The sequence below is a fragment of the Aulonocara sp. 'chitande type north' Nkhata Bay genome, linkage group LG1, assembly GCF_057382095.1.
Source record: "Aulonocara sp. 'chitande type north' Nkhata Bay isolate Kocher_YH1m ecotype deep benthic linkage group LG1, A_spYH_male_GT1.1, whole genome shotgun sequence".
Lineage (NCBI taxonomy): Eukaryota > Metazoa > Chordata > Actinopteri > Cichliformes > Cichlidae > Aulonocara > Aulonocara sp. 'chitande type north' Nkhata Bay.
In genome coordinates, this window is record NC_141344.1 from 42,205,383 (window position 1) to 42,277,471 (window position 72,089).

General features: G+C 43.0%; 1 protein-coding gene across 1 annotated transcript; it reads right to left on the minus strand.

Moving 5' to 3' along the window:
* Positions 1-48,130: 48,130 nt before the first annotated feature.
* On the minus strand, positions 48,131-50,092 carry LOC147339623 (uncharacterized). Its single transcript, XM_086299979.1, has 2 exons — positions 48,961-50,092; positions 48,131-48,779 (listed from the first exon to the last, which is right to left on the minus strand). Exons 1-2 carry the CDS (start codon positions 49,708-49,710, stop codon positions 48,261-48,263), a joined length of 1,269 nt encoding a protein of 422 aa, XP_086156105.1. The 5' UTR covers positions 49,711-50,092; the 3' UTR covers positions 48,131-48,260.
* Positions 50,093-72,089: the final 21,997 nt, after the last annotated feature.

Here is a 72,089-nt window from a genome sequence, read left to right on the forward strand (position 1 = left end):
TGATGATATGGGCCACTTAGGGATTGAACGCACTCTCGACCTGGTGAGAACAAGGTTTTACTGGCCAAGGATGGCTGCAGATGTTGAGAAAAAGGTTAAAACCTGTGATCGCTGTGTTCTGAGAAAATCCCTTCCTGAAAAAGCTGCTCCTTTGGTCACCATAAAGTCCACCAGACCTCTTGAGCTTGTTTGTATGGACTTTTTGTCCATTGAGCCTGATAGGAGCAATATTAAGGACGTCCTCGTACTTACAGACCACTTTACTAAGTATGCCATTGCCGTCCCAACTCCCAATCAGAAAGCTCAAACAGTTGCCAAGTGCCTGTGGGATAATTTCATTGTCCAGTACGGCATTCCTGAACGTTTGCATAGTGACCAAGGGCCTGACTTTGAGTCACACATCATCAAAGAACTATGCAACATCCTGGGTGTTCACAAGATTCGTACTACGCCCTACCATCCTAGGGGAAACCCTGTAGAGCGTTTTAATAGGACGCTGTTGAGCATGCTTGGCACATTGGAAAACAAGGACAAATCACAGTGGCATAGCTTTGTGAAACCATTGGTTCATGCGTACAATTGTACAAAGAACGACGTTACAGGGTACTCACCTTATGAATTAATGTATGGCCGTAAACCCAGATTGCCCATTGACCTGGCTTTTGGTCTTCCCCTCAGAGACGACGGCTACAAGTCACATTCGCAATATGTGCAAAGTTTGAAGTCACGTCTGGAAGAGAGTTACAGGATCGCGGCACAAAACGCAGCAAAAATTGCTGACAAGAATAAGACCAGATTTGACTTGCGTGTAACCGCTTCTAAATTGGAAGAAGGAGACAGAGTTTTAGTGCGTGCTGTACGCCTAAGAGGGAAACATAAGCTTGCTGATAAGTGGGAGTCAGATGTTTATGTGGTGGTAAAGCAGGCGGGAGATCTCCCAGTTTACACAATAAAACCTGAGAACAGAGACGCTCCTTGGCGAACTGTCCATCGAGATCTCCTACTCCCTTGTGGTTTTGTCACACCCACTAAGGAGAAGCCTGTTATGACAAACTCCACACGCAAGCCTGTAACACGGCAATCAGCTAAACAGTATGATGAGACTGAACCTTCTGAGACAGAGGAGGATACCGTTTGGTTTCGTGAGAGGCGTCCCAGAGAAACCATTCGATTCACCACATTGTACGAGATTCCAAAATCATCCCCTGACACCGATGATGGTGAGGCAGCACAGATAAATTTAACTGAAGACTGCTTAGCTGTTAATGATACGGTAGTCAGAGAAGACTTGTCTCATGGAAATGCAGAAATCATTTTGGAGGATACTGCCTTGGATGCCGTGAGTGAAAAACGCTCAGCTGCTGATGTACCTGGAAGTGGAAATGACTTAGCAGACACATCCACCTTTCAGGGAGCTGTTCTTCTAAGCAGAGAAGACTCTGACAGTGAGCCTGAGGCCTTTAACAAAGAAGATTCACAACAGAGCGTGGAAGGTGATAAAACGGACACTCTTCGACGTTCAGTGAGGAATAGAGGTCCGCCAGAAAGACTGCAGTACACCCAGTTGGGTAATCCACTGATATCTATTGTGCAATCCTTATTCCAAGGCTTGAGCTTAGCTTTTACTGATGCTTTGCAAGAGAGTAAGGAGGTTGGAACTTACCAGGAGCCACTCTCTCAAGTGGTGAGGTCACAGCCATCTCCCATGCAAAGGGACTTGCATGAATTTAGGAGGGGAGAGTGTAGCCCAGTGGCAAACAGATGGAATTAGAGACTGTTTATTGTAATTATTATTAAAGGTGTTTTATTTTGTTCAGTTAAAAGCACTCATGATTGGAGAGAGACTCTAAAGAAAAAATCCAAATTATTTTGTATGGAATTGCATTATTTGTGTTATTTATTTATTTTGTTTCTCAAAGGTTATTTTTTGACCTGGATACAAATGCAGTCCAACCAATGGGATTGTTTGTCCCGCCTTGTTTTTCATGTTTGGTTGCGCTGCTAAGGCTGCTTAGACCACACGCGCCATAGCAGTACCTGTGGGGAAAACGTGGTAGCTGTTGAAACAGCGAAGCTGTTGGTGTCTGCTTGATTAGCCGCCAGATTTGGATAGCCGAAGCTAGTTTTATGAATACGAAGTGCTTTGCACTGGTGAGTAACGAAACTGTTATAGCCGCTGATCGGCATCCTGAAATGTTAATGTTGTTCGCTTCAAAAAACAAACGCTAATGGTGACGGTACTATGCAAGTAGCTAGCGAGTGTGCTAAACGCTCACTCCCGTTGTTAAGCGTTAGTTGAGAACTTATTAGCTGTTGTTAGGTTAAGGAAAAAACAGTATGTCTATCTGTTGTATTGAAATGTTTTATTGTGTTACTTTTATTCATCACTGTTGTTACTTGACCGTGAGCAGAGTATATTGAGTTTGCTGCTTTTAATGAGCAGTGTGAATTGCTTTAATGATTGGTGATAGCTACATTGCCATGTAATGAAAACGTTTAGAATTTGATTAGTTGTACAACATTAGAAATTGAAACACATTTTGTTCATGATTTATACTTTAAACAGAAGTGTTAGTTAAGTGTGAACCGTGTTCATTTGAAGTAATTCTGACCTCACTCTTAGGTCAGGTTTTTTGAGTTGGAGAAAGGAGCCGAGACTCCTCGGAGAACATTGGATTACAGACTTTGTGGAAATCCGCAGAAGAGGAATAATTTTCCATTGCAATGGATGGCGAGCCACAGCCCATTTGGAATTGAATCTTGAAGTCTGGTTGCCTGAACTGTGGTAGGACAAAACAGTGCAAACCATCCATCGATCGTGGACTGAACTCACACCAATAACTCACCAGATCACCAAACAGGCCTGATCTGGATCCTATTGACACTTTAAAAGACCCGGGTCTAACATTCTTTTCTTTTTTATTTTGGGTATCTGTGCGCGCACACACAATTTTGGTTGTTATTGTAACGGCAATACAGTGCACAAATTTCAAATACAGTTGAACTATTGCTTCATCATTTGCAGTTGTGTTTTCATTGTGGTTACCCATCCTCTGGGCTCCTGTCGTTCCTGAAATCTTCTGATTTGCCCATTGTTTATATATTTTGTTACATACTGGTTACACGCGCAAGTCTTAAAAAGCTAATATAAGTACTGTGGGTATTTAGTATAAGATGCAAACTGACAAATCTGTCATGGATACAGTTATTTTTGGGACTTTTTCCCTTTTACAACACAATGTTTGTAGAGTATATCAATGAATCACGCAAATCGGATTCGCTAAAGTTTGTTATGAGCAATTTACTACAACTGTGTGTAATTTAACACCCAAAAAAGAATGACTTATATTGGACAAAATGCTCCTAGCCAGGGAATACACATTTTTCTGAAGTAATTGCCTGATGGTTGCCAACTGGTCTCGATGTCTGACTGACTACAACCTAACACAGCTTACACCTTTCTCCAGTTAATTTCAGGAATCAGTACGACTAATAATAATAATAATCACCCAATACTCCACTACCACCTCTCATCAAAAAAGGATGTCCTTGGTGTTTTTTGCAATATACCAACATTTAGCTGCACTACACCCATAGCTGAAATGACAAACAACTTGACTTGAAAGCTGGCCTGTAATGTCATTTACAGCAGGTAAAATAAGTATTGGACACAGCAGTTTATCTAAGAAAATACATTTGTAAAGGTGAAATTATCATCAAATGTGGGTAATAACCCATCCAATCCACACATGCAAAGAAACAGATGTCCATGAATTAATCTATGTGTAATAATGAGAAAGGACACTGAAAAAGCAAATGGGCTGGTTCTTATATAGTGATTTCTTACACGGAGCACTCAAAGTGCTTGCCTCATTCACACAAGCACTTTTTACTTTGCTCTTTATCTAACATTCACACACACAACCATACTCCGATGGATGCATCAGAGAGCAACTTGGGGTTATATGGCTCAAGAATATTTGGCATACAGAGCTGACCAAACTTATGGTTAGTAGGTGACCTGCTCTCCCTCCTGAGCTACAGCCACCCCAGAAGTATTGAACACATGAAGAAAGGGAGGTGCAAAAAGGCATGGAAAGATATGACACCAACTGAAATCTATCAGTCATTAGAAAGAAATACTGCCACTTAGTGCAAATTGATATCAGCTGATTCAGTTCCAACTGATGGCCTATAAAAAGCTGTCTCATTACCAGGGTGCCACACAAGAAAAACTCCTGGTGAGTAAAACCAATGAGCTCTCTCAAGGCCTATGCGACCTTTCCGTTGAAATCATACTGATTATGGAAGAATTTCTAAACTACATAAGGTTCCAGTGAGCACTGTCAGGGCCATAATCTGGGAGTGGAAAGAACATAATTTTACCTTAAATGGCCATAACAAGGGTATCCCTGCAAGATTTCAAATGAAAAGAAAGAAGTGAAAAGAATTATCAAGGGAACTATCCAAGGACCAAGGAGCACAACAGAAAGACCTGGAATCAGCAGGTACAGTTGTTTAAAGCAGAGGTGGGACCAAGTCATTGTTTTGCAAGTCTCAAGTAAGTCTCAAGTCTTTATCCTCAAGTCTCAAGTCAAGTCTCAAGTAATGTCAGGCAAGTCAGAGTCCAGTCTCAAGTCACTGGTGTAAAAGTCTGAGTAAAGTCACAAGTCTGAAATTTTGAATTTCAAGTCCTTTCGAGTCTTTAAAAAAAAAAAAAACGAAAAAAGCATGTTGCAGTTATGCTAAATGTAAATATTAGACCATGTAATTTTTAAATCTGTGTTTTTCTCAACACATGACAAAATAGTGAACTTAGAAAATATACACAAATTGTGAAATTGCACCTCTTTAAAATGCAGCTCAATTAAACCTAGCTCCAAGAATAATTTTCACCGACAGTTCTGAGATAAGCTGCATGTTATTCTTGGATGTGGTTGTAGGACCGGCTTTAAAATCGCATGACAAAAATATCATACACATTAAAAAAAACTGCATCACCAACGTAGCCTGGACAACATTTGCTAGTTAGATGAAGTCAGCTATCTCATCGTAGCATATTTATATGCATATTTATAATCATACGGTTCTTGGAGTGAGTGCACACACTCATGAAGTTTAGTAACTTCAGGTCACTGCAACAAGCCCAGGTACAGTTTACCGACGGATGGGTGCAGGACCTTGAAATGCACCGTGTAGAACGAAAGACCATCGTACCTATCATAAGTTTACCAGTCTCACAAATTGTCTTCATAAATACACATTCGTTAACCGTTTATTAATAGGACCTTTGAGCTCAACGGTAATTAATTAGTAGTGGAAATAATTTCTGGTAGCATCACAGAAATGTAGCAGTGACAATAATACTGTATGCTGTAATCGTACTGGACAATTAGTGATACAAAACAACTGTTTTACCCTGTGAATAAAAGTATATGTTTTTGTCAATGTACCATAATAACAGAAGCGAAACGCAATATTGTGTCAGGACAATTCACTATTTATGCACAATAAACAAAGGAGCATAGCGCGACAATTTCTGTTCAGCGCCAGACGTGCTTGTAACCTATATCACCAATTATGTTATGAAAATGACGTATTAACTACTAAAAAACACTGACCTTCGTGTAAATGCTTGGAGCAGACTAACCTGTGAGCTGGAGTGTTCTGGGACGTTATATTTGGTCTTTGAATGGCTGCAATCCAGACCATCCGTCGCCTCTTTGTTACTTCGGAAACATGGCTCGAACAATTTCTCTTCAACGACGTAATCCGATAACAACCGATCTCTTTACCCGTCGGCTTCCCGTGGCTGTCATGCGACCGGCTATTGCAGTTAATAATACAACAGCTTCTTGACATTTTTGTGTTTCTTTTTTATCGCTGTGTGACTGATTTCAATTGAAAGCCTGCGTGCGCTAGTACCGCTTGCCACGAGTTCCCAGAATCCTTTGCGGTTTTACCCCTGAATGACGTCACATTTTCAATCTCTATATAATATGCATGTTAAATTTTATATTTGGGGTGAAATATCAAGTCTTTTCAAGTAAACCGGTTCAAGTCCAATTCAAGTCCCAGGTCATTGGTATAAAAGTCCAAGTCAAGTCACAAGTCATTGGTATAAAAGTCCAAGTCAAGTCACAAGTATTAGAACATTTTTTCAAGTCAAGTCTAAAGTCATAAAATTAATGACTCGAGTCTGACTCAGGTCCAAGTCATGTGACTCGAGTCCACACCTCTGGTTTAAAGACAACAATAAGTAATCCACTCAACCTTCATGGCCTGTATGCATGCTTACCGTGTGGCACTACATTGTTGAATAAAAGGCTTGTTAAAGCATCTTTAATGTTTCCCTGAACAAGTACAGAAACACATCTACTGGCTTACCCTACAGTTTAGAGAAGTCAAAAATCTTGTAAATAATGACTCATCACTCATTAAGACCTGTTTCCACTGATTTCTAGTCCAATTCTTTTGTGATTTGCCACACCAGAGCTCTTTCTTCCCGTTTCCTGCTTCTTTAAAAATTGCTTCATGACAGCCACATTGGGGACAGCCACAACCGGGAATCGTGTCGTCAGAGACATGATGTGGGGAAGGCGTTGAGCTGACTGCCCGACCATAGCAGAGGTAGTATGCACATTTTGACCATTTTTGAAAGAGCACCTAGATTTTCATTGTCCAGTTTTATTTATCAACAAAGGCAGATGGCATAAGTAAACTAGTTAAACTAGAGGCATGTCTTACCAACATAAAAGCCTGGATGACCTCTAATTTCAGCTCAGGCTATTGTACTCAGTCCCAAAAATCTTAAAAACATAGACTGACAAAATATTTACTCTAGGGATGGGCGATATAAACGATATACGATAGAAACTATATAAATTTGGCCAACGATAGAGATTTTGACTATATCGCTCTATCCCGATAGCGCATGTTGATGATGTCATCAAGCTGCGCCTGTTTTGGTCGAAAGCATCGCAGCGGCTACAACCATTATCATCTGCAAATGATGGCGGGCGACAGTCACAGCAAAGAGATGAAGCACTGTTGAAATATGGGGAAAGCCAAAAACTGCGCTTCCTCCACTTCCGTAACATTGATTCATTAATGTTGAATTCTCTCGCAGCTGCTCTATTCCCATGTTGTTGCAGTATATTAATGACTAACCTCGTATTGTGGATGAATAATCTCAGTTGTTCTCCTGACTGAAGTTTGGCCCGTGTACAGCATCCTGCTATGCGACTGCATTTGCCACCAGAATACTCACGTTAACTTTTATCGAGTGGAAAAAAAGTTAGCGTTCATCCTCCAGCTTCACTGTGCTAATGTTATGCTAACATAGCTGTGTCGCTAGCAATCACGTAGCACAACATTATATACCAGCTAGTCCAACTTCAGTAACCCTGCAAACACCACTGCTGTTTAGTTTTCTGTCTTCATTTATGTTGGAAGTGACAGCAGAGCTGGACGTTTGAATTAGTTTCAAAAATCTCTCAGTCAGAACATGCTGTGAAATGTTTAGGTGTAAACTAGCGAGCTAACTTCCTGTTAACTTCTAACTCCGTTAAATTTAATAAATTCCGTTTTCATGGATGCCTGGATGTAAAACTTAATTGTTACACCCGATAAAGCAGCAACGCTGATGATTTAATTAAAGATGAAAGAATTTAGACAGTGTTCGTTTGACTTTGGGACCTGAAGTGGACGGAGTTTTTGGACCCAGATTACTCCGCGAAGCTCCACCCTACGGCAGCCGTAATGCTGTATTGACAAAATTACAAAAGTTTTTTTTTTTTTTTTTTTAAACTGGGAACCCATTGTAAAAAAAAACAAAAAGAACCCAGACACTTTCTGTTATTTATTTATTTCATTACTTTGGTGAGGCAATAAAAAAAGGCATAAAACTTTAGCCTTTTTATCATAAGTCTTATGATTCACACCCCTGTAATACATTCAAAGCGCTTTTCTACTTAAATACACCTTGAGTTTAGAATTAGACAAATCAAGCACTTTTTCCCTCTATAGTGGCTTATCTAACATTAGCACACTCAAATGGATGCACTGGGGGCAAAACCGGTTCAATCTGTGGATTGGTAGATCACCCCATCTGCCTGAGTCACAGATACCCCCTAAAGTGTGACCCTGAATAAGCATAAGAAAATGGTTTCTGGAGCTGGTGGACCCAGAGCTTCCAGAGTCCTCACTGAGTCTTATTTTACCTGAGCCAGCCTGTTTTCATCTTGCAACAGGTTGCTGTAGCAACCTTCAAAGTAACCTTCAAAGAGAGGACAGATGGTTTGAAAGAGGAGTGAAAGAAGCCATCTATGTCCACTGTGAGCGACCATCTTTGAACAGAGGCGGAGGTTTACGACACCAACTCTCTGCCATCTATAATCCAGTTTTGAGATCCCTCCCCAGACGCCTTAATGCCCACTCACATCCTGGGCCATCTGACCTCAGGAATTCGCATGATAAGGTGGGGCCAGGTTTCACAATGAACACACCCGAAAACCTGGCTGATTGGGACCCACACCCAGTTTCCCACCTTGGCTCAGGCGATTAGAGGATCATCAGGGGGTCCTTTTGTCCCTCTGTGGGGGGTCACTCCCACTAGGTTTATATCTGGGACTCTCCACCATTTGACCTTAGAACTGAAGAAGCTTCTCGGATGAGAGGTGAAACGTCTTCAAGCAACTTAAAGAAGTCCAGACGCTTTTCTTTACAAGCTCCTTTGGCACCATTAACAATTAACTTATCCTATTTTTTCAGCATGTTCTACATTACTGAACCTGGTGATGGGTGTCTAGCAAAGTGAGTGTGTTTGCTGCCACTAGCAAAGCACTGCTGATTATTGTGTCCCATGTTACAGCAAATACAGGGAGAGGTCTGTACTCAACATCCCCTGTTTTTCTTCTTCAGAGACAGAACTCCATCACCAGCCAACGAGGCTAGCTGCCAGGCCATGCCGGGTACCAACACTAACCAGCAAGGCTGGCTGGCAGGCCGAGCCTTGCTCCACCAGCAGCCAGCGAGGTTAACTGTCAGGACAGGCCGGGTTTCAGCTAGAGATGGCACGATACCACTTTTTTATGTCCGATACCGATACCGATATCATAAATTTGGATATCTGCCGATACCGATATGAATCCGATATAGTGTTTTTTAATCAAAACTGTTTTTTAATATCTTGCTGCATTTTGTATAAGTTCATACTCAAGTTTAAAACAACAACTACACTAAAGCTATTCTGTTATACCTGTATGCAAAAAAAAATATTTCATAGTTCAGCAATACTGATCAATCTAATAAACTTAAACCTACACCATCCTCCCTATTCTGGTATTTTAAAGAGTACTTAGCATATATATTAAGCAACCTAACTAATAGAGTTCCAACTCCCAGCAACAATAAAAATAAATAAATAAAAAATAGGGAACCACCCCTCACGCTCCACCTCATGATGCTTAATCGACGTAATCAACCTTAATTTGATGCAGTGTGAAAAAAAAATGCACAGAAATCAATTATTTTTCAAGAAATATTAAATAGATTCAACATCTTTCTTCAACAAAATTGCAGACTGCACAGATGGTACCTTCCCAAAGGAAAAAGTACTATAGCTTACTAGGGTATATATATTAGACTTAATAGTTACTATATATAGTAATTGACTTCTATTCCTTTTACATCAAATTAAAACTTTGGGTGTCAGATAATTATTTATTAAAAGCTAGACATTTTAAATGAGAATAAGAAAGAAAAGTATGTCTTTGTGCCCCCTTTTCCCTGTTCATGCCCTATCGGCCCCCCTGGCTAAACTTTGCTAGATCCGCCCCTGCACAGTTACCAGCGTCAGCTACGTAGAAAAAGATCCTGGAGTAGAAAGTAATATTAAATACATTCTAACAATAGCTGATCAAGCTTAAACGTGCTTCTGTTGTTCAGCCGCTGGTTTCCTCTTTCTGGTGCAAAGTGGGCCAAAAGCAAACTAGAGACACGGACTCGCACAGAAAAGCTGATCAGCTGATCGTTAAGCAGTTTCATGATTGAAGTAGCAGCAAGAGGAGGCAGTCGTTTGTTAAGCTTAACGGAGGAATGCTTTACAAACATTCAGAGATGGACTTACACACTTGCTTTACTTCTCTCGGGATAACTTTATCGGAGATGAAATGCCGGGTTGCTAGCGAAGCTCCACATGCTATCCAGACCACCGACAGGTCCCCATGCCACAGCCGCTCTATCACGTGATGCATACTGCTCCGACTGCTAACGTTCTGAGGTGAGTTACGGCGCGTTGCAAGTTTTGTGAGGTGCTTTCGTGATATTTAATGGATCGGATTACATTTTTTATTTTTCTCCGATATCCGATCCAGTAATTTAGGTCAGTATCAGACCGATACCGATACGTAATATCGGATCGGTCCATCTCTAGTTTCAGCAACTCTCAAGGAGCTTCGCAACCAGCGGGCCTTAACGCTGATAAGATGCCGCCTAAGAGGAGCAACGTTAACGAGGAGGAACTGGAGGACATAAAGAAACACAAAAAATGGTGTTTTAGTTCTTTTTTGTTTTTTGTTTTTTGTTTGTTTGTTTTTCTATAACTTGTGAATCTGCAAATTTACACATTCTGTATTTTTCATATGAAAGAAACTATACTGTGGTGGAGCTTGATTATTTCTTGTTTTTGATTTATGTATGTTTGTTTTGTTTTGCTTTATTTTGTTTCATATGTTGTTTGTTTAATTTAAGACTAAAAGAAAATTAAATGAATGAGAGGTAAAACTTGAGGGGGTAGGGACAAATAAGTAAATACTTCTGCCTACTCCTTTTCAAACAAATAATGGAATGGTATTTTTTAATGATTGTGAAAGCACATGTTTGAAATGTTTGAAATAAAACGAACTGAACTGAACTGAAGAACCATAGAGGGGAAGTAAGACAATGCTTTTCCCGTGACACCAAAGACCTCGAGTATTGTGGTTATCTCGTCTGATATTTAGGATGCTTTCATGTCTTTCCTCTTCTTCCTCATCAGCACTCATTTGTTACCAGGGGGCAAGCAAAGGAAAGGAGGAAAGCAAAGAGGACATAAGTAAATATAGGTAAGACAGTTGTTTGTTTATATGTTCATAAAAGAACAATAGTGAAAGAGTGAGTTTACATGTATTCATGCACTAATGCATTAATCTTGTTTATTACAAGATACCCAACCTTAGGTCACATGATTATGACTTTACACCACAATACAAAATACAGTCTCGTATGGTTTGCTTAGTTATTTTAGCACTTGAACAGTTGAGTGTCTGTCATGTGTGGGGCGTGTGCAGGCAGGATAGGAAGAATGATGAACCAAAAGTGCAGACTCAAAATAAAGATTTATTACTAAATGTCATTTAGTAAATGACAAAAACATAAAAACTGGGTAAACTGGGAATACAGAAACTAAACTGGCAGGCGGATGGATGGATGGATGGATGGATGGATGGAACACACAGCGTTGGATGATGGCGATCACGACACAGACAAAGGAAAACACAGGACTTAAATACACAGAGGGAGCAATCAGTGAATGAGAGACAGGAGGGAAACACAGCTGGGATAAATTAGGGCTAATGAGACATTAACATGAGACACAAAGTAAAACAGGAAACAACACAAAGACGCAGACTTGATATAAGGGGATATAGCTGACAGGGGAGACAGAGCAACTATAGAACAAGAGACATAAACCATAAGACAGAACTCTAACAAAGAAACCAAAAGACTAGAAATGATGAAAAATATCAAAATCAAAGTTCAGTAATAATGAAAACTCAAAACTCTGGGTCGATGACCCAGGTCTCCTAACAGTTACAGAGCTGTAACCTTCTAATGAAAAAATTCTGAAATACAGAGTCACTAAATTCAGGAAATTTTCATATCCGGTTATAATCTAAAGGTAAAAAATTATGCTGAAAAACAAACTATACGCACTGGTATATAGCCAGTGTTGGGGAGTAACGGAATAAAAAACAAGCAACAACAAAAAACAAAATATAAGTAACTGTATTCTGTTACAGTTAATAATAATAATTGATTGGATTTATACAGCGCTTTTCAAGGCACCCAAAGCACTTTACAATGCCACTATTCATTCACTCTCACACACTGGTGGAGGCAGCTACGGTTGTAGCCACAGCTGCCCTGGGGCAGACTGACAGAAGCGAGGCTGCCATATCGCGCCATCGGCCCCTCTGGCCAACACCAGTAGGCGGTAGGGTAAAGTGTCTTGCCCAAGGACACAACGACCAGGACAGAGAGCCCGGGGATCGAACCGGCGACCTTCCGATTACAGATACGCTTCCCAACCCCCTGAGCCACGGTCGCCCCAGTTACTGCTTAAATAGGTGATATTCAGAATAGAGTTACTTTGTTTTTTATTTATTTTATTTTATTTAGAAAGAGGGGCAATGCATATTAATGAACATTTAAACAAATGTAAAAATGCCAGATCATAGCCTTTGGCTAATTTCCATCTGCAGACCCTCAGGCAGGTTGGTGTTAAACACAAGTTAGTAAAAACATGCAGAGACACTATTTACAGATCATGTGACAAGGACAAAAACAGTGATCACATTATACTAGAACAAACAATGACAAGAAGAGTGGACAAGAGAGGACGATATACATAACAACAACGGAAAACGGAAACGCTCAAACAATCAATTATATTGCACAAACCCCAGTATTACACATGCCCTGACTGTCCTGTTATTGCACTGACCCATTACACTAATAGTTGTTTCCTTTTTTATAATACCCTACCTCTTTTTCATGTCCAATATAAAGCATGATTATTAAACATAATCACATGTTTGTGTGTCCCTCAGCCGCCCTTTTAAGTGATTCTTAAAGATGGGGAGAGTTGTATTCCAGAAGCTCACTCCCTGATATGACATTCTGTGAAAAGGTGGTCTGTCTAATTGCCAGTTCACAATCACCTCTAACAGTGGTTCGAGTCAGTCGAGACCCAGCCTCACAGCTAGACAGTTACTTTGTTGAAATAAATGGAACACACAGCGATCATTTCCTGGTTCATATGTTAAACTATCCCCTCTATATCACCTCTCCAATTTTGGTGATTAATTGCAGTCAGGCACAGGATTAATATAGTTTCTCTGATTCTGATTGCCGGAAACCCAAACAAAACACGCAATAAGAAGAATAAACACACAATAAGAACCTCTAATGTAAGCATCCTATTAATGTTGGTGGCGTCAGCTACACAATGGACCCGGAGCCAGCACAACAGCAACAGGAATTGATTTTTTACTTGGAAATTCTGACACTGCTTCATAAGAAGAATGGGATGGGCGAAACTTCAGTATCTTCGATTTACTATTGCTGTGTGAATTTTACTATTTTACTATTAATGAAGGATACTTCACCACCAACGCCAGCTAACATTCGCTGGCATTAGCTGAGGTTAGTTCATAGACTGCAGACTGTTAGGCCGTTTCTCAAGTACGTGAGTCCGTCCTCGCGTTCTCGCTAGTCTGGACTTCGTAAGAACGCAGCACAGTCGTTCTACAATTGGAACTGCAGTGTACTAGATGACATCACAGCTCCAGATTTTTTTACTGCCATCTTCTGCGATTTAACTGCGATTAATATTTGCCATGAAAATTACACATGACATAAAAAAATTACACATGATGTAGTAGATGTCTTTAAGAAAAAAAAAAGATAATTGAAAAAGTATCTTAAGCACTTTGGCAAAATTCTCTTTTACGTATCATCTGTTTCATAATGTCTAATAAGCTTCATACAGTTAAGCACAGACAACATACGCTAACACCTAGCCACAACTGTCTGATGTAAATCACACAAGTCTAATTTATACTACTAATGTATTACTAGTTTATTATATCTGTTAAATCGGCTATTTTTGTTACTATTTCTGAAATATGTTCCATCTTTGTCAGAATTCATTGAATCTTATCAGTGTACAGTATAGTCTGGAAGCTGGTAAACTGTTTCACAACTTATAGACCCAAGAGTCTGGATCACTGTATCAAAGCACAGTATCTTGTTTTTTGTTGTTGTTTTTCTTTTTTCTTTTTTTGCTGCAGTAACTAGACTACAAGAAATTTCTGATAGTCATTTTGAATATGAATGTTAACCAAGTAGGTACTGACAAATAACAGAACCAGGACAGATGTACAGTTTAGAGTTTTAGAGTTTCAGTTCACAGTGGAATTCATCAAACGTGATATTCAGATATTCAAAAGCACACATTGCCTTTGTGTTTGATATTTTTTTAATATTTATTAAATATTAACAGCATATTGTGTCATTACTGGAGACCAAGAAAACACTGTTACACTGAAGAAGTCGGTTGCCTAAATTTTTTAATTTTTGTGTGACATTTGAGTTTTCATATTTGATGTTTGACTATTGTTTAACTAAAAAGTGAATATTAAATATTTAGTTTTGGTAAATGGAAAAGTGACTCTGTTGTACTCATTCCTTTTAAGTTATATGAGACTCATTTCCATGGGAGATATAAATGAAAATGTTGTTGTAGTTATTAAATGCTGCCGATCATTTGTAATGAAAGTTGCATTTCCAGTTATGGTAAATACACTGGTTCTTATATAACACTTTTCTACTTCGAGCACTCAAAGTGCTTTAAACAGCTGCAGTTCTGACAAAGACACCAAACAGCAGTTTCAGTGAAAGTGCCTGCAGTGTTCAACCACGAAGGGGATTCAGGCAGAGGTGGGTCAAGTATCCAAAAATTGTACTCAAGTAAGAGTAGCATTACTTTAAAATATTATTACTCAAGTAAAAGTGAAAAGTAGTCGTCAAAAAAGTTACTCAAGTAAGAGTAAAACCCTTAAAACCCTAAACAATCATTGTATCTTATCAATGCACTCTCAGAGTGCAGGCTGACTTGTGGGACCTAGCATTTCCAAAAGTAGAACAAGAGGCAGAACACCTGTGCTGTGGAAGCATCCCCCAGTTTGGTTTCCAGATGCAAATACCCTCTTTGGAATAATTACTTTATACAGTGCTATTTTCATTTTTAATAAAACTTGTAGTTAAGGTTGGATCAAGTGACCCTGAATCAGCCCTTAGCTTTGCTGCTATAGGCTCAGGTTGTTGTGTGACCTGACACACACTACCAATCAAAAGTTTGGACACACTGTCTTATTGATGGTTTTTCTTAATTTTCATGATGATTTACACTTTCGATTCTCACTGAAAGCATCATAACTACGATTGAGAACATATGGAATTATGTAGTAAACAAAAAAGTGTGAAAAAACTAAAAACATGTTTTATATTTAGAGTCTTCAAAACAGCCACGCCTTGCTTTCATTACTGCTTTATACACTCTTGGCATTCTCTCGATGAACTTCATGAGGTCGTCACCTGGAATTGTTTTCCAACAGTCTTGATGGAGTTCACAGAGACGCTGAGCACTTGTTGGCCCTTTTGCCTTCATTCTGCGATCCATCTCATCCCAAACCATCTCCATTGGGTTTAGGTCAAGTGGCTGTGGAGGCCAGGTCGTCTGGCCCAGCACTCCATCATGCTCCTTTTTGGTCAAACAGCCCTCACACAGCCTGGAGGTGTGTTTTGGGTCATTGTCCTGTTGAAGAATAAATGATGGTCCAACTAAATGCAAACCGGATGGAACCAGTGGTAGCCATGCTGGTTCAGTGTGCCTTCAGTTTTGAATAAATCCCCAACAGTGTCACCAGCAAAGCACCCCCACACATCACGCCACCTTTTCTGCATCCCACAAAGACACAGCAGGTGGAACCAAAGATTTCAAATTTGGACTCATCGGACCAAAGCACAGATTTCCACTGGTCTAAAGTCCATTCCTTGTCTTTCTTGGCCCAAACAAATCTCTTCTGCTTGTTGCTTTTCCTTAGTTGTGGTTTCTTAGCAGCTATTTCAGCATAAAGGCCTGATTCGTGCAGTCTCCTCTGAACAGTTGATGTAGAGATGTGTCTGCTACTGGCACTCTGTGTAGCATTTATCTGGGCTCTATCTGAGGTGCTGTGATCTTGCGATTTTTGAGGCTGGTGACTGATGAATTTATCCTCAATTGAATTGTCAAGAATCCCATACAAAGTAAGGACTAGGTTTTTCTTGGTCATTGATAAAATCATCGTTTTCCATTGGAAATGTAACCATATCTGCAGTTGTGTCACATTTGCTTAAGTGACTGGTTAGAAAGAGAATTAGCTGCTGATTGAACTGCTGCCCTGTGCTTCATATAAAATATAAGAAGATAAATACATTTTAAAACTCAGAGTACCTCTGATGTGTGTGTGTGTGTGTGTCTAATGGGACTGGGGGGGGGCTACAAACAAAAGTTCTGAATAGCCTGGCTTTTTCCCTCCAAATAAAAGACAGCGACTGAGTGAAAGAGGGATGAATAGGAGAAAGCAAAGTAAGAGAGGAGGCTGTGTGCTGCTCCGGCATGCAGCTTGTGAATTACCACAGCAGATGGTGTCTGTGTGTGTGTGTGTTTAGCAGCACAAAGGGCCCAGGAAGTAGTGGATAACTGGTGTGTCGAGGCACAAGCGACAAGACCTCATGTCAATCATAGCCCTTTACTGCCCGTCTCACTGAGAAGCTGGACAGACTGCCTGCCGCCATCACTCACATGCTACACTGCCTGTCTCACTGCTTTCAGCTGTAATATAAATTTACAATGCTTTTTTCACTGTGATCGCTGTACTTTATCTTACAATATAAAAAGCTTTCGAGCAACTGTTGTTGTGAATTGGGGCAGTATGAAAAAAAGCAAAATGAATTGAATTGTCTCATGGCTGCGGCTCACATGGTCGGAATCAGAAGGTCAGTGGCTTAATTTTTACCTCCTTCAGTCTGCATGCTGAAGTATACTGAACCCCGATTGGCATTCATTTGAGTGTGTGTGTGTGTGTGTGAAAAGTACAGAGAAAAGTGCTGTATAAATGCATGTGTGAATGGGTGTAGTAGTGGTGAGCATAACCAGGTTCTTATATTTCCAATAATCACTTTTGCTTAAACAATGGAACAACATTTGCACAAGATTTAATGTATACCATAATGTTTCTGTTCTTGGACGAATAATTCAGTTAAATTTTATTCATATAGCACCAAATCATAACAATAGTCACCTTAAGGTGCTTTATGTTGAAAGATAAACCCCAATCAAACAACCCCCCTTTTGAGCAAGCACTTGGCAGAAATGGGAAGGAAATACTCCCTTTAAACAGGTAGAAACCAGGCTCAAGGAGGGGCGGCCATCTGCCACAACTGGTTGTGAGTGAGGTGAGGAAGACAGGAAGATTCCACCAGCAGTTTTTCCTTCCCACTGTTGCCATTGCTCGCTTGGGCAAGCACTTGGGGGTCGTGTGATTGTTGATTGGGTTTTCTCTGTACAGTGCGTTTTTATCCACGTGCGTTGCCTCATCTTCTTATTCATCCAGATTCATCAGTTTCCACACACTTCAAGTTTTTTCTTTGGCAGTTCTTGATTTCTATATTCATCTGAAAGTGATGGCATTCATAATCCATCTAAAATCCAAACCGTTTTTACAGGTCTGTTCCTTATATTCTAAAACTTGCCAAAAATCTGAGCCCTGAAGTCCCAGTTCATTTCAATCAAATCTCATAACATCTTTGGTAATAACTGGTGTAATTGAGTTTACTGTTTATTTTGCCAAAGGCAAGGCAAGGCAAGTTTATTTGTATAGCACAATTCAACAACAAGGTGATTCAAAGTGCTTTACAGAGACATTAGAAACAAAAACAAATAAAAAGCATGATTTAACATTGATTAAAACAAGCAAACAAACTAACTAATTAACAAACAAACAAACAAAACAGTATATAAAATCAAAACAGATAAAATCAGTAGTTAAAATGTAAGTTTTGAAATTTAAGCTTAAAGTGTGGATTTGGTGCTTTATTCAAATGCAGCTGAGAACAGGTGAGTCTTCAGCCTGGATTTAAATAAACTGAGTGTTTCAGCTGATCTGAGGCTTTCTGGGAGTTTGTTCCAGATATAAGGAGCATAAAAGCTGAATGCAGCTTCTCCGTGTCTGGTTCTGACTCTGGGAACTGATAAAAGACCGGATCCAGATGACCTGAGGGATCTGGAAGGTTCATACTGGGTCAGGAGGTCACTGATGTATTTTGGTCCTAAACCATTCAGAGCTTTATAGACCAGCATCAGAACTTTAAAGTCTATCCTCTGACGGACAGGCAGCCAGTGTAAGGACCTCAGAGCTGGACTGATGTGGTCCACTTTTTTGGTCTTAGTGAGGACTCGAGCAGCAGAGTTCTGAATGAGCTGTAGTTGTCTGACTGATTTTTTTAGGTAGACCTGTAAAGATGCTGTTACAGTAATCAAGCCTACTAAAGATGAATGCATGGACTAGTTTTTCCAGGTCCTGTTGAGACATCAGATCTTTTATCCTTGAAATATTCTTGAGGTGATAGTAAGCTGACTTTGTTATTGTCTTAATGTGTTTTTCTAAGTTTAGGTCTGCATCCATCACTACACCCAAATTTCTCGCCTGGTTTGTGGTTTTTAGGTGTATAGATTGAAGTTCTCTGGTGACCTGTAATCGTTTTTCTTTGGCGCCAAAGACTATTACTTCAGTTTTGTTTTTGTTTAGCTGGAGAAAATTGTGGCACAACCAGTCATTGATTTCCTCGATGCATTTACCAAGAGCCTGTACAGGGCCTCGGTCTCCTGGTGACATTGTGATATATATTTGTGTGTCATCTGCATAGCTGTGATAGTTTATTTTGTTGTTCTTTATAATCTGTGCCAGTGGGAGCATGTAAATGTTAAACAGAAGGGGTCCCAAGATGGAACCTTGGGGAACTCCACATGTGATACTTGTCTGCTCGGATGTGAAGTTACCTATTGATACAAAGTATTTCCTGTTTTCTAAGTATGTTTTGAACCAGTTTAGTACAGTTCCTGAAAAACCATTTGTCAGCCCAATAATAAAGCTCTTAGATTACTACTACTAACTACTAATAATTTGTCAAAATGCTGGAGCTTTGCATTCCTATATACACTTAGTTATGTTCCTTATCCCTAAGTGTGCATGGACTAAATAATATCTTCCACCCTCCTACACACCTATTCTTGGGCACCTCCAATCCATATGTCCAAGAAAATTTCATTTTGTATTGTGGTCTTCCAGTGTGCACAAAGTCACAATCCAAAGAGCAATTTGCTCATTTCTGCTCATCTTTTATAACAACAATCATGTAACACATTTTAATCACAACACCTGCGATATCTTGAAGTTATAGTTTCGTTTTATTCGTATTATTCTTACAATTATCACCTATCAATGCTGTTTTTAGCAATGCTGAATAATTATGTTTTTCTTGTTTGTTTTCTTTTGGTTTCACACTGCACAGAAGAACAGTGTAAGTTTGTGCATAATGCAGTTTCTTATAGTTAATTTGTTTCAGCCCTCCACACATGGTTATATTCCTCCCACTCTTTGCAGATGAGGCTTTTATCAGATGAATAACAGACAGTGACTATGACACACTGTTGCATGCGTGTCATGTTTCTTGCACGGCCTTCTTGGGTGGTAAACCCTCCTACACAACAGCTGGCCATGCCTGCCTCGGTGGGCAGAGTAGCAAAACAACTCGGTGTGCTCTGCTAGACAAAACAGTTGATGCAGAATGTTAATATGTAATTGCAGCTGCTGGATTGGACCAGTGGTTTCCAATCAAATGCCACCAAATACTGCTGACCATACAGGTCTGCAGTATTTCATTCCAGTGAAGTGGGGAACCTTTAAATTCAGTATTAGCCATCTGTTTCAGTCAGCTGAGAATACCCAGAGCAATGATTTCATTCATTTCAACTCATTTGATTTTGTATAATGCTAGCTCACAGCAACAGTGACCTCAAGGTGCCAAAGTTACTCAGCTGTTTTTCATGATGTCTGAGTCAATTTTCACTGGTTTTGACAGTGCACAGCAGTAAAGACAATGCCATGTCATACACACATTTTTGCCAAACTTATAAAGTTTGCACAAAACAATGCTTTTCACATTATACACAGGTACATTTAAAATGTGGATATTTTCCTTTTTCTAATGGGTAGACTTTTAGAACCTTTGACTGCAGCTCATGATAATGCACTGGGAATGGTTTTTAGAAAGAATCATCCATGTAGCAATTTATCACATCACAGTCACTATTCAATGTCAAAATATAATTGAGATTTAACAATGAAAGCCTTATCAAAAATAAAATGAAAAGAGCACTTTATATTTGAGGTTAGTGATGGGATTTAGAGTAGCCGCGGGTTTACATCAGTGAAAAAAGTCTCTGCTTGTGGGGTTTTTGCTGACCTACCACTTTGTGGAACTTCTTTTTGTTCTAAATAAACACAATTCAAGGATAACCTAATGTGTGATTATAGCAATATAATTTCATGGTTGTAGATCCTTGTGTAAATAAACAGAAAACTAATTTCCTAGCACTGACAAATCCCGCCTGCACTAATATGCATGGAATGTCAACAGTCATTTTTCCATATTATCTCCTTCATGTTTCTTCAAGTCTCTTCCCTTCTTGCCTCCCTCTCTGCTTCTTTTTTGAAAAAGAGAGGGAGGGACTAAATTACCATTCCAGTTACCACTCATTCCTGCTGCAATAATATCCCAGTGAAAACAATTATACAGATAGTACAGACTCTAACAGAACCCGACTTTGAGAAATCTTTCACCTAATCTTAATATGTCAATAGCAGACAAGCAGGAAACCTAATTATTTAAACACTTCAGTTATCAAACACAAAAATAAAATTTAAACAGTAATATTAAAATGAAACATCTGGAGGACAGCTGTTTAAACTCTGACCTAATTTTCGACAATATTTCTCTTTAAAAATACACATTGAGGTGACTTTAATGCTGAATTTCACACTGAAAGTTGCTATAATGAGTGTTCACTTACTTGGGGACTGGGGGATGATATCAAAAGAATGAGTGTTTGCCTTCATATAAAAAAAATTATTAATTCTCATTATTACCTTTTATTTATTTTTAGATCATGTAATCGGATCTTAAAGCACTGTTACGCTAAACATTTTTGCTTTTCTGTGGTGAGCTCTATAGACACTCTATAGCAGGGGTCCCCAAACCCAGTCCACGAGGGCCGGTGTCCCTGCAGGTTTTAGATGTGTCCTTGATCCATCACAGCTGATTTAAATGGATAAATTACCTTCTCAACATGTCTTCAGTTCTCCAGAGGTCTGGTAATGAACTAATCATGTGATTCAGGTGTGTAGACCCAGGGTGAGATCTAAAACCTGCAGGGACACCGGCCCTCGTGGACTGGGATTGGGGACCCCTGCTCTATAGGCTCCTTTTTCCTTTTATCTAACTATTCATTTGTAATTTTTTTACAAGTGCATTGAATGAAAAAATAAGAATAAAAGGACAGAGCTCAAGTGGAAAAGTACAATAGGTCTCCAAACACATACAGGAAACAAACAGCACCTGAAAGGAGAAAAGGACATAGAAAAAAAAACATGGATAAACAACCCAACAATATTTTTCTGGGGTGTGTGTGTGTGTGTGTGTGTGTGTGTGTGTGTGTGTGTGTGTGTGTGTGTGTGTGTGTGTGTTTATCACAAAATATACTTGGTAATGAGGGTGACAAGCTGCAATGACACCTCTGTCAGAAACACCACTTGGGCAGAGACAGAGGAGACCTGGACCATCACATCTCGATGACAACAACATGCCTACCCCAGTCGGAGAAGGATCGAACCCTCATGGCCAAAGGGCAAGTGCCCCAGAGAACCAGAGGCAGCGGCAAGCTAGCCATCTCATTTCAGTATCTCAGGGAAGCTGAGAGTGTTTTTATTTATAAGTTGTATTTAACCATATTTTTGTCCAGAAATTTTGATCTGGATTGGAAAGATCTCCCTGCCATACTCTAACTGGAAGGGAAATTGAATCATCATTTTTAGCAATAACATATATTTTTGATAACAGTTTGGGCTATAGAGATTTAAATATTTTGTTACCCAATTATAGGAACTTCTAATGTTACGTTCCCCTATAAAAGTCCAGGGGATGAGGGAAAGTAACAAAAGGTTACTTTTCTCCAGATAATTGGGTATCTTTTCTATATGACTTCAACTGCTGTATTTCAAGCTATTTTATTGTTGCTAATTCCATATTTAGATACAAGTTCTTGAAATAAAGTAAAGTTTCTGTCTTGAATAACATGTAACATAGATTTTCTATCACTTTCTCATACCATTGTGGAAAAAACAACCCTTATTTCTATCCAAACACTATGCACTAAAAATCTGCCAAATACTGCCAAAAACTCGTATTTACAAATACGAGTTTAAAGAATTTCTACAACTATCCATTTGGCACATTTTGAGGGACTCAGTGATGGAATAGTAAACTGTTATTGCCCTGCTACACCTAAAAAGCAGGTGCAGATCAAAAGTTTAAGACCACATGCCTTTAAAAGGCCAGATCTGTGCAAAAATATGGATTCATTGTCATTTTCTGTCAGGTAGTCACACTGTCATGAATTTCTGATGGTAAAAGCAAAAAAACGTTCCCTTTTTGAATGTAGTCGGGTTGTTGAACTGCATAAGCAGGGTCTCTCGCAGCGTGCCATCGCTGCTGAGGTGGGACGCAGTAAGACAGTCATTTGGAATTTCTTAAATGATCATGAGGATTATGGGGGGAAAAAAGTCAGATGGAAAAAAATGTCACCAGCACTGCACAGGATCCAATTGGCTGTCTGTCAAAACACTGGATGATCCTTGACCCAAATTAAGGCTGTTACTGGTGCTGACTGCAGCCCAATAACCATCAGACAGCATCTGAGACTGAAGGGCTTCAAAAACAAAAAAACGTCTTCAAAGGCCTCGTCTTCTTGAACGCCACAGAACTGACCATTTGGACTTTGCAAGGGACCACCAGACATGCGACATTGAAAGGTGGAAGGAAGTTTTATTCTCTGATGAGAAAGAAATATAACATTCATGGTCCTGATGGTTTCCAATGTTACTGGCATGACAAGCAAATCCCACCTGAGATGTTTTCTACATGCCACAGTGGAGGGGGCGCCATAATGGTCTGGAGACAAGAGACAAAGAACATAAAACCTTGAACATGAGAAAAACCTGAACACGAGAAAACACGGAGGCATGGAAACATGATGTGAACTCAACAGACAGAGTGAATGAGAACTCGCAGACTATATACAGACAGGGAGGGGTAAGTGGAAATACATGAGGAAACAGCTGATACAAATGAACATGATGCCACAAGGGAAGCAAAACTAAACACATTGAACATGGAACACGAGACTGTCAAAATAAAACAGGAAGCACGCAGACTAAGACGCACAGAGCTGAAATGGTGATAGTTAAGGAGAGGATGAGAGGGGGAGTGAGGGAACTGGAAAACGTGGATAAACATGACAGATAGAGGAGACATGGAATGAACACGAAGAGGAGGAGCATTGCAACACAAACACACGAACACAGAGAAGGGCACACAGGACAGAAACACAAGGGGGACCTAAATGACAAGGAAATTACACATGGCAAACAGGGAGACCAAACGAAACACAAGGAGGGAAAACTGTAAACAAAAGGGGAGACAAAGACATCACTGAAACACACAGAGGGCAAGGGAGACTTAAACACAGGTAGTGTTGGGGAGTAACAGAGTACATGTACCAGTGTTACATATTTAAAATACAAAACGAGTAACTGTATTCCGTTACCGTTTAAATAGGTAAAATGGCCTGCATTTGTATAGCGCTTTTCTAGTCCCTAAGGACCCCAAAGTGCTTCACCTGCTCTGCCACCTGAGCTACAGCCACCCCTGTTTTTTTTTTTTTTTTTTTTTTTTTTTTTTTTTTTTTTAATAGGGAAATAGTTCCTCTGCATTTAACCCATTCACCCAGTGAAGCAGTGGGCAGCCACCAATGCAGCGCCCGGGGAGCAGTGTGTAGGGACGGTACCTTGCTCAGGGGTACCTCAGGGTAGCCGTTCAGTGGAGTCGAACCCCCGACCTTCCGATCATGGGGCCACTACTCTACCTACTGAACTATCCCTGCCCTGGTGATAATTGGTGATAATTAGAACACGGTTACTTTGTTGAAATAAATGGATTACACGGCGGTCTTTTCCTGTTTGATATGTTAGGCTATCCCCCCTCTAATTTTGGCAATTCCATGCATTGCCATGTGACAATGTGACAAGACCTGAGTCTGGGCTGGGTTTTTCCCTTTTATAAGCACAGGTGCAGGTAATTATTGATCTGTTGCGTGAACCTGGAGCTGTGTGAATACCTGGTCTAAGCAGTGGTATTTGCTTGATGTGGGTTCCATAGCTTTCTATTGGAGCGGTAGGTCACAGAACATGTTCCACTTGAGTTTTGGTAAAGTTTTAACGTTATTTGTGCCCCTGTAGGAAGAAAACATTGTTTTATGCCTGTGGAGAAACTTGTAGTGGACTCTGCCACCACTTGCCGATACTTATTAGGGTGCGACCCTAACCTGGAGACCGGTAACTGAAACACAGATATGAAGCAAAGTAGGAGGGATATTCCTTCTGAGGCAAACTGTTCAGCGTAGTGATGTCCCGTTTTAATTTACAGATTGCCAAGCTGCTCCTTTGCTGGGGTGGATTTCTGGCTGCTGAGCCGAGGTCCTTACTGCTTTTGTAATTTGTTTCAAAACTGGTTTAACTTGACAGCAAAGAGCTAAGGACTATTTTGAGGTTTGTGGTTGTTTATTTATTTGTATATTGTATTTCATTGTATCAGCAGGCACCAATTAGATTTTGCTTTGTATTAGCATTAAACCTTGTGAACTGACTGTTTGCCTACTAATGCTGCTACCTTGTTTTAGTTGTGGTAGCTACCTGGGTTATATGCCACTTCATTATCTTCAGTGTTTTATTGCTGTGTGATTCATTAGTATTACTGAAGGCTACTCGCCACGGAGTTAACGTTGTTAGCTGGCGTTAGCTGAGGTTAGTTCATATACGTGCAGACTGTTAGACTTGATGGATAGCATTAACGACCTGCTAGCTCCAAATAATCATGTGCAGTTCTGAAAGCAGACAAAAAGAAAACATATTACTGATACAGAAATAGTTTTTGAGATTACTGCAAAAAGTGCAGCGTTACCTCCACCCTACTGTTACTCATTTTATATTAAGATTTAATAATCTCGTTGGTATTGGTGTGGGGAGTAGCCTTCAGTAATAGTAATAAACCACACAGCAATAGTACATTAATGTAACTGTAAAAAGCATAACAATATATTAAGTAATCCAAAGTATTCAGAATACTCACATTGAGTAATTTAATGGAATACATTACAAACTACATTTTGGGGCATGTATTCTGTAATCCGTAGTGGAATACATTTTAAAAGTAACCTTCCCAAGACTGAATACAGGGGACTTGACAGACTCGCACACTGAAGATACGACACCATGACCATCATAATGGGGAAAACACATGAAACTCAAAATGCTGAGTCAAAAGACACAGCCAATGACAATCCCCAGACACTGCAAGTCTGTACCTAACCCCATATCGACTACAATAACAAAGGCAGGACAAAACAACAACCCTCCCCCACTAGGTGATGGAGGTGATGGATCACAGGAGCCCAGAGAGATTGATCTAATGTGGCGGAACAGGCTGTATCAGTTTTTCCTTCCCACCGCTGCACAGTGCTGCTCGTAGGGGGTCATTTAGGGCTGCCCCTGTTGCAAAGGAGATTTCAAAGGGGTCTTGTCAAAATTCATGGAATTATGTGAGCCAGATTTTGATCCATTGTGCAATACCACTTGGAAAGCGTCTGGTTGGCAGTGGCTTCATATTTCAGCATCACAATGACCCAAAACACACTGCACACAGTGGAACACTATCTATCATGGATTGGCCTCCCCACAGCCTGGACCTCAACATCATTGAAGCAGTGTAGGTGTCAAGGTGTGTGGCAGGCAGGATGAAACTCGGGACTCATACACAAAGGAATAAACTCAAAACAGCAGATTTATTGCTGTAGAAAACTCTAACATGAAATACAAGAAAACTAAACTAGAAACTCAAAACTTGAAGCTCAAACTAGAAAACAGAGAACCAGAACATTACCTACCTGGAGAGCCTAGGGAACTATTCCCGAAAACTTCTTAAAGAAATTACAAGAGAGGTGCCTAAGTCAGTTTAAGCTACATACTGCAGGTATGCCAAAAAATTGCTGAAGCTAAAACTTTTGAACAGTAATGTAAGACTTGAGAAGACTTAAGCAACACTTATCTTATCCTGTTCAAATCTAGATATTGATACACTGGAATTACATGCATAGTGAGAGCTGCAGAGAGGATCATTGGTGTCTCTCTCCCCTCCCTCCAGGACATTTACAGCACCCGTCTCACTAAAAAAGCCCTTTGCATAGCGGCTGATCCCACGCACCCAATGCAAAGCTTCTTCAAGCTGCTGCCGTCGGGGAGGAGACTGCGGAGTCTCCAGGCCAGGACCAGCAGGCTGAAGGACAGCTTCATCCATCAGGCTGTCAGGAAGCTTAACTCCCTCCCGATTCTGCCCCCTCTCCCCTCTCTCCTCCACGGTCTCACTGAACTCTGTCACACACACTCACACACACACACTCTCTGACTCACTCACTGGCCTGCACCAGTTACCAGTCACTTTGTGGAGCATTGGACTGCCATTACCTCATAAGACTTTGTGTTACACTATCTCATACCGTACATTACCAAATCTCCATTTGCACTATTTGCCTATTTGCACTACTCTGCCTGGTTTGCACTCAATGTCATTTACCCTTATATTGTATATTGTATAGCTTTCTTATTATATGTAAAATTGTATTATATTATTTAATTTTTTTTACTTTAAAATATTTTACTTGCATTTTTAATCACTCTTATATTTAAATGTTCATTTTCTATTTTATCTAGGGATTGAGAGTAACGAAGTTTCTATTCTCTGTATGTCCTGTACATGTGGCAGAATTGACAATAAAGTTGACTTTGACTTGATTACTTTTTACTGTTGTTTCTGTGTCTCAGTCACAGCACCATAGAGTTTATTGCTTTGGTTGTTAGCCAGCAGAGGTGATTGGAAATTTTTACACAACCTGGAGCCCTAATGTGCCCTTTGTGGAAGAGATTTTCGTATTTTTTGCATATTTGAATATTATTTGCATTTCAACCCTCCGTTAAGCCCAGCAGCACAGAACAGTTGTACAGGGGAAAGCCCACTGGCTGTTACTCATTACACAACCGGGAAGCACCTGCAGCAGCTGGCCAAGAGTGTCTGGCTACAGAGTGGGAAGCCGTTGCAAAGCTTCCATTAGACAACTGGACAAAAATGAACAGCTGAAAGGTTTTTTTTTTCTTCTAGAGCTTCCTGTTTCATCTTATGTAAAGGTGGAAACCACATAGAAAATCCTGATCTGGTAGATCATATTAAACACTAAACAGGTAGTAGCTCTCAGAATTATTTTGATGGTATATTATGTTCTAAATGATTAAGCCAATAAGAAGAAGATAAAACACAATATATAAAAGGTAATGATGACTTTGAATAGTGGCCAGTTAACCAAATAACACTGTTTATCACATTATTTCTATCATTAACAGTCTTTATGTGTCCCTCATTTCAACGCTGCACTCACTAAAATAGTAGCTGCTCGTGGTTTTTTATGTCAAAAAGTGATGTTTTCTGTAAGCATTCTTTTGAAACAGCTTCCAGGACGAAACTATATGAACGTAAAACATCTCCTGTCATATACAGCAATAGTATAGGTCTAACCTGCTGACCTAAAGTGCAAGCACATAAAAACAAACAAGACAGACAAGATATAAGAGGTAACATATGCATCTCCTTGGGTGCACAGTCTGATAAGATAGCATTCATTCCTCATCATGCTATGCTTGTCTGGTGTATGTAAGTAAAAGGAATGTGCTTTCACTTTCCTCAGAGTCATCTCTCACCACCACAGACGCCAACTTGCTTATTCTTGCCCATACAGGCACATTAGAAGGCTTGGTCTAGTAAGCCTTAATTGGGGCATGTGGGAAAGGTTACTTTTAAAAGCTGCTGGGGCAAACACAGTGTCAGTCAAAACTGCTTCATGACCACTTTGAGTAAGAAAACCAGGCCAGATTTACAGGGCTGTTCCTCTAAGCAAAGACACTTTAACAGTGTAAAAAGGCACTCGAGAAAATTCCGTCACCATAGCACATTGTCAGAGGGATGGAGTTTTGCATACTGTTGTGGTTAGAAATCCTTTGTTACTGGTTTGCTAATTTTTAATAGCCACATGATACGACAGTTGATACAACAGTTTTCAAAGTTTAATCCATATGCTCATCTCATTGCTTTGATTACTGTGAATTTAAAAGCAGTTTTAGAGGTTTTTTTTTTATCCGTTTGCTTTTAGGAAAGTTGCAATAAGCCCAATGAAAGAACGCTTTATGCTCTTTGAAAAAGAATTATTTTATGTTGTATCAAACAAATGTTTCAGAAATTTCTCATTTCAATAATGTTGTTAAAACCAATCTACCGCTTTCACATTTCAGAGGTATAAAATGAGAAGCAGGGGTTCCAAGTTAGAAACCACAATTATAAGCTAAGAGAGTGACACCTGTTGACACCTGAGTGGCTGGTTTGGTCATAAACCTTTGACTACAATTTTTTAAATTTAATCTAATTTGGAATAATCCTAACAGTGTCTTGGAGAATCTAGAAGCCAAATTTATTTTTCATACAAGCCTCATTCACAGATAATGCTTTAGTCCACGGGTGTTGAACTCCAGGCCTCGAGGGCCGGTGTCCTACGAATTTTAGATGTGTCCTTGATCCAACACAGCTGATTTAAATGGCTAAATTACCACCTCAACATTTCTCGAAGTTCTCCAGAAGCCTGGTAATTGTTATGAGTGGCTGTGTGCAGACAGGAATAGGACCCAAGGTGCAGACTCCGGAGACAGATGTGAACTCAAAACAACTTTAATGTTAAACTCAAATATAACATAACTGGAAAAAATCTAAATAAACTTACAGCGGAGGACTGACAGAACACACAGCTAGGTAAACAGTAGATCGCGACACAGACACAGAGAAACACAGGGCTTAAATACACAGAGGGAGCAATCAGGGAATGGGTAACAGGAGGGAAACACAGCTGGGGCAATCAGAACTGACGAGACAAGGAAGCGTAAACTGAACACACATAAGACAGAGACCTTCAAAGTAAAACAGGAAACACAAAACACAGACTGAACAAAAGACAGACTCACATGCAGGCACTACAGAGGGAACAGAGACGTGGCACCAGGGCAGACACAGACACTGACTGGACACGGGGATATAGCCGACAGGGGAGACAGCAACTAAGGATAACACAGAGACATAAACCAAAAGACAGAACTCTAACAAAGAAACCAAAGACTAGAAATTATAAATAATAATAAACTCAAAAACCCTGGGCCAACGACCCAGGCATCCTAACAGTAATGAACTTTTCATTTGATTCAGGTGTGTTGACCCAGGGTGATACCTAAGGCCATGTACACACTAATACGTTTTGGTTTGAAAACCCATCTTTTTCTCTTCTGTCCACGGGACGACGTTGTCGTTTAAGGAAAATGCAGCGTTTTAAAAACACTCTCCAAAGCTAGTGCATTTGAAAACGCTGTTTTTGCGTCGCAGTGTGGACAGCAAACCCGGAGCCTTTTCTAAAACAATGACACATTTTAGTCATGTGATACAGTCATGTGACCAATTAAACTAAGATAGCGGAGGGCATTATACAGTGTTTGTTTTGTTTGCGCTCAATTTTGACAGCCCTATTAAAGAGTAATATCAGTGTACATGTTTCAGATAGCTTTTCTTCAAATTCTTTAACTCTCACTCGCTTTTGCAACTTTGTACTTTTGTGTTACTCGCAGCAACAACTCCACCTGATTGTTAGTCCATTTAAAAAACTCGGAGCTTTTCCTCAAAGGTGACAAAGTAAGCTGCAGTCCTACATGCCTCTCTGTAGCTTCTCTCCTTCTGTTCTACCCTCAAAACCCTTAGAGACAGTGTCTGCTCCCAAACCAACAAGAACCAAACCAAAAATCAGCAAAAAACCCCCAATTCAAACCTTTTAAATCCCAGAGAAAGAACAATATAGTATCCACAATTACACCAAGGAGTAAAACAGTGAAATGTGGATTATTAAGCATTAGGTCTTTTTCCTTGTTAGTCCCTGCCAGTACATTATGAATTAATAATTGATGATTAGTTGGTTTAGTCTGCCTTGTAGAGGATGATTATGTTAGTTTAAATGAATCCAAACAACTGACTTATAATAACTGTCAGAATCCTGGAAGCACAGGCCAGGGAGGGGGTGTGGCAGCAATATTCTACTTCTACTCCAACTTATTAACCAACCAAAGACCCAGACAGAGTTTTTATTCATTTTAAAGCTTGATGCTTAGACTTGTCCACCCTAGCTACAAAAGCTCAAAAACCAATTTTATTTCTTGTTATCTATCAACCTTGGCCTTACTTTTTTGATTTAGTGCTCTGCTCAGATAAAATTATAATTTAATTAATTTATTGTGGGGGATTTTAACATCTATGTAAATACTAAGGATTGTTACACTTGTCATTTTATTCACTGTAAATAAATGCACTGTACTCTACACAGGAAGTCCTGCAAATATGGGTCCTGCTTTCACAAACCTGACAAACACATTTGTTTTGTATTCAAACACAGAAGCTTGGTATGTTGTTGCATTACTGCCTGAATGACTGTCAAGTGTAGAAGAGTTTTAACACTGTCCCAACTTCCCTTAAGTACAGTATAAGCAGTGTTGGGGAGTAACGGAATACATGTACCGCCGTTACGTATTTAGAATACAAAATATGAGTAACTGTATTCCGTTACAGTTACCGTTTAAAAAGGTGGTATTCAGAATACAGTTACTTTGTTGAAATAAATGGATTACACTGCGGTACTTTCCTGTTTCATTTTGTCGCGGGTCAGGACTGTTTGGGTTTTGTTTGACAGCTACGTTCTTTCGTTCCAGGCGGCAGCGTTACGGTTGCCATGGTTACAGGGCGACACGCTCTCTCTCTCTCTCTCTGCGACTGTGTGCTTCCTGGGTGAGAGAGGCCTGAATATTACTTGGTATCGGATCGGAAAGGAAATCAGTGGTATCGCACCCGTTATGTGTCTGTGAGCGCGAGGAGGGAGAAAAAGGGGAGTGGAAAGGTACGAGTTGTCATCGAGGAAAAACGGGAGCTGGAAGCATGTAAATATAATAATAACCACTGCAGCCAAGAAGAGAGCCTGACGAGCCCAGTTGTAAGTAAGCTATTAAGACTCGACTGTACACCGTGTTCGTGTTTTCCTCCGAAAACAATAAGTTCCGTTGGAGCGGCCTTTCAACGCCTCTCTCTGTCAAGAAAAGTTGACCCACACAACAAAGTAAAGCTATTTTTCGGCTATGAGCCGACAGGGACCCCGCCGCATTAGTCAGAGGTCCCTTTACTACAGTTCGGAGTCGCGGACCTTCAGTAATAGTAATAAATCACACAGCAATAGTACATTCACGTTGTTGTAAAAAGCACGATAATATATTAAGTAATCCAAAGTATTCAGAATACGTTACTGTCATTGAGTAACGTAACGGAATACGTTACAGAATACATTTTGGGGCATGTAATCTGTATTCTGTAACGGAATACATTTTAAAAGTAACCTTCCCAACACTGAGTATAAGTGGATGTGGGTTGGAGATGCAATAGCTTTGAACCTGCAGGTGACCACACCATCTGTTACGGAGGGCTCATCTTTCCTGGTGTCCTGCAAGGAACCAATCATATTCTTTAGAACACCAACTTATATTTGCTCTTCTTAAAGCATTTATTTCTGCATTTGCTATAGAACACTATTACCAAAAAATAGTGTAAATTTGACATGAATAATTATGCCATCCATCCACAGGAAGCTGAATTGATGGTTGAACTAATAGCTGAGGTACCAGCTGGGCACATGACTGAAACAGAAGTTGTAATGGTGGTCGTGATGATGGTTGTGCTGGTGGTAGTGGTGGTTGTTGAACTCGTGACTGAGCAGGTAACCAACTCTCAGGTGTCAGAGCAACAGTGACCGGCCCATCATCCTCCGACCACATTCATGCCAGGCATGAGGTAGTTGAGGGGTGGTCGGAACCAAGCGTAAGGGAGGAAGGAGTACGATGCTGCGACTGCTGCTGCTGCTGCAGTGGGGCGTGAGAGGGCTTGCTTACTGTGACTGAGGCGTGTGGATGAGGAGGTGAAGCTGAATTGGGCTAGCTCCCAGGCTTGGACTGCCTCCTTAGCCTGGATCAGCGAACGGCTGAATTCCAAAGACATGGAGAGCTGGTGCAGGTGAGGATTTCTTTTAAACATTGCTTCTATTGCACTCAGTCCGACTGAAAATGTCCGCAAATCCGAGGCATGGCTAATGCGACTCATCAGTCCGAGGATGCGAGCAAGGTCCACCTCTCTCTGGAGGTGAGCTGAGTCCGGTGGGTCCATATTGTGGTTGCGTCCTTCTGTCACGATGAGCTGTGCGGCTGACAGTGGCTGGACCCAAGTGCAGGACTCCAAGACAAAACATTAACTTAAGACGGCAGCTTTATTTGCTGGCAAGACAAACTTAGCAATACAAAAAAAAAACCTCAAACTAGGATTGTTTGATTAGACTAACCTAGGACACAGACTTTCAGAGTAAAACAGGAAACATGACAGACGCGGACTTGACTAGGGGAAACAAAGACATGGGACCATACTTGCCAACCTTGAGACCTCAGAATAGGTACCCTCAGGTAGGTATACATATACATATACATATACAAAAAACTTGAATTTTACAGTGTTTATTTACTTACAATTATTTATTTAAAGTAAGTTAAATGTCACCGTTATTACTGTCCCCCAACCGGGGCTGTCCAAATTCAGAGGCTGCATCCACCTCAGGACCCGGCCTTTGTGGTCTAAGTGGGCTGGGTCTAGCCTTCAGAATTACGTCACAAGCTCTCTCGGTGGAGTGAAACTCTGCCGTCTACGCCTTGATATCTAAATATAACCGGAAGCTGGCGTAGATTCTCGACCATCTCACACTTCTGTTTAATCAGTTTTCTGTTTGACATTTATTTAGTTACATTCTCGCCTGAAAATATGCTAAAAGTTTATTTTGCGACTCAAAAAGAGTAATAAGAGTAATATTAACAATAAGTAGCTGCCGCCATTGTTGGCTGGCATTGGCTGGGCTGTGCTATGAATTCTGGGATATGGTTTCTTATTTTTTGTTGTCCGGGGTGGAAAATCAGGAGAAATTCGGGAGAATGGTGGCTGCGGGTGATTTACGGGAGGGGCACTGAGATTCGGGATTCTCCCGGTAAGTCGGGAGAGCTGGAATGTATGCATGGGACTGGGGAGTCTAAGGAGCTTGTAAAGAAAAGCGTCTGGACTTCGTTAAAGAAGTCCAGGCACACTGCTCTGTGCAGCTGCAGTTTGCTTCATGTGCCAGAGGCCCACATGCCTGCTGGTTCTGTGATTGCTCTCGCTGGAGGGTCGGAAGATGTTATGAAACGGCTGTGTGCAGGCAGGAAAAGGACCCAAAGTGCAGACTCTGGAGACAAACGTGAACTTAAACAGCTTTAATGCTGAACTCAAAAGGGTAACAAAACTGAGAATACAAAATAAGCTTACGCAGACAGAACACACAGCAAGATATGGGTAGATCGTGACACGAACAGAGAGAAACACAGGGCTTAAATACACAGAGGGAGTAATCAGGGAATGGGAAACAAACAGATGGCATCCACGATGGCGTTCACGATGGCGTCCATGATGGCGTCCACGATGGCGTCCACGATGGCGATGACGTCCAGCCATCGGCCTGGAAAGTGGCCGGACAGGACGAGGACGAGCAGGCCGGACAGGACGAGGTGAGGCAGGGCCAGACGGTGCGGACACCTCCGGCGTAGACAAAGCGCAACCAGCCCATGCGAAGGCCTCAGGCAGAGACGAAGCAGGACCAGATGGCAGCATGGTAACCGCAGGCAACGGAACAGGTGGTGGCACTGCAGGCAGCAGTGTGGAAACGGCAGGAAGTGGCGCTGCAGGCGACTGTGTGGGGAGAGTGTGGGAGCCGCAGATGGTGGCACTGCAGGCGACGAAGGCTGGACGGGCCCCTCGGAACCTCCAGCGGAGGCAGGTTGCTGGACGGGCCCCTCGGACCCTCCAGCGGAGGCAGGTTGCTGGACGGGCCCCTCGGACCCTCCAGCGGGAACAGATGGCTGACGCGGTTCCCCGGACCCTCCAGCAGAGACAGAAGGCTGAACGGGCCTCTCGGACCCTCCAGCGGAGACAGAAGATGGCTGGAGCGGTTCTCCAGAACCCCCAGCAGGAACAGACGGTTGGACAGGCCCCTGGGTCCCTCCAGCAGAGACAAACAAAGGCTGGTGCGGTTCTCCAGAACTCCCAGCGGGAACAACAGACGAAGGCCAGACGGGCCCCTTGGACCCTCCAGCAGGAACAGGTGGCTGAACTGATAAGTGAGCTAATGTGTGAGCTATGGACAGAAGTTTCAGATGTATTGATTGTTGTAAAGATGGTAGTAATGGTGGGTTAGGTGGTGGATTAGCAGGTAGCTGAGCTAATTCTCCTGAGCCTCCAGAACATGCAAAAAACGGCTGGACGGGCTCACCAGAGCCTCCAGCAAGGTCAGAAATGGGTGCACGAGCCTGCTGGGTACTAGCCTCTTCCACCCAAGGAGTAGGTACGGGTGCAGAGGTAGGCTTTGTCCTGGCTAGCCTCACCCTGGGAACCGGAACAGGCACAGGCAACGGCTCGGCAGCTGCTGTCCCCACCCGAGGAACAGGTACGGGTGCAGGGACTAGCAGAGCCTCAGCTGGCCTGGAAACTGGAGCAGGGATCAACTGGGCCCTAGCCCCCCCTCACCCGAGGAACTGATACAGGTGCAGGGGATGGCTGGACCGCAGCTACCCTGGGAGCAGGAGCACAGGGAGACAAAGGAGCAGGCTCAATGAAAACCGGCTCATCTAAAATAGGTGTCGACCCTTTCCCACCATGTTTAACTGTCTTTTCAGTCTTGGTTTTAGCAGTGTTCATATGATTGTCTTTTCCCAGCTCAGAGGGAGCAGAACGAAAGCAGTCATTATAACTCACCACTGAGAGTTGCTCCGCAGAGACAGAGTGGTGATGCCATGAGTGCCGCCTTCTCCAGGAAGTGGGAGGTGGCAAACTGGGCTGTAAATCCTCGAACGGACCGGGCTGCGATGAGGAAGCAGAGAGTTTGTGAAGCTCAGAACGCTGCAGTCCCATAAAGAGAGCAAAAGACTGTAGCAGAGTAAGTCCAATGTCTGCCGTTGCATAATCCTTCTTCCTCCGCTGCTCCAGCCTCTTGTCGGACTGGTAATCCAGGAGTGGAGGTGGAGGTGTAGTGTCCGGAGAGAATGAGCACGTGCTCAATCTGATCGCCCGAGGCATAGGCGCCGGCTCGGCCATAGCCATGCCAGTCTGGAGGCTGGGGAGCCCTCCCCAAGCCAAACGTGACCCATAGAAGGGTGACTCGAGTTCCCGGGCATGCTTAGCCTCCTGCATCACCCTCTCCTTGAGGAAGGCAGATACTGTGGGTCGCCGATACCACACGGAGTTTGCTGGGTCCATACTCTGGTCGCGACCTTCTGTTATGAAACGGCTGTGTGTTTTATTTGCCTGCCTGCATTAATGTTTGTACTTTGGAAGTTTGTTACTTTGAGTTCAGCATTAAAGCTGTTTTTTGAGTTTACGTTTGTCTCTGGAGTCTGCACCTTGGGTCCTTTTCCTGCCTGCACACAGCCGTTTCATAACAGAAGAGCCACTTCAGCTTTCAGCCTTCGCTGGAGGGTCCGAGGAGCCACTCGCGCCATCACCTATGGCTTCCACATCCTTGTCTGCAGCATCATCCTCGTCTGCAGCATCCTCCTCGTCTGCAGCAGCATCCTCCTCGTCTGCAGCAGCCTCATCCTCGTCTGGTCCAGCCTCATCCTCAGCCTCGCCTGGTCCAGCCTCATCTTCCCTCATTCTCACCCTCATTTGTTCTGCCCATGTCGCCACCGTCTTCCATGCAGCCATCCTCCGAGAGGGCTTTATGATAGATTAGTGAACTGGCGACCTCCGGGTCGACCTCCAGAACAGTTTCCACGTCACCACTGCCTTCTGCGTGGCCGACCCCCTGAAGCGTTTTACTCTGGGCTCCTGTGTTAGCAACCTCCGGGCCGGCCACCTGAACTATGTGAACTTTTGTGCTATCAGCCCCCAGGCCGGTCCTCTGAACAATGTTTTGGACTCTTGGGGGCTCTTGTTTTGCTCTGTTCCATGTTCCATGGCGAATGAACTGAATCATTTCTTTAACACATTTGATTCATCCATGAGGCAGTCTTCAACATCGGCTGCAGACTAACCCACCCGCACTGCTGCTGCACCTCCACCTCTGACACCTAAGCCATTTCATACCTCCTCTACTCACCCTGCTAACCACTCCCCACCCCCAACAACAGCATCCAACACACACTCAACACAAGGCTCCAGCCTGTCTCTCTCAACCACCCAGGTCAGGAGGGAACTGAGGAGGATTAAAGCCAAGAAGGCAGCGGGTCCAGATGGCATCAGCTCAAGGGTCGTCAGGTCCTGCGCAGATCAACTGTGTGGGGTGATGGAGTAAGTAAGTAAGTAAGTAAAATTTTATTTATATAGCACATTTCTAGATAGAGATCACAAAGTGCTTTACAAGATATAACAGATTAAAAAGACAAAATACAAACAAAGTTAGCAAAAAGCAGTTTTAAAAAGATGTGTTTTTAGCTGTTTTTTAAAAGTAATCAATGAATCAGCGGATCGTAAGTCCTGAGGAAGGGAATTCCACAGTCTGGCGGCCACAGTAGCAAAAGCTCTATCACCCCTAGTTTTCAGTCTCGTATACTGAATGACAAGTAGGCCCTGACTACTCGACCTCAGAGACCTACTAGGGGCATAGGGCTGTAAAAGTTCAATGATATATGGTGGTGCTTGTTGTTGAAGAGCCTTGAAAGTTAAAACCAAAATCTTAAACTGGACTCTAAATTCAACAGGAAGCCAATGTAACTGCATGAGCAACGGTGTTATATGTGAAAATTTAGAAGCTTTCGTCAAAAGTCTTGCTGCAGCATTCTGAACGATCTGCAGACGCTCCAAAGAACCTTTATTTAAACAAGTAAACAGGGAATTGCAATAGTCCAGTCGTGAAGAGATAAAAGCATGAATAACAATCTCCAGTTCGGTATAGGATATAATAGAGCTCAATTTAGAAATATTTCTTAAATGATAAAAGCAAGACCGAACAAGAGATTTAACATGACTATCTAACGTAAGAGCAGGATCAAGGATAATCCCTAAGTTCCTGACAGATGGTTTTACAAACGTTGAAAGAGGACCAAGAGCATTTATTATACTGGGTATATGTCTATCTGGGGCACATAAGAGGACTTCGGTTTTACTGTCATTTAGTTGGAGGAAGTTTTCAGCCATCCAGCCTTTAATGGTTTCCAAGCACACATTTAAAAGCCGCAGCTTAGAAGCCTCTTCCGGTTTAAAAGATATATAGAGTTGGATATCGTCTGCATAACAATGGTAACAAATATCCTCAAAAGGGCTCAAAATGTGCTGAAGAGGGAGTAAATAAACTAAAAACAGTAATGGCCCTAGCACAGAGCCTTGTGGCACACCAAAAGACAGGGACGCAGAAGATGATCTATACTTAGAAACTGCCACAGAAGAATATCGTTCAGAGAGATACGAGGAGAACCATTTCAATGCAGTCCCAGAGACACCGACCCAGTGTTTCAGCCTGTTAAGTAAAATATAGTGGTCAACAGTATCAAAGGCCGACGTAAGATCCAACATTAAGAGAACAGAACATTTACCTGCATCGCTTTGTAACAAAATGTCATTAGAAACTCTAAGAAGGGCTGTTTCAGTGGAATGAACTTTACGAAAGCCAGATTGAAATTTGTTGAAAATACTATATTTATCTAAAACTGCTGTAAGCTGCTTAGCCACGATCTTCTCTAGAATCTTAGCAATTAACGGAATTTTTGAGATCGGTCTATAATTGCTAGTGAGAGATGGGTCCAGCATAGGCTTTTTTAACAAGGGATGTATAACAGCAGTTTTAAAATAGGCAGGGACTATGCCCGAGGCCAAGGAGGTATTAATTATAGTAAGAATACAGGGACCAGTAGAGTAAAAGACATTTTTAAATAATGATGCAGGTAAAAAATCAAGAGAGCAAGAGGATAATTTTGTTGCACTAACTATTTTTCCCAGCTCTGGTAGTGAAACAGGTGAAAAACCTTCTAAAACAACAGGCCGAGCTGGCGTGGGAACAGACAGCGCAGACGCTGAAAAAGACAGGTTTTTCCTTATGTTGCTAATTTTTTCTAAAAAGAAAGCAAGAAAAGTTTCACAATCTTCAACAGAAGAAATAATAGCAGCAGGTGGAGCAGGAGTAATAATATTAGTAATAGTATCAAATAAAACTTTAGGATTACCTCTGCTCCTTGCAACCAACTGAGAAAAGTAAGCAGCCCTCGCAACTCTAATAGCATTGTTAAAGGAGGCTAAAAGATCCTTTAAATAGAGGAGATGAACATTTAAGTGAGTTTTCCTCCATAACCGCTCAGTTTTACGACAATTACGTTTTATAAGACGAATGTTGTCATTTAACCAGGGTACAGACTTGGAAACAGGCACAGGTCTCATTTTAATCGGACAGATTTCATCTAAGATCGAAAGACAATGATAATTGAATAGATCTATAGAAAAATCAACATCGTTTTGTGGGGATAATGTTAAATTAAAAACATCAGAGAGCACCTCTTCAATCTGAGCCTGAGGCTGGGGAGAGTCCCACAGCTCTGGAAAACCTCCTGTGTTGTACCAGTGCCAAAGACTCCTCGTCCAAAGGACCTCAACAGCTATAGGCCGGTGGCTCTGACATCCCACCTGATGAAGACCCTGGAGCAGCTGGTCCTGGCATAGTTTCAGTACCTGGTGAGCTCATCACTGGACCCACTTCAGTTTGCCTACCATCGGAGCGGATGATGCCGTCATTCACCTCGTGCATCGTTCCCTCTCTAGCTCGTCCACAGAAGGACTGGTAGCTCCCCTTATGATAAGGGTTCAGATCGCGCGAACAGGTGTGAAATGTGTGTGTTTAGTTAGTTTGTTTCTTTGCTTGTTTTAATCAATTTTAAATCATGCTTTTTATTTGTTTTTGTTTCTAATGTCTCTGTAAAGCACTTTGAATCACCTTGTTGTTGAATTGTGCTATACAAATAAACTTGCCTTGCCTTGCCTTGCCTCACCTGGAGACTGCTGGGAGCACTGTGAGAATCAAGTTCTTTGATTTCTCCAGTGCCTTTAACGCCATTCATCCCATGGTCCTGAAGAACAAGCTGGAGAACTCAGGAGTGGACCATCACCTCACTACATGGATTCTGGACTACGTCACTAATAGGGATGGGTATTGATAAGATTTTAACGATTCCGATTCCATTTTCGATTCTGTTTAACGATTCGATTCTTTATCGATTCTTATTTTTAAAAAAGGAGAACACTAAGGTCGATTAGCTTAGAACTTTGTTTTATATCTTCTCTTTGAACAAGAGACAAATTTAGGAGTAACATGGCCTTACAAACCCAACAGTGAGATCTTAAGAGATCCAGCCTACGGCTCTTCAATGGGGTGTCACAGGGTCCCCAGGAAAAAAAATGTAAATGTAAAATAATAAAATAAATATTCTCCTGTAGCAATAACAAAGTATAACATAAATTATTCTGTAGCAATTACACAAGAATATCCAGTAATGTCCCTGCCTACAATTAAACACATTCACTTACCAAAGTGAAATCGGGGACATCTGCTGTGGCAAACGGGTGCAAACCTTTTACCACAAACTGAGTCACTGCTCGGTGACATTCGTCTATCCCGGCCTGAAAGGAGACGCTACCGGTAGACTGCAGCGACAACTGCCAGCATCTGAGCCAGCCAGATTCTGTCTGTCTCTCTCATCATGGTCACTAAATGCACAGTAATGGTTTTGTAATAAGGCAGATCGCGCTAACATAATATGCACTGTTAGTTGATTATTTACCTGCCGCATTAACGGGAGAGGACGTGCAAACGTTACCGCTGCTGCTGGGTTGAGATTCACGAGTCCGGAGCGGAATTAAAAACACGACATTCATTTAAGGTCATCGTGTGTTTTGTGAGCAAATGCTTTTGCATATTCGTAGTGTTTCCTCCCTTAAATGAAATATCTACTTGGCAAGTATTGCAAGTTGCCCTGTTGTCATCCGTTCTCGTAAAGTTTTAACCAAACTTTTGAGCGTTTGAGCCGCTTAGGCGCCGTGTTTCCTGCCGGGTAAATGACGCTCCGCAACGTGGTGACGTCATTCGGGGCGACTGGAATCGATAAGGGAATCGTTTGCAAAAATGGCAAACGATTCCACGGAATTGAAACAGTGGGAACCGGTTCTCAACAAGAACCGGGTTTCGATACCCATCCCTAGTCACTAACCGCCCACAGTACGTGAGGACTCAGGGCTGTGTGTCGTCTGCAGTACATCTACACTGCAGATTTCTCCCACAATTCCACCCGGTGCTTCCTGCAGAAGTTCTCTGACGACTCTGCAATAGTCGGCCTCATCACTGATGGGGACGACAGGGAGTACAAAGAACTGACCCATGGTTTTGTGGACTGGTGCCAGCAGAACGACCTCCAGATCAACACCAGTAAAACCAAGGAGCTGGTGGTAGACTTCCGCAGGCACAAACACCCTCCACTGCAACCACTAAACATCCATGGCATTGTTGTATTATACTCAATTGTATATAGCATTTGTATTCTATTTTATTCTATTGTGTACAGTTGTGTACAGTATCTTATTCTTATCTTATTCCAGTGGGGGTTTTTTTTCTAATTTTTCTATGTAACTTTGCACTGTCCACTTTCTGCTGTAACAAAACAAATTCCCCACGTGTGGGACTAATAAAGGTTATCTTACCTTATCTTACTCAGTTGCTGTATACTCCAACACACTCGGCCGCAGCTTTTTAGCCAACAGTCACACAAATAACAACAACAACCTCAGGTCCCGGCATATTTTATACAGGGGGAAGCGTGATGAACTGATGGAGCTCCAGTGTGTGTCAGCCTCCCCTGCAGCCAAGCCCAAGCCACACCCTGCCACAGGGGGCATAGCGAGATATAGTCGGCCCCCTACTTCTCTAGCCATCAGGACACTGTGGCACATAATGATTGAATTTGCAGAAAAACTGCTCTTTAATAACCCTTAGTCAGTCAAGCTGTTATTTTATATTGTGCTGAATATTCTGTGCCGATAAATGGAAAGCTTTACACTACTGCCCCTCATACTGATGCTTTTGGACATTATTTTGACATAATTTGCTGTATTTGCGCCTGTGTGTTTGATCTGTACTATCTGTACTACTGGAAAGCTCATGCCAACATGTTCGTTTCAGTTTACTTTTTATACTGCCAAATAACACAACAGTTGCTTAAGCACTTCCTTCCATTCGCTTCCGCTTTTCAGGGTCGCAGGGGGTGCTGGAGCCTATCCCAGCTGTCATAGGGCGAGAGGCGGGGTACACCCTGGACAGCTTGCCAGTCTGTCGCAGGGCTAACACACAGGGACAGACATCCATTCACACTCACATTCACTCCCGCATTCACACCTATGGGCAATTTGTATTGATCAATTAACCTATCCCCACTAACTGCATGTGTTTGGACTGTGGGAGGAAGCCGGAGTAACCGGGGAGAACCCACGCAAACACGGGGAGAACATGCAAACTCCACACTGAAAGACCGCAGTCTGATGGTGGTCTTGCTGTGCGGCAACAGTGCTAACCACCATGTCACCGTGTCCCCTTAAGCACTTTTTGTGTTATATTTAATATTTATACAACCCCCTAAGAGCAAGCACTTTGCAACAGTGGGAAGCACCATGGGAAGCCTCTAGCAGCCTAAACCTATTGCAGTGAAACTAAGTGAGGGTTTAAGGAAAGTTTTAAGCCTAATCATAAAGTATGGGTGTCTGTTTCCTGAATCCAAACTGGGAGCTGGTCCCACATAAAAGGGCCCTGAAAGGGGAAGGCTCAGCTTCCCATTCTACTTTTAAATATCCTAGGAACCACAAGTACCGTATTTTCACAACCATAAGGCGCACTTAAAAGTCTTAGATTTTCTTCAAAAAGTACGGCGCGCCCTATAGCGCAGTGCGCCCTGTGTGTTGTAATGAGGACGTAGTAGAGAACACCATGAGAACGCTAAAGGGTGAAGTGTGTGCGTTGACTTTATCGCACATAATACAGGTATGTGCGATAAAGTCAACGCACACACTTCACACACTTCACACACGCACACACTTCAAAAGAACAGGTATGTTATGCAGGACATCGTTGTTTTAACAACCCTGAAAATGGCAAAGAGACACGCTTACGAAGCACAGTTTAAACTGAAGGCCATCAGCTACGCGGAGGAACATGGAAATCGAGCAGCGGCGAGAGAATTTAAGATTAACGAATCGATGGTTCGCAAATGGAGGAAGCTAGAAAACAAGCTCCGGCAGGTCAAGAAAACGCAGTTGAGTTTCCGCGGACATAAGGCGAGGTGGCCCGAGTTGGAGGAAAGACTCGAGCGGTGGATCATCGAGCAAAGAACGAGTGGGAGAAGCGTTTCGACGGTCACCATTCGGCTAAAAGCAGTTTCACTTTCACTTTTTATGAAACGGTGCCATTTTTCCATCCGGACCAGGACTACGGTAGCGCAGCAACTTCCAGCGGATTATAAGGAAAAGCTGGCCATCTTCCGCTCCTACTGCAGCAAACACATCGGCGACAAACACATCCAGCGATGGATGACTGATGGAGACCACAGTTTCACCAAGAGTGGAAGGCAGCGCCCGGCGAGTTACGCCACAATTTGCCAATGGATTGTAGATGCTTGGGCTAACATGTCTGCTGGCACTGTTGTTCGAGCTTTCGCAAAAGCCGGCATCATTTCCGAGGCACGGCACGGAAAGTGACTCTGACGGTGAAGAAAGTGAACCTGGCATGTTTGATGGAGATTTAGCGCAGCTGTTCAATTCAGACACAGAGGATGAGGACTTCGATGGGTTTGATTGATGATAAAAATGTGAGTACCAAACTCTGTTTTGCTCCTGCTTTATTTTTAAATACGCACACTTGTGTGCTTGTGTGTTGTTGATGATGACGATTACCGGTAATAGAAATGTGAGTAAGGTACCGAACTCAGGTTTGCTCCCGCTTTATTTTTAAATACGCATACGGTACTTGTATGCGCCCTATGATCCAGTGCGCCTTATGTGTGTGTTAAATACAGTAATGGCACACATAACTGAGACTGCGCCTTTTAGCACAGTGCGTCTTATGGTCGTGAAAATACGGTAAGCAGAATTTATGGTGAAGCAGAGAGCGTTTCCGTTGCCTGCTCCAGGGCATGCTTGTCTGTGTACAAAATGTCACTACCAGTCTATGGGTCACACTTGCTCATCCCACGAAGGAGAGTGAAGTTCTGACATACAAAGAGCTGAAGAGAAACTGAACTTTAAAACATTTAAAAATGTCACTGCAACAACTATCTGTTCTGTTTTATCCTTTATTTTTTCATCTTTGAAGTTTTTTCGTGGTTTTCCAATTCTCAGTGAACTCCAATATCACTCCCTGCTCTATTCCAGCCCACATCCACTTCCAGTGACGCGCAATCGGGATGCTTAACCCTTTAAAGCCGGTCAGAGCGGGCACGCTCCGTTTTGCGTAACTATTTTTAAATCCCGGTAGCACTGCAACCACTTAAGCTAGCGCAATAATTTTTTTTGCATATGAAACCGGAGGAGTTGTACTTACATCTTATGCCATCAGCTTGTCCTAAGTCACAGTTTCCTTCCACATATAGCTTTTCAAAAACTGCATAAAAAGCACTTGCAGCAACAAAAACATAATATTCCAGAAACACGCTTTGCCGATCCAATCAGCCGTTTGTAACACTTCCTACGTCCATCAGCGCAAACTATAGCATGTCCGCCATGTCCTGGCCGAAACCGGAAGTGATGTCATTTTGCGGAAATGTAGTTTTTTTTTTACTATCAGGGCCTTTTGAGCCTATACTGGTGTTTTCAAAAGTTATATTTGACTTTATGACTTTCTGTGTCGTTTCTGGGATGCTTAGGACTCATATTGCACTGCTGGAAATAGTTTATTTTGATGCACATGCTGGTTTCTTTTGTAAATTTGCAGTATAATATTTATTTTTGTTTTTCCTGCAGTATATAAAAATTGGTGTATTTCAAAAATAAAACTATGATGACACTCAAAATAAATTTCCTGTGGTAGGAAACTATTTTGTGCAACTTTTTTGTATTTAGTTTTGAGGGATAAGCCTCTTAAATTTCTCTAACTAGAAATATATGTTAAAAAAATAAAAAAGATTTTACATTTTTTTGTAGTTTATTACACTTTGGCGGACTTGGTTCTATGGTAGGTCTTAAAGGGTTAAGGATTGCACACCAGTGGGTCTTGCATGGGTGAAAACCCCTCTCCCCCTCTGTCCGACTAAAAAATGTGCATAGACGGACACATTTGCAGGACTATAAATCCCATTTGAGAGCCAAGTGCTCTATTGGTGTGACAATAAAAATGACAGCAGTTTTTTCCCAATTCCTTTGGAACAGGAAGTGAAAGAGGACGGTGCAGATATTATATTTAACTGCTGTCTTTATTTACAGAAGTTACATCTAAGTGCATTGGCCCTACACAGAGCTTGGAAGAGCATCATCTACATGTTTTAGCAGTGTATGTCCCCAGAGCAGAAATCATTGTAACTACAGGAAATGTGGGCTTTAGTGCAGTCGGTCCCTTTTAACTTAGCCCCTGCCACTGAGACCATAGAAGGCATAGTATACAAAGAACCTATTCCTATTGCAAATAAAGTGAGTTTTAAAAACAATGAACCTCACCACAGTAACCATTGTCTGTGCTACTCATGTGTTCCCCTCCCTTTGCTCTTCAAGCCCACTTCTGCTGTTTATCTGGAGAACTGCAAACAAGCACATCAGGCTACATACTCTAATCCTTCACTCAAAGGCAAAGACCTGCTCAAAAAGACACAAACTCAGGAACATGAATTCTGCTGGCATCCCCATCATCAGTACAGTTACTATCAAAGGCAAAATTCACAAAGCTACAACAGATCTCCTGGAACAATCTTACAAGCCTCCCATTAGTTTCTTTGTGTTTCAGCAGCACCACTGTGTGTTTGGACAGCCAGCATTTCCACAGCAGCTCTGAAACTCATTAAAACCTCCACAGACACACAACTGGCTTTCATTTTGTCATTATGGCCTCCATGAAGGACCTGATTGTTGGAGGGGAGCCTAAGCTACAGTATCATGGAGGGGGAGGGAAAACAGAATGATGAAGGGACCACACATGTCTTCATGGATAGGGGATCCCCCACCACACCATTGATTCAGCTGCCTCTGTCAAGAGGTAGGAGAGCACATGATAAGCTGACCTGTAAACTTCCATCCAAATATGTTTTGCCAAAGAGTTCCTCTGTTGAATCCTGGTGGATGCTGTCTGCATCTATGTATCTAAGAAATGAAAAAAAGTCTGGGGTTTGGGGTTACTGCATGCTAGAATAGTCTGCACCATTTACCAAAACCACGAAGGCTGAGCAGAAAGCTCCCAGTAGCTCTACATACACTTTTGTCACAAGGAGTGTAGCCAATCTGGTGGAATTTGCCAAAGGTTATTGCCACTGTAGTAGTATTGAGGGTGTTTAAGATTAAACCAGTGTTGTAACAAATACTCCCATCAGAACAGTCATATTTTATTTTGGAAATAGAGTAGTGTTTTAGGAATGCAGAAAAACTGTAAACTCCATTCTCTAAACCAAATTCTCAGTGGCCTAAACTTATTTTTCCAATCAAACACTCTTTTCGCCAAACCTTAATCACTGTTCAGGTACTTGAACACAATTTGCAAAACTCATACACAAAACCTTAAACACATTTACACACAAAACTATAAACACTGGCAGCAAAATGTGAACACAATTCCAACACAGCTGTCATCTTTTACACACAGCAACTCACAATTGAGTTCATGTCTTGTTCATGGAATGACAATGAGGGAAGCAGATCAAAGAGTTCAACCCAACCCAGTAAAAGTATGCCCATAGGCCTACTGTTACTGTAGGCTAGTAGTTGCAGAGCTGAAGCAGGGTTCTATCTGGCAAAAAGGAGGAACACAACTGGTCAGTGTGCCATTGTGAAAGTCCCTGACCAACATACTGGCAATGGTACCCTATGTGCAGCCAATAGGTAACTGGGGGGGGAGGGGGGTTCCCACATAGTCTGGCAAAGGAGACTATTGCCTGTGATTTGGATGAAGTCCTCTGGACAGACCTCGCCCAAAGACATGATGATGTGCTTACATTAATGTGCTTTTCATTTAGGTTTTGTAATTTTCTTGCTTTTTTGTTATCTACATTCTGCACTTCGTGTCATTCTAATCACTGTAATTTTTGTTAAATACACTTACAGTTTTTTCTGAATGCTTAAACCCTAACTGTGATTCCTGTAGCACAATCTCTAAAACCATTCAGACTTATAGCAAAACCACTCACTGAGTTTGCAAAACTAAAAGCACAAAAACTGCTTTGCACTCAGTTTGCAATTTTGTAACACACACTTTGCAAAACTGTAGGCACAATTCATTGCGCAACACTCAATTACCAAATTTCCAACACACCCCTAGCAAAAGTATACACATGTATGGCTATCATTAACACTAATTTGCCAACTGTCTGGCACACTTTCACATGTGAAAACTTTTTTAGATAATTAGTTCACTTTGCAATCAGCCTAAGCACTATAATACAGGTAAGCTGTGTGTGCGGAGTACAATGGAGGGAGCAGAAAGAGTGAGAAGTAGAGGAGGCCGAGGAAGAGGACGTGGAGGTGAAGAAGTAGGATGAAGAGGACGACAAGGACAAGGAGGAGAGGAAGATGAGGAGGGGGGAGAGGAAGGGTAGGAAGATTACAGTTTTTTCTGAATGCTTAAACCCAATCAGAAAAAACTGTAAGAAATAGAATTGCTGATGACATCAGAGCTACAATAGTGGACCATGTAATCAACCGTGGAATGACCCTGAGGGTAGCTGGCCAACGGGTCCAGCCTAACTCGAGCCGCTACACTGTAGCAAGCACCATAAGGACATCTTGAAATGAGAATCGGTTAGTACAGTCACTTCGCACAAAGATTTGTAGCACTGCCATATGCCAATGAGAAACACACCAATACCATTGATGTAAAAATACTGAAATTGTTACTTTACAGAATTGCTAGATGACCAGATGCTGGGGCAGAGGAAGCATGTTACAGTTTTTGCCCGTTGCTTGAACACATTTGGCAAAACGTCGCTCATTGTGCCAAAACTCTAAACACAAGTAAACACGACACAACACTGGGAAATATACCATACACATCTGTGCCAAAATGAAACTCCACTTCCAAAACCTAAACTCTGCTGTCAAAACCTAACATTCCTCTGTCAAAATGTAACTCTGTTGACAAAATGACACATACTTGCATCATATGCAAACACTTACAGGTCAGGGGGAACACACTAGTCTTCTTTACATAAAACACTGCAGTCCTTGATTTCCATTGTGTATTCAGAAGGCACATTTACAGGAGACACATTTCCAAACAACCAAAAACGCAAATAGACCTACTCAATAGTGTACATCGCAGTACCATGAATTCAGATAAAGCAAAAAAAAAAAAAACCCACAACACAATAATACTGCAATAGAAAAAACACTATACTGTAAACAAAAAAAAACCATGACAATTGTGCATAAGTGGGCTCATGGATCCCGCCGTCTGTTGGGGTCTGGCCACAGGACCTCATCAACATCGCAAGCAGTGTCCTCTCCCGCTGGGCACCGGGGAAAATATCCTCTTGCATGTCGAAACCATCCATGGATTGCTGTCACCTGAATGTCGCCGCAGGCCTGTTCCATTGCCTGCAGAAGAGGCATGCGGGCATGTGGTTGGCGGTCATATACACGTCATCTCCAAGCCTAAAAAAATCCTCAATAGGGTTTAAAAATGGTGAGTAAGGGGGCAAGTATACCACTTCAAATTGATTGTGGTTGGAGAACCAGGCCTGGACCAGAGCAGCCCGATGGAAACTGACATTATCCCATATCACCACAAACCTGGGCTGATCTGCTCTGTTCTGTACAACTATATCATGGAGAGCATCTAGAAATGTGAGTATGTGTTGGCTATTGTATGGACCCAGTATTGCATGATGGTGCAGAAGCCCTCGAAGGCATATGGCGGCACATAATGTGATGTTTCCCCCGCGCTGCCCTGGGACGTGCACAATTGCCCTTTGGCCAATTACATTACGACCCCGTCGTCTTGTTTTGCTCAGGTCGAATCCAGCTTCATCAATGAAAATGTATTCATGAGGCTGTGCAGCTCCATCCATGGCCAAGATTCTCTGGAAAAAAGGGGAACATGTCACTGTACTACAGTGCTACACATACGGCACCCTCACCCCATCACACAGGTACCTGTGTAGCTCTCAGAATAGATCCATGTGGTACTGATATGGTACATATTCAGCTGCTACTGGACTTCACCAATACTCTATTGTAAATGTAAGGGACAGTTACACGTACCCGTACATATTCAGCTCGAAGTCCTTTGACCCTGTCACTGTTCCTCTCGAATGGGACTCTGTAGAGCTGCTTCATGGTGATGCTGAGTTTACCCAAGATGCGTCTGATGGTGGTGATGCTCACATGGTTTATGTTGCTGAACACTCGCCTGTCTGCAAGTATTTTCCGTCGTAGCTGGTGGAGACGGATGGCATTGTCTGCCCTCACTAGGTCCACAACGGCAAGTTCCTGCTGTTGTGTGAACAGGCGTTGCCGTCCTCCCCCAGAAGGTCTTCGGGTCATTCTGGAGGAATACAACCACATATTGTCATCGGTTTGCTTATTTTTCTTACAGTACTTTACTGTATGTACTGTGTCATCCACTGTACAACACTGTACTTCAATATAAGGAATCAGCCACTTTGGCTGCAAAAGGAGCATTAGCACCCCGTACACTTGATATGGTAATGTGATATACTGTAGAACAGTGCTATGAAACCATCTGAGTAGAGCAGAAGGTATGGAGGTGAAGACAGACCTGTTTTCTAGTCGGAATGTTCGTATTATAGATGCCACTGTGAAGCGGCTTAGATGTGGGTGGACTCTCTGCCCAGCTTCCCTCATAGTCAGGCCATGGTTGATGACATGGTCCACCAAAGTTGCTCTTATTTCATCAGAAATATGGGTCCGTTCATGGCCTCTTCGGCCTTCTCCTCCTCTTCCTCCTCCTCCTCTACCTCTTCCTCTTCCTCTTGCTCTCCCTCCATCCATGCTTGCAAAGTTCTTGAAATGGCTACGCTGAGGGCTTTTTGTAGTTGGCTAATTGGTGTTCGGTTTTGCAAGTACGTGCCTTCAGGTGTGTATTTGAGTGGTTGCAATTATCCGATGTGTTTTGTATTTTGGATACATGTGTTTTCCGAATGGCACCCTGAGATTTCATTTTGTGAGCGAAGTGTCTTATGTATGAAATAGAGTGTAGCATGCAGGACCATGTGTGTTGCATAAAGGGGTAGGTGTGTTGCATAAAGGAGTAGGAGTGTTGCATAATTGGTACTGGGGTGCAAAGCAGCGCTTTTGTTTAAGGTATGGGTACATGTGTTTGAGGTATGGTAACAAAAGCTTCACGTTGTGTTACTTTAGTCTGAGCATGGGTTTATAGTGTTCAAGCAACGGGCAAAAACTGTAACTGCAGACCAAGTAACCCATATAGTCATTATGGCGATTGCAAATAATCCTATACTTGGAAATAAACACTTGTGTTTGTTTTGATGTACTTGAAGTTTGGATCCCTCTATGCTTATGGATCTATGACAGAAGTATGTGCTCAAACTGACATAGCCTACCTTGTGCACAGAGAAAGCAAAAGCCAGATGTGTTTTGTATTCATACCATCAGTGTGCAGTTGGCGCATTGTGTGCTTAGTAGATGATGGCTTGTGTGTACTGTTTGATACGGAAACACCATTTTTACGAAGGTGTGAAGAGTTAATCTAGCTGTGTTCGCTTTTGCAAGAGAACTACAATGTTTTGATTATTGGGTGACAGGTTTTCTTATTTGTGTGAAGAGTTTTGCAAAATTAGCCAATAGTTACAAAAAATGTGCTTAAGCAATCAGAAAAAACTGTAATGCCCTGGATTCTTTGCCTTCAATTATTTGATGTAGTGCCTAAGAAATGTTCTGTGGTGAATATATTTTTACTTGCTGTGTTTATGATGTGAACACAATGTTTGTATTTGAACACAGGATAACTGATTTTGAGGTAACAGTTTGATTTTGACAGAAAACTCTGGGGGTTTGTGAATGTAGTTACAATTTTTGGATTTGTGTTTAAGGTTTTGAGAAAATGAGTGGAGGTTTCAAGAACTGTGTTTTAGCAATTAAGAAAAACTGTAATCTGTATTGATATGACCTCTGTACCAGCTCTTTATTTCTGGTCCTAAGGGAGGGCATTTAAAGTTTTAATAAAGAAGTATACATTTAACCACCGCCTCCCTATCACACCACTGGTTTCACACAATTCCTTCCAGATAACGGCTATCAGGGGTGAAGGAACCATGCAGGAAGTGGTCAGAGGAGGAAAGGAGGGGTGACACTTACAGAAGTTGGAAACTACCTAAGTTCTGACTTTTGTGATTATTACGGCCATATTTATGTAACACTTTCCTTTAAACAACTGCCCGGTCTGAATCAAGGGTTCTGAACAATGCTGATTTTCAAATATGTGCTGATCACAACTTATTATCGAATAGACATTTGTAACATCATGGCATGGTTCATGGCGTGCAATTTCAGGCATATTTGCATGTCATGTTACTGCATTTTCCAGTTTTTGGACAATTTACATAACAGCAGTTGTAAAAGAAACAATGAATGATGAAATGATAATAATCTTACTAACTCTGGATTTTCTAAACACCACAGCCTACAAGAGTATTGTTGCTGACCATGTCCATCCCTGTATGACCACGGTGTATCCTTTCTGTCAACAGTAATGGCTTGGTGGTTTCCACGAGGATAACACACCATGCCACAAAGCTCAAATTATCTCTGGTTTTAAACTGATTTCTTGAATGAGGCCCTAAAATTCTTAGAAATATGGTATCTAACCAGATGCTTACTTTGGATGGCATTACTTTGGCCTCCAGAGGAATCTAGGAGTAATTTTTGACCAGGATATGTCCTTCGATGCACATACTGAACAAATATGTGCTTTCTTGCATTCGGGTATTATGCCAAAAATTACAAATAGCCTGTGTCACAGTGATGCTGAAAAACAAGTTCATGCATTTATTACTTCTATACTACTGCAATTCCTTATTATCAGGATGTCCTAAAGACTCCCTAACAAAAACAAAAAACTTTCAGCTGATCTGTCTGAGACAGCTGATCCTGTCTCAGAGTGACGCTGAAAAACTAGTTCATGCATTTATTACTTCCAGGCTGGACGACTGTCATTCATTATTATCAGAAGTCCAAAAAACTCCCTGAAAAGCCTTCAGCTAATCCAAAATGCTGCAGCAAGAGTCCTGACAGGGACTAGAAAGAGAGAGCAGATTTCTCCTGTTTTGGCTTCCTGTTAAATCCAGAATTCAAAATCCTGCTCCTCACATACAAGGTCTTAAATAATCAGGCCCCATCTTATCTTAATGACCTTGTAGTACCATATCACCCTATTAGAGCGCTTCGCTCTCGCTCTACAGGCCTACTTGTTGTTCCTAGAGTATTTAAAAGTAGAATGGGAGGCAGAGCCTTCAGTTTTCAGGCCCCTCTTCTGTGGAACCAGCTTCCAGTTTGGATTCAGGAGACAGACACTATCTCTACTTTCAAGATTAGGCTTCAAACTTTCCTTTTTGCTAAAGCATATAGTTAGGGCTGGACCAGGTGACCCTGAATCCTCCCTTAGTTATGCTGCAATAGACATAGGCTGCCGGGGATTCCCATGATGCATTGAGTTTTTCCTTTCCAGTCACCTATCTCACTCACTATGTATTACAGTTTTTTTCAATCGCTAACAAGCGCCTACCCATACTTCAGATACTTTTTCTAAACTCTTAACACAGACTCACACCTACAAAACACAATTGGCCAAATGGATAATTTTCTTCTCAAAAATACATTTTGTTAAATATATACTAACTCTTCATTTCAAAATACACTCAACAAAAATATAAACGCAACACCTTTGTTACTGCTCCCATTCCCCATGGGATGGACGTAGATGTCACGGCGCGTGAGGTGAGCCGTGTGGAGGAAATGAAGGAGGATCCAAATGCAGGCAGTCGTGAAGGTGTAAAGGTGGTTTATTGAACATGAAAGTAAATACAAACGGCAAATGGAGCTAGAACTAAACTATACTGGGATCAACTAAACTACAGAGCACAAACCTTAACGAGAACGACCAGAGGAGAATGATGATGGACAGCAGGGAGAACACACGGGTGAGACATGGTAGAAACGCAGATGAGGCAGGGTGGAATACACAGACGGACCAAAAAACAAGGAGCACAAGAGACCAGAACAACCCGAAAACAGGTCAACACAAAACAAGACTACACACGAGTCCACAGTAAAGTCCGGGGGCGACAACAAAAGTTCAACAACAAAACAGTTCAGGGGGCCGACCGTGCACACAACAACGGCAGCGACGGGCAAACAGTTCAGGGGGCCGGCCGTGCACACAGCAACGGCGGCGACGGGCAAACAGTTCAGGGGGCCGGCCGTGCACACAGCAACGGCGGCGACGGGCAAACAGTTCAGGGGGCCGGCCGTGCGGACGGCAACGGCGGCGCGGATGTAGTTCTGGAGGCCGGCAATGCGGAAGGTAATGGCGGCGCGTAGGAGATCGTCCATGCAGAAGGCGGGGGTGGCAACAGAAGTCCGGAGGGCGGCCATGGTGGTGATGATGCCCAACAAGTGGCCTGACAAATGCTCGATGATGTTGAGGCGGTAGTTTGGGACCTGAAGGGTGCGTGATCCCTGCGGCACCAGGCGAGGCAAAAGCTGAGGCAGAAGCTGAGGCCGGACCAGGCGTGGATGAAGACGCAGAGGCCGGACCAGGCGTGGATGACGGCAGCGGGACGGCTGTGGGACCTGGCGTGGATGACGGCAGCGGGACCTGGCGTGGATGACGGCAGCGGGACCTGGCGTGGATGACGGCAGCGGGACCTGGCGTGGATGACGGCAGCGGGACGGCTGCGGGACCTGGCGTGGATGACGGCAGCGGGACGGCTGCGGGACCTGGCGTGGATGACGGCAGCGGGACGGCTGCGGGACCTGGCGTGGATGACGGCAGCGGGACGGCAGCGGGACCTGGCGTGGATGACGGCAGCGGGACCTGACGGCAGCGACGCTGCAGGCGGTGATGCGAATTGTGATGATATGAACGCTGCAGGCGGTGGCATGAACGCTGCAGGCGGTGGCGTGAACGCTGCAGGCGGTGGCGTGAACGCTGCAGGCGGTGGCGTGAATACTGCAGGCGGTGGCGTGGAAGTCGCGGGGGATGAGCCAGCAGGTGACGGCTGAACGGACTCCCACGGACTGTCAGCGGATGTGCGGATGTGCTGGCTGGGTCCTTCAGGACCCTCAGCTAACGAGACGTGGTGCTGGCTGGGTCCCTCGGGCCCTCCAGCAGACGTGGCGTCGGGCTGGACGGGCTCCTCGGGCCCTCCAGCAGACGTGGCGTGGGGCTGGACGGGCTCCTCGGGCCCTCCAGCTGACGTGGCGTGGGGCTGGACGGGCTCCTCGGGCAGGCTGGGTTCTCCAGAACCCCCAGCAGACGAGACTTGAGGCAGGCTGGGTTCTCCAGAACCTCCAGCAGACGAGACTTGAGGCAGGCTGGGTTCTCCAGAACCCCCAGCAGACGAGACTTGAGGCTGGCTGGGTTCTCCAGAACCCCTAGCAGACGTGGCGTGGGGCTGGACGGGCTCCTCAGACCCTCCAGCTGAGATTGACGGCTGAATGGGTCCCTCTGGTCCTCCAGCAGAGGACAGGGGCAGAGGGGCGGACTCACTGGAGCTCTCAGCAGGGGATGACGGCCGAGACTGCTCAGTAAAGTCCTCTAATGAAGCTGCTGGTGCTGGCATCTCGACCTCTAGGGGTCCAGAGTCGGCTGGTGACTGGCACCCAGCCTCTGGGGAGGCCCTAGAGGGAGCAACTGTCTCTGAGATGGCCAGCTTAAATGAACCAGCTACAGTTTGTGTGGAGTGTGTTCCCTGCTTGTAATGAGGCTGTGAGGATAAAGGCTGGGTAAATGAGTGGACAGGCTGCTGAACTGGTGGCAACTGAGCTACAGGTAGCGAAGTAGTAACAGGTGGTGGAGTGGCTGGCTGAACTGATAATAAGGCTGATGAATCTCTTGCCAACTGAGCTATTGACTGGGCTATGGACTGTAACATGGTGTCTACTGGGTCTGACTGTGACTGTAATGGAGGTGATGATTGAGCGGCTGACTGAGTTAGCGACTGCTGGGCAGCTAACCGAGCTACCTGCTGAGCAGCTGACTCAACGAACACAGCCCCGGTGTAAACAGTCATATGAACTGGTGAAACAGACGGAGCGTCTCTTCCACTCACCACAGCCGGCAGTTCCGAAGTCCTAATCTCCGGCTGTGGGGCGACGCGCCGACGGCGCGATCGTCGCTTCCTCCCGGGCAAAACCTCCGGCGGGCCGGGCAAAACCTCCGGCATCCAGCTGGGTTGGGAAGCGGTAGCGGCTGGTGGGTGTAGGTGAAGTTCGTGAAGGATGAAGTCTTGCACAAGTGGGTGTAGCGAGTCCAATAGCCAGGGATAATCCGTGAGCAGCTGTTGCAGTCTGGCTTCCAGAACGTGGAGGAATGCCTCCCCCTCATGCTCTAGCCACAGGTTGATTATGTTTGAGGCGGAGTTCGTGATGAGGTCCCGAAGCTCCGTGGGTGGGGTGAATGCCACTGGATCCATATCTGGCTGGTCCGTACTGTCACGGCGCGTGAGGTGAGCCGTGTGGAGGAAATGAAGGAGGATCCAAATGCAGGCAGTCGTGAAGGTGTAAAGGTGGTTTATTGAACATGAAAGTAAATACAAACGGCAAATGGAGCTAGAACTAAACTATACTGGGATCAACTAAACTACAGAGCACAAACCTTAACGAGAACGACCAGAAGAGACTAACGGCGGACAGCAGGGAGAACACACGGGTGAGACATGGTAGAAACGCAGATGAGGCAGGGTGGAATACACAGACGGACCAGCAACTACAATGACGGAGGACACGACTTAAATACACACAGAGAAATACGGGAATTACACACAGGTGGTGGACACAGCTGGGAACAATCAATAAGACGAGACAGAGGTAAAACTGAACACACTCACATGAGACGCAGACCTTCACAATAAAACATCACACGCAGGCTCGACATCGAGAGACAGACAGGAAATAACATATGAAACTAAACCCGCATCTTAAACCCAGATAAACAGAAACATGGAACTCTAATAATAAACATCATAATCATCATCATAAACACAACAAGAGAACAAGAAAACAATCCCCGATGCAAACTAAAACCCAAACATAATAAAACTCAAAATACTGGGTCCAACGGACCCAGAACCGTGACAGTAGAGACCTAAAATTCATTCCAGATACACAATATAACCATCCCTCCCAAACAGCGGTCACAAATCAGTCCAAATGTGTGGTAGTGGGCACATCTGCTATATTGAGATAATCCATCCCACCTCACAGGTGTGCCACATCAGGATGCTGATCTGACAACATGAGTAGTGCACAGGTGTACCTCAGACTGCCCACAACAAAAGGCCACCCTGGAATGTGCAGTTTTGTCTCACAGCAAAATGCCACAGATGCCACAAGCAATGAGGGAGCGTGCAATTGGCATGCTGACAGCAGGAATGTCAACCAGATCTGTCGCCCGTGCATTGAATGTTCATTTCTCAACCATAAGCCGTCTCCACAGGCGTTTCAGAGAATATGGCAGCACATCCAACCGGCCTCACAACCGCAGACCTCGTGTAACCACACCAGCCCAGGACCTCCACATCCAGCAGGTTCACCTCCAAGATCGTCTGAGACCAGCCACCCAGACAGCTGCTGGAACAATTGGTTTGCACAACCAAACAATTTCTGCACAAACTGTCAGAAACCGTCTCAGGGACGCTCAACTGCATGCCCGTCGTCCTCATCGGGGTCTTGACCTGACTCCAGCTCGTTGCCGTAACAGACTTGTGTGGGCAAATGCTCACATTCGATGGCGTCTGGCACGTTGGAGAGGTGTGCGCTTCACGGATGAATCATGGTTCACATTGTTCAGGGCAGATGGCAGCTGAGAATGTCCCAGTTCTTGCATGGCCAGCATACTCACCGGACATGTCACCCATTGAGCATGTTCGGGATGTGCTTGACCGGCGTATACGACAGCGTGTACCAGTTCCCACGAATATCCAACAACCTCGCACAGCCATTGAAGTGGAGTGGACCAACATTCCACAGGCCACAATTGACAATCTGATAGACTCCATGCGACGATGTGTTGCACTGCATGAGGCAAATGGTGGTCACACCAGATACTGACCGGTTCTGGGTCCCCAGACCCCCAATAGTGCAAAAAACTGCACATTCCAGGGTGGCCTTTTGTTGTGGGCAGTCTGAGGTACACCTGTGCACTACTCATGATGTCAGATCAGCATCCTGATGTGGCACACCTGTGAGGTGGGATGGATTATCTCAATATAGCAGATGTGCCCACTACCACACATTTGGACTGATTTGTGACCACTGTTTGGGAGGGATGGTTATATTGTGTATCTGGAATGAATTTTAGGTCTCTACGTCCATCCCATGGGGAATGGGAGCAGTAACAAAGGTGTTGCGTTTATATTTTTGTTGAGTGTAGAACACATCTTTCTCTGCACACACTAACTGTACAAAAACACTATAAATCTGACTCAAAATGAAATTAGTCTGTCAAAGAATAACACTTGTTTTCACTTCACAAGGTACATGCAGTCAATCAAAGTACACCAGGTTTCAAAATACTGGCTATTATTGACATTACAAAAACTGCATAGACTTTTATGTTTCAGTTTTACAGGTATTTGCATGCGAAACATGCAATCCACCATTTTGACACCAGAAATGTCTTGGTTGGTAACTGTATGTCCACATGTACAGTAATGTTCACATTCAAAAGCTTTCCAGTAAAAAGCAAACAAGTTTTTGTTTCTTTACTGTTTACTACAGGAGGTACAGTAGAAACACGGTATGATAGGACAGAGAAAGTTTTACAGTATTGCTTACAGTGAACAAAATATCCATGAAACACACAAGAGCATTCTGAACAAAAAAACAACAGCAAAAAGCCAAGATAAAAAGGGGGGGAGGGGGAGGGGGGCTAAAAAAAGGCAAGAAATTTGCATCTAATCTCTGCGATCTTCAGGGTTAGGCCACATGTTTTCATCAACATCACATCTGATGTTATCCAAGTCGATGCACCTGGGATAAAACCGCCTGGTATGTCGGATCCACCCTTGGCAATCATCAACTGTGATGTCCCTGGAGCCAGCATCCATGGCTTCAAGGAGGGACATCTGGTCATGTGGCTGATGGTCATAAACCTTCCACCTCCATGCAGAAAAGAACTCCTCTATGGGGTTGAGGAAAGGTGAATAGGGTTGAAGGAAGAGACTTACCAGTCTTGGGTGGACTTCAAACCATGTTGTTATTGCTTGCGAGTGATGGAAAGCCACATTGTCCCAGGTAATTACAAAGGTCCTCATGTTTTCACCCTCCGGACCCTGCTCTGGAACCAGGCGCTGGTGGAGATCATTGAGAAAGGCAAGCAAGCGCTCTGTATTATAGGGTCCAACCTGACATCTGTGAAGGAGTAATCCTGCATTTGCAATTGCAGCACACATGATAATGTTTGCCCCTCTCTGTCCTGGCACATCAACTGTGGCCCTTTTTCCAATTATATTTCGTCCACGTCGACGCCTTTTGGCCAGATTGAATCCTGCCTCATCGATGTATATGAATTCATGAGGGGCCTGGTTGGCCTCCAATTCCATAACTCTCTGAAACAAAGTTTATGTAAGTCATGTTAGTACTGTATACCATACTGTACTGTAACCTAGTATTGTGTATTACTGTATGACCATATTGACATGTCAAGTGAGAATAGAAACAATCCATGTAAAATGCAATACTTACCTGTTGGTTTGTTGAAAGATGCGTATAATGGAGGCAACCGTTGACCGCCTCAAATTGGGCTGCACTCTTTCACCAGCCTCTCTTAGTGAAAGACCATGGTTGATTATATGGTCAATGATAGTGGCACGAATTTCATCACTGACTACTGTTCTTGCAGCCCTTGGAATGCCACCTCCACGCATTCTTACACCTCTACCTTGCCCTCTCCTTGGGCCTGCTCTTCTCCCTGGGCCCCTTGCTCTTACTCGTCCTTGACCAGACATTACAGTGTTTGTCTTTTTTTTGTTTCCAAAAACATCACTCCTCAAGGTCTTGCCTTATAAACCCCACTGAGTCTAAGCCAGAATGGAAGAAGCTGTGGTTGGCCCAATTTACCCAACATAAATCAGCTGTATGTCAATTATTCAATTGTTTGTTTTCTTTTTTTTTTTGTTTTTTTTGCCTGTCCCGTTTGGCTCTTTTGCCATCAGAATTGTTGTCTAAAGGCAAAGAAAGATGCCCAACAGATTTACTTTACCAAATTGACCATCCCAGCCTTGCCGTAATGGTCCATTTGATTCACCTTTTATTGTTTATTTTATTTTCACTTACTGAATACGGGACAGACTTGACTGGGGGAAAGAAGGGGAGAAAGAAAGAGGGAAAGAGAAACAGCTAAGAAGAGGGACGGGGGAGAAGGGCAAAAGACAAAAACCAACAGAACGGGCAGGGAAAAAAAAAATGCATATATTAATCACCTGGGTCACCTGCTGACAAAGAAAAAAGAAAACAAGCAGAAGAGAACAAGAGTAATAGAATAAACAACATCACAATGATATATGGGAATATGACAGTAAATACTAAATATTAAACATTATTGTGCAGCACATAAGATCAACAGAACACAGTGTGCTTTGAGGTAGGAGCCAAAAAGGGTGTAGTTTGTGGGTGTGATCACCCGTGTGTACACCTGTGAGCATGGACGCGCTTGTTTTTTGTTTTTTAAAAGGTTCCTTCATGTAATAATCTGCTAGAGGGTGTGGGGGGGCCACAGCCCCGTCCTTCAGGGCATGAAGCAGGTATGGAGGAGATCAAAACTCCAGACATCCAGAGGCCCCCAGAACACAAGAGACCAAGGAAGACCAACAGAGGGGCAGCTGCGCCACTGTCCCAGAAAGAGCTGAGGAGAGTCCCAGATGAGGGCTCACCCAGCAGCCGCGGAGCAGAAACCAGGGGGAGTTGCAGTGACGCGCCCGTGAGCTCCGCCGGCAGCCAGCCGTGCCTGAGTGACCGAGCCCCAGGCCGAGAGGCCGGGGGCACCCCACCTCCGAAGTGGCCCGAGCGAGCCCCAGGCTCCAGGCCCCGACAAGCGGCCGCCAAGGAGTGAGCCGGTGTGTACCTGGACGCCCACCCCCGGACACAAAGAACCACCAACGCACCGATGTCCGAGGGGGACCGCCACTGGCAGGGGAAGTGGTGGTAGGGGGAGATAGGCCTCCAAACCTTGGAGGGCCTGAGATGTCCCCAGAGAGGTGGCGCCTGACACCCAACCTGACATATAGACACAGACATACAGGCACACACAGATACAAACATCCATTCCCACCCTCATGCTCTCATATGCACTTACTCCACACTCAACCAACGTGGAGACAGACATAAAGAGACGTTGTACACACGATCACACTCCCCAAGCGTACTCTACAAACCGGGTCTAGGTGCCCTTGCCCCTGGACGGGGGAACCGCACCCAGACCCAGGTGGTGTTACCCTTTTCCCTACGGTGGGGGGAGGCAGACCGCCCCGACTCTGCAGCAGCAGGAAGGCCCCACACTCCAGACCGCAGTCGGACGGCCAACTCCTCCTCCTAGCCCCCCCACTCCAGCAGGTCGCAGAGAATGGGGGTGAGAGAAGACTCCAAACCTCCCTCCACCCGCTCATTGTAGTGTTGATGCATGTGTGTTCTAAGGTGCATTTAAAACCCAGGAGGGCTTGGAGCTACCTGCCAGAGAGCAGCAGGTAAGCGCATGGTCCCTCCTGCTAGCCCTCAATGTCTACGTGTATTTAAAATTGAGAGGTGGGCAACGATGCCAGGGGTGGGGTGTACACCCTGATGGTACTTTGGACTCCGTGTATCGTGCCCACCCCCAAGATCCTATATGTATGTGTAATGAGAGTGTGAGTAATGTGAATGTCTAAGTTGTGGGATAAAATTGAGGAAGAGGCAGCCAGAAGGGGACGGGGGGGGGGGGGGGGGGGGTAGCCTCCTCTGCACCCTGGTGACATACCCCTACTCCAAGGTCCTGCATGTGTGGGTGGTTGTGGTGGAGCGGGAAGAGGGAGGCAGCTGGAGATGGGGAGGGAAGGAAGGGAGGGGCAAGTGACCCTTCCCTGGGGCCAGCTCCCCCGCTGACCCCAGTAGGCACCCCCATACTCCGCGACCCGCCAGGGAAAGGGGGCCCAGGCCCATCCAGACCGGGGCCCAGCGCAGCAGCGCCTCCCGGCCCCACAGAGCCCGGGACAGTCCTCCCAACCCCACCACAGAGAAAACTGCACCCACCCCACCATCCACTCATATTCCAGACTACATAAGACAATAAACACCCAGGCTGAGATCTTCCTCCACCTCTCTTGCATCTCCCCCTCCTGCAGAGGGAGCTCCTGAAGAGAGGAAAGCTCCTGCAAGATGTGACAATCTCCCCCACCAGTTGAAGAGCCCCCCAGGTGGCTCGATGCACCGGCGGCACCCCGCTCCAGGGCTGGGCCCCCATGCACCCACCCGCCCACAACCCCGGCAACACACCAACCAGGACCCAAGCCCCCGAGGCCCGGTCCGGGTCCCAGCCCAGAGACGGAGCGCCCCCAGAACCTCACGCCCATCCCGGACCCACCCAGGGGCAGCCAGGCTACCAGGTCAGTAACCCACGTCCGTCAGCACAGACCCTCCCCTAGCCCCGCTGCACGCAGCCGCAAGGTAACAGTCACCTGAGAGCCAACAGAGCCCCTAACCGGACATGACCGCTACCCCGGGTTGAGCCCCCCAAGGAAGATGCCTCCGGGGAACCCCCCGACGCCCTAAGCCTGTCCCTACCCCCACACCAATCACAACAGTGAAGGCGGGACCAGACTATGACCCCCCCACCCCCACTAGGTGATGGAGCTGATCAAAGGAGCCCAGAGCAATTGATCTGATGTGGTGGCAGAGGCTGTATCAAGACTAATGTAATCTAATAGATAATTTCTATATTGGTTAGAATTAAGATTATTTTTATTTTTCCAGTTCATGAGGACAGTTTTCTTGGCTATGCATAGGGCAGTGAAAACCATATGGGAGATATTCTTTTCTGAAGTGACATTATCTAAACTGCCCAACAAACACACTAAGGGGGAAGTTGGAATGTTACATTTCAGACACTTCGATAAGTCTTCACATATCTCGCGCCAAAACTTCTGAACTGGTGGACAGAACCAAAGAGCGTGGATATAATTGTCCGGTGAATTGGTTTGGCAGTGTGAGCAGTTGTTGGTAGACGTAAAGCCCATCTTGAACATCCGATGACCTGTATAGTGCACTCTATGTAATATTTTGTATTGAATTAATTGAAGACTGGGATTTCTAATTAGATTAAAGGTTTTTAAGCAAATCTGAGACCAGAAGTTTAGGTCTAAGTTAACTGATAAATCCGCTTCCCATTTTGCAATAGGAAGTGATATTGATTCATCTGTTTTAGAAAGCATTCTGTATATTTTGGATAGTAATTTGGGGGTTTTAAGAGTAAGAAATTGAACCACACTTGGTGGTGTTTGTAGTTCAACTTGACCCGGTTTAAATTTCTTTTTTACTATGGATTTAATTTGTTGATATTCTAAAAATCTTTTCTTGTTGATCCCATATTGTGTAACTAGTCTGTCAAATGAAATAAATTCTGTTCCTTCTAGTATATGTTCTAAATATTTGATTCCTTTACCACTCCAATCTGAAAAGTTTATCATATTATTGTTTTGTAATATGTCAGGGTTGTTCCAGATAGGTGTACGTTTGCATGGGATTAATGAAGACGCCGTCAATTTTAGAAACTCCCACCATGCTGTCAGAGAAGAGCTGATGTTGATGCTTTTAAAGCATTCATGTCGTTGGATGTTTGAGCTGATAAATGGTAGGTCTGAGATCTCTAGATTATTGCAGAGTGCTTGTTCTACATCTAGCCAAGGTTCATCTAAGAGGGTATGTTTTAGCCATCCTGAGATAAACTGAAGCCTGTTGGCTAAGAAGTAGTGCTGAAAGTTAGGCAGTTCTAGTCCTCCTTTATCCTTGGTCTTTTGTAGTGTTTTTAAGCTTATACGTGGGGGTTTATTTTTCCAAAGGAATTTGGACATACATGAATCTAGAGATCTGAACCAATCTTGTGGCGGTTTAGTTGGGATCATTGAGAATAAATAATTTATTTTTGGTAAGACCATCATTTTTATAGCGGCAACCCTTCCCATGAGTGATATGGGTAGACATTTCCATCTAGCCAGATCATCTTCTACCTTCTTTAAAAGTGGGATATGGTTTAATTTAGTTAGATCTGCAAGCTTGGGAGAAACATTAATACCTAAATATTTTATATTTCCCGATTGCAGTGGTGTAGAAGAGGAATTATGGAGGGAGCAATTAATCGGTAGAACTGTAGATTTTGACCAGTTAATTGAGTAATCTGATATTCTTGCAAAAGAGTTTATCAATTCAATCACCCCAGAGATATTGGTTTGTGAATTTTGGAGAAAGAGTAACACATCATCCGCATAAAGGCTGATTTTATGTTCCACGTTCTTGCATTTTATGCCCTTAATTACTGAATTCTGTCTAATTGCTGCTGCTAGTGGTTCAATAAAAATTGCAAACAGTGAAGGGGAGAGTGGGCATCCCTGCCTGGTGCCCCTCAAGAGACAGAAGCTGGAGGATGTCTGGTCATTTGTTCTAACACAAGCTGTTGGGGAATTATATAATATTTTTAACCAGTTTATGAAAGAGGATCCAAAACCAAATTTGTGTAAAGTTGCAAATAGAAATTTCCAGTTAACTCTGTCGAATGCTTTTTCTGCGTCTAAAGAGAATATTGTAGTTTCTAGGTTTTTACTGTATGAGTAGTCTATCAAATTAAGTAATCTACGTGTATTTGTTGATGAGTGCCTACCTTTTATGAAACCAGTTTGGTCAGGATGAATTAAGAGGGGGGTTATTTTCTCCAGTCTCTTTGAGAGAGCTTTGCAGATTATTTTAAGGTCTACGTTTATAAGGGATATTGGACGATAGCTTGAGGGATATACAGGGTCTTTGCCTGGTTTTAGCAGGAGATTAATGTTTGCAGAATTCATATTTGATGGAAGTCTGCCCTTTTCTTTAATTTCCAACAACGTTCTGTAGAAAACTGGTGCTAGAATCGACCAGAATTCTTTGTAGAATTCTGCAGGAAAGCCGTCTGGACCTGGAGCCTTATTATTGGGCATACTTATCAGGGCTTCCTGGAGTTCACCTGGTGTCAGTGGTGAATCCAGTGCCATTGCTTGAGTGTCCAATAATTTTGGAAGAGTTATGTTGTCCAAAAACTGATCAATTTCTTTTTTAGATGGGTTTATTTGTGGTGAATACAACGTTTTATAGAAATCCCTGAAAATGTTGTTTATTTGTATCGGATCATATATTGTGTTCCCAGATGAATCTTGAACAGCACATATAGTTGTTTTTTCTTTATTTATTTTTAGCTGGTTTGCTAGAAATTGACCGGATTTATTACCATGTTCATAATTTTGTAGGCGTAGTCTTTGTACTAAGAATTTTGTTTTTTTTTTATCAATTATCTCATTTAATTCTAGTTTTGTTTTGCGTATTTTGTTCAATGTTTCCTGATCTTGGTGGGACGCGTAGGCTTCTTCTAGTGATTTGATGTTTTTTTTTCTTTTTTCTTTTTATGTGATGAGAAAGAAATTATTTTACCTCTCATCACAGCTTTCCCTGCTTCCCATAGAACAGAAGCTGATGTTTCGGGAGTGTCATTATAGTCCAAATATGAAGTCCACTCTTTTTTAAAATATTTAATAAAGTCTTCATCTTTAAGTAGTGATATATTAAATCTCCAGTTTTTTCTTGGCGTAGTATTATTCTTGTGCATTAGTGTTAAAGATACAGGACCATGATCGCTGACAACTATAGGATGAATCTCAGTGTCTGAAATGTCGTTCAGCAGTGAGCTGCTGACCAAAAAATAATCCAGACGAGAGTAGGAGTGATGGACATGTGAGAAAAAAGTATATTCCTTACTGGTGGGGTGAAGGGAGCGCCATGCATCGCAAAGACCAAAGTCGCTCATATACTGTTTGATTATATTTGTGGACTGCCAATTACGCTGAGTTCCCGCTGTATTGAGCCTTTGTTTGTTTATTATCAGATGAGATATATTTTTGATATTGATATTGTTTTTGTACTGATATCATTGCAGAAGCAGAGGTTTTTATACTATATCTAAGGTTTGGAATATTGTTTTTGCTATTGTGGGATGTTGTGTGTTAACATTCGTAGATACTACAAAAACAGTCCACAATTTTGTTGGGAGGTATAGCTTGTCTGTTAAGAAAATGTAAGCATTGTGGAAATGTGTTCACTGACTGCATATTGGGTGAACACGACATGAAATGTGTGAATGGTATGGCCACAACAGACCGATGCTGTGCTAATTGTGTTTAGAGTTTTGCAAATGTGACAACTGTTTGGACAAACGCTTGTTAGCGACTGAAAAAAACTGTAACAGACCTCTCTGCACTGAATCATATCTGTTAATAACCTCTGTCTCTCTTCCACAGCATGTCTTTTATCCGGTCTTCCTTCTCTCACCCCAACCGGTCGCAGCAGATGACCGCCCCTCCCTGAGCCTGGTTCTGCCGGAGGTTTCTTCCTGTTAAAAGGAGTTTTTCCTTCCCACTGTTGCCAAAGTGCATGCTCATAGGGGGTCATATAATTGTTGGGTTTTTCTCTGTATCTATGAAGCGCCTTGAGGCGACTTATGTTGTGATTTGGCGCTATATAAATAAAATTGAATTGAATTGAATTGAACCTTGGAGTCATTTTTGACCAGGACATGTCCTTCAACGCACATATTAAACAAATATGTAAGACTGCTTTCTTCCATTTGCGCAACATCTCTAAAGTTAGAAATATCCTGTCTCAGAGTGATGCTGAGAAACTACTTCATGCATTTATTACTTCCAGGCTGGACTACTGTCATTCATTATTATCAGGAAGTCCTAAAAACTCACTGAAAAGCCTTCAGCTAATCCAAAATGCTGCAGCAAGAGTCCTGACAGGGACTAGAAAGAGAGAGCTTATTTCTCCTATATTGGCTTCTCTTCACTGGCAACTTGTTAAATCCAGAATTTAATTCAAAATCTCATCACATACAAGGGTTTGAATAATCAGGATCCATCTTATTGTAAAGACCTCATAGTATGGTGTCACCCCATTAGAGCACTTTGCTCTCACACTGCAGAACTACTTGTTGTTCCTAGAGTATTTAAAAGTAGAATTGGAGGCAGAGCCTTCAGTTTTCAGGCCCCTCTTTTGTGGAACCAGCTTCCAGTTTGGATTCAGGAGACAGACACTATCTCTACTTTTAAGATTAGGCTTCAAACTTTCCTTTTTGCTAAAGCATATAGTTAGGGCTGGATCAGGTGACCCTGAATCCTCCCTTAGTTATGCTGCAATAGACGTAGGCTGCCGGGGGATTCCCATGATGCATTGAGTTTTTCCTTTCCAGTCACCTTTCTCACTCACTATGTGTTAACAGACCTCTCTGCATTGAATCATATCTGTTATTAGCCTCTGTCTCTCTTCCACAGCATGTCTTCATCGTGTCTTCCTTCTATCACCCCAACCGGTCGCAGCAGATGGCCGCCCCTCCCTGAGCCTGGTTCTGCCGGAGGTTTCTTCCTGTTAAAAGGGAGTTTTTCCTTCCCACTGTCGCCAAAGTGCTGCTCATAGGGGGTCATATGATTGTTGGGTTTTTCTCTGTATCTATGAAGCGCCTTGAGGCGACTTTTCTTGTGATTTGGCGCTATATAAATAAAATTGAATTGAATTGATTTGAATCAAACAGCAGTGATGTTTGTAGGGTTACTGAAGTTGGGCTAGGTGGTATATAATGATGTGCTACGTGATCGCTAGCAACACAGCTATGTTAGCATAACATAAACAGTGAAGCTGTAGGATGAACGCTAACACTTTTCCACTTGATAAAAGTTAACGTGAAGGTTCCTGATGGTTAGAGACAAATGCAATCGCATGGCAGGATGCTGTAAATGGACCAAACTTCAGTCAGGAGAACAACTGAGATAATCCATCCACAATACGAGGTTAGTCATTAATATACTGCAACAACACGGAAATAGAGCAGCTGTGGTAGAATACAGCATTAATGAATCAATGGTACAGAAGTGGAGGAAGCAAGAAGAATGAGAGTTGAATAAAGTTTGATTTATCTGACTGCTTTGTTTCGCTTAATGTGCCTTATAATCCCGTGCAATTTTTTGTCCGAAAAATACGTATTTGACTTTTTTATTTGGCACAGTGCACTTTAATGTTGCAAAGCTCCTCTTTTTAACTTCAGTGGATTTTATATATGGTTATGCTCAGGATATGTCAGCTCATTTCTACTGGAAATGCCTTTTGGTTACACTTTCAGCAAGGAACTTGCATTTGCACTGTTAAATGTTTATATAGCTTTAATGCACATAAAAACAGCTGCTTGTTTAAGTGAAAATAAATGGATGAGGGTTTTTTGCGCTAGTAAAGTTGTGGAGTTGTATTTTGTCTCGCAGAAATTATATCGTCAGTTATATCGTTATCGCAAATTTTCAAATATGTATTGTGATATATATTTTTGGCCATATCTTCCTGCTCTAGTCTTGACCTTAAGGAGACTATTGTTACGATTTGGTGCTGTATAAATAAAACTGAACTGAATTGAATTTGAGTACCTCACTGAACTCAAATGGCCTCCAGATCTCAAAGCACCTTTGTGATGTGCTCAACAGGAGATGTGTCATGGTCCCTGTGCCTCACCAGCTGATTCTGTATTAGGCAACATGTTTTCTCTCTCTCTCAATGATAGGTTTGTAGCTTGAACCCATCCGCTGGAACGTTAAAGGCAATATAATTACACTGCAAAGCAAGACACAAGTAGGCAAGCTTCTTCATGTTTCTCGTGCACGGGAGAGAACCGGACAGGCACCGTTCCTTCGCTTGACCCCAGTTGCTCTCGTCCGTTCTCCCGTACCACTGTTCTTTTATTGAGGTTACATGAATATGCATAAGTTCATTAACATATGACGTCTACATACACACAAAGAGTACCTTGCCTGTGTGTGTGTGTGTGTGTGTGTGTGTGTGTGTGTGTGTGTGTGGACTGCTGATCAAAGGGTCAAACATCCTTGGTCAGGAAGAGGGTAGCCTCCCCCTCACCCTAGATGGTTCATCCTAGATAACACGGTGAGGAAGTCCTGCAGTTCATCTAAACAAAGAGCACTTAGACTAGAACAGACGCAACTACGTTAATCCTACCATAAAACAATAAGACACGGTATGACCTCTCATGCTCCCAAAGTGCTGTCTAATACACACAAAGTTTGCAGACTATCAAGGATCAAAACCTCTACCAATCTACAACTAATTACAAAACTCTAAGCATATATAAGTAAATATTTCTAAGCATAAATGACAATCAACAATACAAATCTAACATTTCCCCCCTTTTTGACCTTTATGCTTGAAAAGTTCCCAGGTATGAATACCTCATGTCTGACAGTTTCAATGCAAACCTTTTTATACTCAGCATATGTCAAATCACCCTAAATTACTGAAAAGGTACACAGTTTAACAAATGTATTAGCAGTTATCCCAGTCCTCATTGATCTCATCTCATGGCAAACTGCATCCCACAAACAAACAAATTGTTAATTTAATAGTGAAAATAAGAAGATAACATTTCCAAAAACATCTCAGCTTGGTGGTGCTTCCTCCGGGTGTGCACATCACATGTCTCTCTGCAGGGTGGTTTGAGCTCTGCAGGGCGTCATGAATGTCTCTTCCAGTTGTTTCCATCACTGTCCATAGGACCAGAGTCCAAATGTATGTAGAATAGACATTCAAACATACCAGTTGGTTTTGTTGTTCGTCAACATGGGTCTCAGCTATTTCCAAGCTGCAGACTTCTCAACACTCTAGTTTTATGGCCTCTTACCAGCCCCCATCACCTGACTTCAGACCTTCGTCTTGTGAGGGGGATATTTATGACTCCTTAATTGTCCACGCTCTGCAGAAAAAGCTCTCTGTGGAAAGGGTGCTGGGTTCCGTCATCTTACTGCTGTTATGATCCCAGCAGCCTTCAGAGTGTCATCGTATGCACAGTACAGTGGCACAGCGTTAGGTGATGTTCATAGGAAACTGCTGTTATCACCACCATAGCTTCTGGTTCCTGTGCTTTTCACAGAATCATGACGTCATCCTCGAACTCCTTCTGCGCTGTCGATGGAGCTTGGCACGCTCCCCTCATCCCTCGAGTTTTCATATCCCAACGCTGCTGAAGATTTAAGGCAGAGCACGTCGTACACCTTAATTGTCTTTCTCAGCGTCAATATTGAATGTTTCATTTTATTTAACATCTTGCTGTGGGAAGTCTCCTCTTGATCTCCTGGAAGCTCAGTAGCACAGCTCTCTGTGTGATGTCTGCTGTGCTGAAGATGATCTCTGATCCTCCTGAAGCCTCTCTCCTGGCCTCAGCTCCCATCCTGTGGACGATCCTCTCAGGCACTCCTCCTCGTCATGCATAGTCCTGATTTTGGGCCTGCTGGATCTGTCTCTCTTAGGTGAGAGTTGTCATGTGTCCATCTCCTCTGCCTTCCTCCTGGTTCAGCTGTTTCCGGCACCAGCTGGGGTCCTATAAGGATGAGCGTCGTAGTCAAGGTAACCAAGAGGGTCCTGGTCGCACACAGGTCCGTCACGCCTCGCACTTGGTTGCCCTAGAGTTGATCAGAGGCTGGAGGTTGAAGTGCGAGCTTACCCTACGGGGGCTCAATCAGCACTCCCCCCTCACCACTGAAACAACCAAGTGTGAGATTTCTCTATTGTGCTGTCTTGAGGGTGCCGGGGTTTCCTGGGACCTCGACCTCTTGCAGTGGCTCTGATAAATCCAGGAGGGTCTCTCGCTATTTTGCAGGCAGTTAAAATGGTCCTTGCTGTGGCTCCAAGGTCTGATCTCATGATGGGCCCCAACCAGCTTGACCTTTGACCTCAACCACTGCCTGGTCCTGTCAGCTATGCGCTTCTCACTGGGCCTCTGAAGATTTCTCAGGAGATTACTGCTGCACCTGTATTTCCTTGCTAGGAAGACAAACTATTTGGAGAGTATGTCAACAATCATCAAACCACATTCTTTAGTTCAGTGAACTTCACTTATAGGCCATCAAAGCCTCATCTGAACATGGGTGCACCACTTGCATAGGTTTAATATTTGTAAATAAAACGGCTAATCACACAAATCACTGCAACAATAATAGTAAACATTGCTTAATGTTACTCCTTGGACCCCACCTCTTGACGCATGGACACACCCATGCGCCAACACACCAAACCTGGATTCCTGTCTTAAAGAAAAAGATTAGCTAGATCATATCCCAGGCAACATCAGGGCATCTCCTCCCCTGGAGCAGCACCACCCTGGACCTATAATCCTGCAATAAAAATGTTAGTGTGTTTTGCATATTAAGTATGCTTAACACCTGGCTCTCCCAGGAGCCTGCATACACACCATCATGGCCTGGAAAGCAAAATCTGGAAGTAAAATCAAACTTCATACCTGTAAACAATTGTATCATAAGAACAATAAGCATTCAACATCAGCAAGACAAGTGTCATGTGCAGGTTTTCTCAAATCAGTAAACTACAATTATTTTCATAAGTCGCCTCAGACATGGATCATCCCATGTACTCAGGCAACATTAATGTAATCGGTGACTGCTCTTAAGCAAAGTCACTCCACTTATATATTACTATGGGCTCAAAAGTGGCCAGCTAATGAGCCCATATCAAACTATCCCAGAAACACTGTATCTCTTATTTGTTCTTCTCATGTCACTTGTCCGCTTCTGCCGAATCCTCTACACGCAGTCATAGAAAAACAAACATTAGCAACACAGTGACCATTGGTGGTCAGACGCAGGTCGACAGGTTCCAGAGGTGCCATAAAAAGACCATAAAGTTAGCCATCTATAGCTGTGGAAAGAAGTAACACCAGTTCTCAACACAGGAAATTTCACACATGTTATTCACATTATCAAAGTAACCTTCACATTTTCCCATCAACACAATGCAACAGCATCACCACTCATAACCTGTAAACACAGTTTTCCTCACACATAAACCCAGAAATCCTGTAGTAGGAAAAAACATCAACCAGTTGTCCTGGTATAAATCGCATCATCAATTCACATGAAGAACTGGCATGCTGTAAGAAAAGAAAATGCAAATATTAGCGCTTGCGCAGGCGTATGCATACTTTGTCACAGTTATCTCTGTGAGCAACACAAGCCTATGAATAACACACCTGATAAATGCACAGACACAGAAAATGGCATTTAAAAGGTTAAATCATCATGCAACCTCGAGTGTTGCTGTCATCTTTCTGCTCCTGTAAAAGGAAACACATGGGTTCATCTGCACCTTTGTCAGGTGGGGGTTAACTTCACACAATCATGTTCAGTCAGTCAGTTATTTTAAAATTCTTACTCATTCAGTCAGTGGTTCCTTCTTTTGCTAATTGTGGAAATTATCATCGCATTCGTTTCCACGCTCAGCAAAACGACGTTATTTCAAAAAGAAAAATAATTTAGACTGGATTTCCTCGTTGAATCCTTTTTGGGGGGGACTCTCATTTCCTAATTGTCCCAAATAAGTGGCTTTCTCCTGAGCCCATTTTAAATGTGGAGAAACTCACTTGCAACAATTGTCTTGATGACGTGTAACGCTTCTAATTCCCGACTTGCAGATCTGCTCAAAGAAAAGAAATTCACAAGCAAAAATCAGTGCTTGTTCAAAAATGAAAAATAAAAAATAACAGAGATTATCAAACCAAACTTTCAGTGCACTGTGAAAGTATCAAAATAAAAAGGCCTTGTTAAGTCATGACACAAGCTCCTCATCATCTTCACAACAGGAGAAGAATCATCAGCTAGATTCACTCCAAACCAACCATCAGCTGCACAACACACCACACCACATAACTATGAGTTTAATCACCAGGTCTGTGCTCTTCACTCATTTAGGCCACAGATCTATTTTATTCAATTTTTCCTTTTTCCCTTCATCATAAAACATGTGACATGCTGTCATGCACTTCACAAAAGAAGTTTGTTCTGACGTATTCAGAGTTGTGTATC

Coding starts and splice junctions, on each gene's coding strand:
- LOC147339623 (XM_086299979.1), bottom strand. CDS start 49,710: ATGGATGGAGGGAGAGCAAGAGGAAGAGGAAGAGGTAGAGGAGGAGGA. Junction 48,780..48,960: donor TTCGAGCTGAATATGTACGG/GTACGTGTAACT, acceptor CCTTTTTTCCAG/AGAATCTTGGCCATGGATGG.